Source organism: Saccostrea echinata, unplaced genomic scaffold (genome assembly GCF_033153115.1).
Source record: "Saccostrea echinata isolate AGI-Se365-2 ecotype Australia unplaced genomic scaffold, CSIRO_AGI_Sech_v1 ptg000007l, whole genome shotgun sequence".
NCBI lineage: Eukaryota > Metazoa > Mollusca > Bivalvia > Ostreida > Ostreidae > Saccostrea > Saccostrea echinata.
This window is the reverse complement of record NW_026889756.1, coordinates 169216-241304: the sequence shown is the minus strand read 5'-3', so window position 1 is coordinate 241304 and position 72089 is coordinate 169216. Positions and strand designations below refer to the sequence as shown.

At 33.9% G+C, this 72089-nt stretch overlaps 4 protein-coding genes across 4 annotated transcripts; 2 read left to right on the top strand and 2 right to left on the bottom strand.

Annotated features, from left to right (window-relative positions):
* Positions 1-19614: 19614 nt before the first annotated feature.
* On the bottom strand, positions 19615-20568 carry LOC133180806 (uncharacterized). The gene is made up of 2 exons (XM_061315273.1): positions 20443-20568; positions 19615-20168 (listed from the first exon to the last, which is right to left on the bottom strand). The coding sequence occupies exons 1-2, from the start codon at positions 20485-20487 to the stop codon at positions 19764-19766; spliced, it is 450 nt and encodes a 149-aa protein (XP_061171257.1). The 5' UTR covers positions 20488-20568; the 3' UTR covers positions 19615-19763.
* A 3524-nt stretch (positions 20569-24092) lies between these two features.
* LOC133180807 (reticulon-4-interacting protein 1 homolog, mitochondrial-like) lies at positions 24093-34495 on the bottom strand. The gene is made up of 10 exons (XM_061315274.1): positions 34200-34495; positions 32518-32885; positions 31696-31847; positions 30640-30708; positions 30076-30200; positions 29603-29651; positions 28916-29052; positions 26276-26453; positions 25826-25918; positions 24093-24530 (listed from the first exon to the last, which is right to left on the bottom strand). Exons 2-10 carry the CDS (start codon positions 32828-32830, stop codon positions 24420-24422), a joined length of 1227 nt encoding a protein of 408 aa, XP_061171258.1. The 5' UTR covers positions 32831-32885; positions 34200-34495; the 3' UTR covers positions 24093-24419.
* A 347-nt stretch (positions 34496-34842) lies between these two features.
* LOC133180702 (uncharacterized) lies at positions 34843-60803 on the top strand. The gene is made up of 5 exons (XM_061315168.1): positions 34843-34956; positions 54604-55279; positions 57019-57120; positions 57308-57353; positions 58023-60803. Exons 2-5 carry the CDS (start codon positions 54626-54628, stop codon positions 60449-60451), a joined length of 3231 nt encoding a protein of 1076 aa, XP_061171152.1. The 5' UTR covers positions 34843-34956; positions 54604-54625; the 3' UTR covers positions 60452-60803.
* On the top strand, positions 38222-39850 carry LOC133180580 (uncharacterized). Its single transcript, XM_061315057.1, has one exon. It carries the CDS (start codon positions 38222-38224, stop codon positions 39848-39850), a length of 1629 nt encoding a protein of 542 aa, XP_061171041.1.
* Positions 60804-72089: the final 11286 nt, after the last annotated feature.

The window sequence follows — 72089 nt, the reverse complement described above, 5'->3', positions numbered from 1 at the left end:
TATTTGTTTACTGCATTCAAGATTGATATTTTTTTTTTAATGGATTTGGGCTCCAGACCTTTTTTGCAATGAGAACTAATTTTCAGAGAAAAATTGTGTGTCAATCAACAATTCAAACTATTCCATTACAAAAAATGATGAAAATGCTTTCCTGATTGTATTAAAAAAATAAAAAGATCTAGAGATAGATTTGAAAAAAGTTGGATGACAACTTTTTCTGCATTGCGGGATTTTAGTCACATGCACCTAATCCGAGATTCGTTGCACATGTCATAATATAAACAGATAAAAACAGTATTTAGAGTCAGAGGAATCTCGGATTAACATGCACCCTCAGTCCCTGATCTGTTCATTCATTACTGTTTACTAAGACAACTTTCCGTAATTCGTAGTAATACGCGATTATGAACTACAAATACTTAAAAATAACAATTAAATTACCTGTCTGATGCAACTATATCAAACTGTCAATGATCCGTGACTGCTCTTCCCTGTTCGGAGTGCATACTGCATACTACACCATGCAGAGTGTAACAGGATGCTCCCCCATCCATTCTTTCTTTCGTTCGTGATGTCATTGACAGACGAAATTCATTAGCGGTTGAATGCTTAGTATCGCTGGTTTAAATTTCGCCGGTTTCAAACGCTTAAGTGATTCATAAGAGTTATCTCCCTGTGATCGCAAACCTTACCTTAAGTATAATACAAACTTTAAAGGTTTTTAAAATATGAACTTTATTCTGGATTTTACTTGGTTATATATTCAATGGTCTAAATAAAATAAAAACGGGAATGGAAATCTGTAAAATTTCGTTTTATTTGAATAAATATTTTTCCAACGGGTGTTCCATTCTTTTTAATCAGTACAAAACATTCAGACGACAGACAGATAGTCCATCAACAAAATGGATATGGGCTATGTATCCTAATTTTTGGGAAATACTGCGATACAATGGAACCCGCTATATTATGAGAATTAAGGATACCTCAATTATTCCGGAATTTCCTTGCGCGGACAGACCATATCGGCCTTCCTATACATCTCATAATATAACTATTAATGCACAATTTTAAGGTACATTGAATACATTATGGCTATGCAAAATTTGGTTAGTATTGGTTGAATTTTTTCAAAGTTATAAACATTGCTACGACTTCTTTGAACAACCCAGGTATATATACATTTGATATTTCTGATTCAGAAATAAAAGTAATTAGTCTGATTTCCAAAAAAAAATGTAGAATTTAAAATCTCAATACTTTTCAAACAACAATAGCATCAAAACATATTTCTTTTCTACATTTTATACAACTATTCCTCACGATAAATTAAAGCGCAGGCTTTTTGACATCTTCAATAAAAACGAAACTCGTAAATTTCCATATTTTGTTATTGCTCATCTACAAAATTACGTTGTTAAAGATCATTCCAGGCACGTAGCAACAGGAAGGTGGGAGGGGACAGGCCCCTCCCCCCTTTTTTCCAAAGACTTTTTTTCTATTTGAAATGTTAATTGAAAGGCCGACCCCCCCCCCCCCCCACTTTTTGTTGTAGAATAGTCAAATAAGGGTTTTGTAGTAGTGTATGAATACAATTTTGTACTGAAAGAAGTAGGATTTTCGAGTTCGGACAATTTTCAATTTTCCTTTTTTTTAATTTTAATTTTTTTTTATTATTATTTTTTATTTTTTTTTTTATTTTTTTTTTTTATTTTTTTTTTTATTTTTTTTTGTTTGTTTGTTTGTTTGTTTGTTTTTTTTTTTTTTTTTTTTTTTTTTTTTTTTTTTTTTGTTTTTTGTTTTTTGTTTTGTTTTTGTTTTTTTTTTTTTTTTTGGTTTTCAAGTTTTTTTTTCAGGTAAGTTGAATGTTTTTCTCTGGCTGCCCCCCCCCCCCTCCCCACTTTCAAAAACGATGCTATGTCCCTGCATTCTGATTCTATATACAAGTACTCTGAATTTAGTCTTTGGAGCAGCTCTTCCAACAATCTATTCTAATTCCGATGAACCCTAATTGTGCTCATTTATTAGCTGACCTGTTTTATATTTTCAATTTCCCTCATGAAGCAATATTCCTACATCACCTGCATATGGTGTTTACATCTCACAACTGATTCAATGCGTGAGAGTATGCTCTGAATACGATCCATTTTTAAACCAAGTCAATCTGATAAATACGTCTATGTTACAAGGATTTCAACAACACCGTCTAAAATCAGTTTTTCACAATTTTTACGGTCGTTATGATGACCTTGTTAGTAGATACAACCTTTCTTTGGGCCATATTTTGTTTGCCGTGTTTCATACCATCGGTTAGGTCCTTATTTTTTTTTTTTTACTAAATATGACTACGGAGTACTACCTTTACTGATCAATACAGAGGTTCACGGCAGGCGTGATCGGTCGACAGGGGATGTTTACTCTTCCTAGGCACATGATCCCACTCTAGGTTTTTTCCAGGGGTCCATGTTTTGCCCTGTTTGTGAGTTTTTTTGTGTACTTTCTGAGATTGATCACTGCTTATTATCTTCATCTTTTTACATTCAAACTTGTAACACGTGAGTGGCATAGGAACTGCTCAACATTATATTCTCTTTAGAGAAGTGGACAGGCTTTCGCCTACATCCACTTCTCTTCGCAAGCCTTCATGTTTTGATTCTGGAAAACGTGTAAATCTCGAACCGGTGACGGTCTACACTTCAACTGACATTTTGTTTAAAATACGTCTGAATGTACGTAATAGACGTGTTGTATTATCAATTTTAACATAAATACACACAATTGTCACAAGAAAACTGACCTTGAAGAATTGTTAATCCATTTTCACAAGTTCTCCATCCCGGATTTAAACTAATGTTTATCTACCACAGCTTATTAGAAAAAATTGAAAATTTTAAGTCGGATAATTTGGAAAAATTGGCGAAGACGTATTTTAATGTCCAAAAAAAGTTGTTGACAATTCACTTTTGATTTAGCATATTATTCAAAATTAATATTATTACCTGTACTTATTTTTACTATTTTAATACAATTTAAATGTAAATTTGAGCTTAAAAATACTTCATTACTTCCTCACTGAAAATATTAAAAAATATTTTCTTTTATTTTTAAACGATATTAACTCTACCTTTCCCGAGAGATGTAAAAAAAGATTTTAAAACAAAGATCAAAAGAATTAGAACGAAACTTGAGGAAATACTGCCTCGTAAGTTTAAACAGAGTAGACGATTTCTCTCGTTTCATTATTATTTTGTAAAAATAGTTTCCATTTTTATCCGAAATAGAGATTTTTGAATACTTCAAGAGTTACTTGCACATAATTTAAATCCGGGATGGAGAACTTGTGAAAATGGATTAACAATACTTAAAGGTCAGTTTTCTTGTGACAGTTGTGTGTATTTATGTTAAAATTGATAATACAACACGTCTATTACGTACATTCAGACGTATTTTAAACAAAATGTCAGTTGAAGTGTAGACCGTCACCGGTTCGAGATTTACACGTTTTCCAGAATCAAAACATGAAGGCTTGCGAAGAGAAGTGGATGTAGGCGAAAGCCTGTCCACTTCTCTAAAGAGAATACTCAACATTACTAAGTAAATTAGTAAGTTGTACATATGAATGTAGTTTGTTTGTTTGTTTGTTTTTTTAGGTATACGGAAAAAAATACGATTTTTTTAAGGATTTAAGGGGAAAAAAGGTTTCACAGTTAACTTCAATCTTAAGGACTAATTTTAAGTGCTGGTTCCAGAGCATAAAAATCACAATTTTCCAAACTTCAGTGAAAAATGCTATGCGACCTTAAACAAGATAATATATTGCTCCAAAGCAGGCGCGTAGCTGCCTATACGCAAATACGCAAGTGCGTACACATCATTTTCAGAAAAAAAAGATAAGAAAAAAGAGAGAATTATTCGGAGAAAAAAATCTCAGTACCATCCAACAAATATTCGTGTTTCAAATTATTCTGTGTCATGCTGTGTCGATTTAAATTTTAAATTATCATGGCTGTGTGATAAAATTTGAAATCTTTTATTTAATAACTGCCAAATCCAAATAAATCATTCATTATTTTGTCATTGTTCTATTATACATTGATATTTTTTTTAAAGATCTTTGAAAATTAAATTAAATTTCAGCCACATCGTTGAATGCTATGATCTACTAGTATGATTTATTCATAATCAAAATTTTGTATACGTGTTTTTAAACGTTAAGAATGATTATATGATACCAATTAATATATCGGTTAAATTTTTAGCCTCAATTATATGTGCAATAAGTTTCCATGGAATATTAATTTTCGTTAAAACAATAAATATTACTGTGTCTTTTATTTCCTAAACAAAAACTAAATGGCATAATTTTTATATTTCAAGAAAATGAATGAAATATTTGGTAAAACTCTGGAGCCTCTGGGCCCTCACCAGCAGGCACATAGTATCAGGGGAGCCTCCCCCTACTTATTCCCAAAACCTAACCCTTTACTATTGAAAATGTACATTGAAAGGGTGGACCCCCACTGTTTGTTGCACCATTGTTAAATCATGGTAATTTGGTAATGTATCAATAAAAGTTTGGTTTGTGAAAGATGGACATCCCCTTCCCCCCGCCCCCCTCAACAAACACACACACATACACACAAGAAATAGGACTTCGAATTTTGACAATCTTCCTTTTTCGTCCTTGCTTGACAAAATTTTTAAAGTTGTAATTTTTTCCTGGCTGGCAAAAACTATATTACGTGCCTGACCAGAGCCCTTAAACACTTGGGGGGGGGGGGGGGGCTCAAGACTCACCCACCCACCCAACCCCCTGCCGATCTCTGCGTACACATCATTTCTATTCTGGCTACGCGCCTGCAAAGCATCAAATCGGCCACAAAATTTCTATGCAGATCATGATTCGGGCCCTGCATCTATGACAGGTGATAATGCCAATGATTTATGCAAGTGCTGCTGCACGGTGCGATAACGGACATCAAAACAAACGTAACGTGTCCAAAATTTAAAAAAATAATTCAGAGACAGTGATTATCCGGAAACCCGTATCGAGTTGCTTTTATTCATTACACACTCCCATTCTAGAGAGCATTTCCTGAAAAATCTTCTGTTAAGTCACAAATAAAGAATTAGATTAAAACGAGGGGAAAATGAAACACATTTATACCAATAATTAAGACGTAATATAATACAATTTTTAGTTGTTTTCATTCATGAATTTTTTGCATGCTATCAACATGGAATTATATTCTATCGAAATAAAAGAAAACTCCTCATTTCCCCATGTGCACTTTCTAACACAACCACAAATAGATCGGCCGCTGCTTCGGCCGATAATAAATTTACATTTGGGTCAGTAGTTCATCAAGGATAATTATGACCAAGATTCATGATAGTGGACAGAAATTGATAGCACTAAGATTTCTGATCTGATCAACTCCATAAATCTAACATTTCTAACATTTGACCTTGATATTGATAAATGATACACAGATATATACTTCTGTTGATTTTCTAATTGTTCATTGCAAAGATTAAACCTAGTCTCTTTTCTTTAAAAGATAAATCTTACAATTTTGTCATTGCTTTACAATCAACTTGCATTTTTTTTTTTCATTTTTTTTTACCATCCAGTAACATTCACTTATAAGTATAATTAGAAATAGTGAAGAACAAATATTTCATTTTTCTTTTTTTAAAGAAATCATTTAAAATTTGTCAAATAAATAAGAAACAAACATTTATCTACACATTTATCATGCAGCTATAAAATAAATATTTTGTCTGGTATTAGTACTATTGTCAGAATTTAAAAAAAAAAATCACTTGGACTGAATATCAGGAAACAGTTTTACTGTCACAGTGCAGAGACAGAGCAATGAGAATTTTTTTTATGTCAGAAAACATTCTCCCATTGTCTACTTCCAACATCAAAATAACTAGCACATAGCGAAAAAAAAATTTCCCAGGTATCTAATTTTAAATTTAGAACTAAATATGTTGCTAACAATTTCTACTATGTGTCAATTTTTTAAAATCATAATCACTGTGACATGTTAATGACAATTTTCTCCATATGTCTATTTAAAATATGAGAATATTATGGGGGATGTTATATAGATAACAATATTCTCCATGCACATTTATCTATTTTTAACATCAATGACTCTGACACATGTTGATAACAATTTTCTGCAGTGTCTCCTGTTTTTACATTAGAATCACTGACATATGTTTGATGACAATTTTCTCTCATATGTCTATATTTAACACCAGGATCACTGAAACATGTTGATGACAATTTTTCCTCTGGTGTGTCCTTCCTCTAATTTTTCATAAACTCTGTCCGCCTCCTTAAATGGAAACATCTTGTCTATATTACTGGTTTGATCTGTAATAGAAAACCTTGGTTAGCTACATGTATTATATACTGTTAATTAAACTGTTATTCCCCGAGGGTCTCTATATTCCAGTAGCTAAGTACTTCAGTACTACCTTGAAAATACGGATATAATTTAATTGATGTGTTAAAATTTAGAAGTTTATTTCAAAATTAAGGATTATCTTCCTCGTGCATAGCTCTGATCCTTCGATGTACTTGGCTCCAGTCTTTGGCACTCCCCTTTTTTCAGCTCTTCAGTTTTTGTTTTTTTTTTATTTATTTAAAAATTTCGGAATTCCAATGTTTCTGTATGAGCATCACTGAAGAGACATAATTTGTCGAAATGCGCATCTGGTGCTTCCGTATATGGTATTGAATTATGTCCCCTGTTCGAGTTCTCTGCTTGTGGAATGTTAGTCCCCGAGGGTCTCTACAGCCCAGTAGCTAAGTACTTCAGTACTAGCTTGAAAATACGCATATATTTAATTGCTGTGGTAAAATTTAGAAATTTATTTTAAAATTAAGGACCATCACGGTTGCTCAGTCGGTAGAGCACTCGTTCCGTGATCGGAAGTTCGTGTGTTCGAATCACGGCCGCGACTGACCTAAGACGATAAAAAAAAAAAAAAAAGGTAGCAACTGTTACTTCGCCAAGCGCTCGGCAATTTGGAGTGAACGTTGCTGGTCCTTCGGATGAGACCTTAAAAACCGAGGCCCCGTGTTACGGTAGGCGTTGACACGATAAAGAATCCTCACTGCTCAATGGCTCTGAGTGCCGAGTAAAGGTCTAAATTTGAAAACCTGCACCAATATATGGTGACGTCTCTATATGAGTGAAAAATTCTCGAACAGGACATGAAACAACAAACAATCAATCAATCAAAATTAAGGATTATCTCCCTCATGCATAGCTCTGATTCTTCGACGTTATTTACTCCAGTCTTTGTCATCCCCTTTTTCAGCCCTTCAAAGTTTTTTTTTATTTATTTAAATATTTCGGATTTCAAACGTTTCGCATGAGGATCACTGAAAAGACATATTTGTCGAAATGCTCATCTGGTGCATCAAAATTGGTACGGTATATGGTATTACATACATGTATATATTTTATCACAGTGTTGCACATGTATATATACATGTATATAAACAACATTTTGTTGAATTTGCACAATGCTTAAAAATATATTATTTTTTATACTGTGCAATTGCAGATTTGAAAGTATATTCACTCTAAGTCATGTTCATCTGATAAAAAAAAAAATACATAATAACACACACCCAAAAAAAATACCAAACAATCACACAAAAAGAAGAAAATTCAAAGCACTTGTCAATCAAGCTTTTGCTGTTTCCTACGACATCCTATGTTTCAAAATATGAAATAAAATGGACTTTATTGCACTACATTTTCCAAGTACTCTTTGTTGATGTAGACAGCAATGTAACTGCATATAACCTCTTGTTCTTCCTTAACCCTCTACCTGCATGAATAAGTTCACCCTGTAAAACCCCCCTCTATTCGCCATCTGTTTGACAGTCAGTGTTAATTGTGACCCCTAACATTCCCAAGTCGTACTGATCACTCAAGTACTGACACTCTCGACCTTTACCGAATACTAAAGTTCACCAGTCATACCCCCCTCTTCACCATCTGTTTTCAACAGTCTCTGCTAACTATGACCCTAATTCTGAGTACTTATACGTTCACCCTATATAATACCTCATATCTCTCCACCATCTGTTTGACAGTCTCTAGGTGATTATTGCTGGGTTTGAACATGGACCACCTGTAACTTCTGCCATCTTTAAATCCCTGCAGAAATAATTTAAGAAGAAAATGAAATACAGCATCCCTTGAATTTTTTTTCTTTGCAAAAATTCAAAGCTCTGACATGAGATCAATGTGGATCTTACAGAAAGTTAAAGTAAATCTTATATCACCGATGCTGTGCAGCACAGACAGAAATTCTAAATTTCATCTGCCAATTCATGCATGCATGATATGCATTTGAATATTACAAAATATTAACAAAAGCAAAGGCTATATAAATGTAATTTTTAATATGAAAGACATAGAAAAGGGCATTTCATGGACGACAATAGAAAGGCTGTATGACAAGGATTGACTTGTAAAACGATTAGCACCAGACCTCAGAAGTCCTGGCAAGATCCCATACTCATCAGTATTCTGCAGAAATGAAGTTTTTTTTTATTGTTACAAACCCAGAATTATTCCACTTCTTCAGTGGGTTAAAGGAAAAGTCTATCCCTACATGGATGCCTAAGATGAGATCGTTCCTGTAAAATCAGGTAAGACATGGCCAGGTGGGTCATCCAAAGGTCAAAAGCCAACATGGAATTTTTTTCCATGCAGTGCAAACACACAGAGAGAATTCTCTTTGGGGGGGGGGGGCGCAAAATTTCAATGAAAATCAATATTATCTGAGGTTTGAATTACGTTATATTCTTATAATAGAAAAAAATATTGTACAAATATTGTACAAATATTAAATGATTGAAAATAAGATTAAAAGTGGGCCAACTAGCTGCCTGCTTTTACAGTTCTTGTATCAAAATTCATAGAAGATAAATTTAACTTTGGCTTTTAATTGTATAAGATGGGGAAGCAAACGTGATTCCTACGTATACCCTTTCATGCTCATCAGTTCCTGTTGAACATTCTGTGTTTGTAATCGATCACATGATCAACTCCAGAGGAGGTTACCGAGGGAACAGCATCAGTGGAGCAGGTTGTCGTGACGATGGCTCCCCAAGCCTTCATCAGCTGTATGAGGGAAGCATAGAAGTCAATGACATTGGACTGATGGGTTACTTTCAACAGAAAATCTCTACCCCAAGTGCAAAATTAAGACGAATTGCCAATTTGAAGATCTTTTATCTAAATTATCAAAAGCCTTTCATATTTTATGACGATAATTGGAAACAAAGAACAAAATCTTAAAAGTTTAAATACTACATTTAGAATTTTTGTATCAATTTGCCTGACAATGAAAACAGATATACTGCTAAATTTGCCTCATTTGAAGCAAATATGAAGCACATTTGCTTGTGAAATTAATTTGTTCATTGAAACTTCTAAGCATATTCATTTGTCCATTACGTAATATCAATTGTCAGAGAAACAATTTAAACATGCTCAGAATCTTTCACATACATGTATATTTGCATGATGTTTATGACAGGTGTTAATGTAGAGACTATTTTTCCAAAGTTTTCAAATGTCCAATGCATGCTATTCACTGAAAAGAAGTTGCAGCCCCATAAATTGATGACATAAAAAAGTCCTTATCCCCATGCATTTTACACCATTTCCATCCTTCGATGTTTTTTTTTTTTTTTTTTTTTTTTTTTTTGGTCTTCAGTCCTGTAGTTCCTGTAAAGCAACTTCTACTTGCGTGAGAGATATTTATTTATATGTTTCTGCAGTCTTGCAAAAATTTGTTGCAGAAGGATTTCAAACTGATGTGTTGCGAATAAAAGATATCGCGAATAGTATTTAGTTAAGTATTAGATGAATGGTCTCCAATGAAAACCATTGCAGCTTGAGTTCCTATTTTTTTTATTATTCCTACTGACTCTTCCAGGTATTTTTTTAACATTGAAATGACAATGTTTTAAGTATGGACCTTTTATATCCTAATACAATTATATATATAAATAAAATATCAGAATGTATTAACCCTAACAGGCCTTAAAACAGTCTGATACTAAGTAATGTTTTGAATAGAACTAAATTCGTCATATATCCATTGCGTAACAAAGCTTTAAATATTATACCTGTTATAAATACACGAAAACATTGCAAAAAGTGCGATAATACGAGCTGACAAGTAGCACTGAAAACATCGAAACGAAGGAAAACAAGGTAATTCAGAGAATTTGTGTCCCCCGCTTAGGGAAAAAAGAAGAGCATGTGCAATTCGGGGGGGGGGGGGTCGGACACCCCCCCCCAGTGGATTTGTAGAATTATTAAATGTATACATGCATTTTGAAGCAAATAAAAAATGCCAACATGGATATAAAGATTTGATTGCTTATTCATTAATATGCGTATAGAAGGTTCTTTTTATATATAATATTTATCACACTGTAATAATGATTTTATGAGTTTGTACAAGCCAGACTTTTTCATTTCACATGCTGAATACTATCATTTCTAGCAAATAAATAAATTTAAAAAAAATTCAAAAAAAGAAGGTTCGCCCGGGATTTGAACCCGGCACCTCTCACATGATAAGCGAGAGTCATACCCTAAACCACAAAGGTACTTGATTATACAACAAATTAAATGCAAACATTAGAATACATACAATGTTCATATATTCACGTTCGATATTGTAAAAATTTTACACAATACATGGTGTCTAATTTAGCCTTTACTAAACAGTTCTAATAGATGTAATAAGAATATAAAGTCCGCCGACAACCTGTTTTATACGTATTAACTCTCCACATGCCCCTTTGCTAAAAATAGTGCCAAGCGATAAATAATAATTAAAAAAAAACGGGGCGGGACACTTTGAGAGGGGCGAGAGAGGCCCTAGGGCGTTATGGTATAAAATTTCATTGCAAAAGCTCAAAAGCTTCTTGAGATATTGCCCGGAAACGAAAGTGTTACACACAGACGGAATGTATAAATTTACGACCTTGAACGTTGACATTTTGAGCTCAAAATCATTAGGGGTCTTTCTTAGGCCACAGGGAGTTGATATGTAAAATTTCGTTGCAAAAGCTCAAAGGATTCTCGAGATATCGCGCGGAAACGAAAATGTTAAAACAGAAAGAATTTATGAATTTATGACCTTGACCTATGACCTTTTGACCTCAAAACCAAAAGAGTTCGTCTTTAGGTCATAGGGAGTTGCTGTGCAAAATTTCATTGCGAAAGCTCAAAGGGTTCTCGATATATCGCGCGGAAACGAAAATGTTACAGACAGACAGAAATACGGACGGACAGACAGACCCAAATTAATATCTCCCACTTTCAGTGAAAGCGGGGGACAATGAGAAGAAGGTAAATCACGTGATACGCTAGCACAAAAAATCAGTACAGGTGTAAGGTTATGCGAGTTTTAAGCTTAGCAAGTCCACTACACACAGGTATATAATAATCGTCTAAGTATACAATGAGGGAGGGCATGTTTTTAAAGAAAAATTGATTGCATGGAGGTACGTTTTTCTCCTTTCACATATAGACAATTTTGATAAATCGACCAGCAGAAGGATAAAAATGTACCTGTGTATCTTAAGGGCTTTGAAAAGTGCGGCGGGCTAAATATCTATAAGTATCTATAGGTATTAGATGTAAACAATGTACCCCTTCCTCAAATAAAGATAATCTTTATTCCATGAGGGTACACAAATCATGGTTTAAGTACAATCATGAAAAAGTAAGTGTAAAATTCAGCTCTTTTCTTTTCAATCTACTGTGGTCGTTGCACATCATTCCAACAACAAAAAATGAATCAACATGTCACTTCTTACATGTTTACCTAAATTTTCAAAATTAAACCTGTGGTTCATACTTCTTTCCGAAATGTCTTCCCCTTTCTCCAATCGTCATATACATTTGACTATTTTGAACTTATTACAATGTATATTGATTTTATATATCAAATTACATTTTTTTGCAAATGTATGGAAAAAAATATATATAGCATGAAAGCAAAGATTAAATTTCTATTTAATGAGATGTATCAAATGTATGCACGTCAAAGCAAAATAGTCAACATATTGTATTGAAATAGTGCATTTCGTTTGAGTTACCGATACAGGATATTTTCGGGTAAGATACAGAAATGTTTGTTTTGTGTTTTATGTATTTTATCAATAGTTCTTCGTAAAGAATACGAAACGCTAAGTATCAAAAATCCTACATTAATCTAAGATGTTATAAATACTTTTAGAATATTCTATACATTTATTTCATTTCTATCAACATATATTTCTGCGCATTAACCTTATCTAAATAAAATGTTAAAATTATTTTTATTTAAATAAACACTTCAAAAATCTTTATATCTAAATGCCGTATGTTTTTCTTTGATTTTAAGTTTGCCGAACCGATTTTGCTGTTCTTAAGAAAATCAACAACTGAACGCATATTATTAAGTTAACTATTCGGAGGAACACCTGGGCTACGTTTTGAAGATGAAGTTCTGTGTGTTGTGTCTTTTACTGATGGTGCTCTGCAGTAATGGGGTACGTTAACGCGCTGTCTAAAGACTGGGCCTACTTTTACTTGAAAACTGCCTGCTCATTGATGGGAAGTTCCGGAGGACTGGAATCTCCAGCTAGTGGTAAAACATTTAATCCAGTTATTTGTCATCAATTTATTTCTTATTAGAATATATTATTTTTTGCTTTAATCTTCACAGTTCGACTAATAAATAAACGTATTTTAAATTTTAATCCGTGAAATTTGGAAGCTTGATAAAACTACTTTAAGGTAGATATCTAAAATATCTTTATGTGCATGTAATAATGAAGTATTCTGTATCACAGATTCCCGCGTGATAGCGTTCCGGCAAAAGCAAACAAACGCCTGGTCAATATCCCAAGACAACATGCAGTAAAGTTTGGATATACAATTATAAACAAAGGTAAGAAACAAATCATGTTCAATCAAATTTGATACGGATTAATTTTTTATCTTTTGCAATTTTTGAGACAGTGTTTGAATGAACACAAGTAGATAATGACAGAGTAAAATTCTTAAGGAGGTTGGATCCTGCTATCGAAATCTTAAGAATTTTTGACGAGTATATTTTTAGTATCTACATATATAGTTTAGTAAAAAGTAAGAACAAAAAAGGGGGTCTATGCATTTCTTTTGGCGCATGGTACATTTAATATGACCTTTTTGCACGTTAATTGTGTCTTAAACATAAATCACTTCTTCGACGTTTTTCCTCCAATATTATTTATCCAAATAAATCATGGGACCACATATTCTCTAATTCTATCTTGAAAAGACACATTAAAAATTGTGACAAAAAGTTTCAAATTACTTCGAATAATGAAATATATCGAGATAACGAACAGTATTCAAGCTCAGAAGTCCATTAAACATTACAATAATCAATTATTTGATCTTTCTGCATTCAAAAAAAATCATTTTTCTAGCATTAAAAATTAAACAAGGAAGAAAATTATTTCAAAATCTTAAACTTTTGCTGAATTTAAGCAGAATGATCAAAGTTATCTTATATATTCAGAAAAGAAAATCAAAAGTGGTGATGTCAATTCATAAAAGTTAATTTAATAAATATTTCAGGACCAGCATAAAACAAATAACTGTATTGCAGCCTGCATGGAAAAATAGGGATCCAAACTGATCAGTACTGTAAATGCTTTGAAAGAGAAAAATTGATCTTTTTCTTATTAAAAACCTTCCGCCACGTTATATGGTTCCTCACTTAATGTTTTTTGTATGGAATTTAATCATGGGTTTTTGATTGAATATAGTTTAATTCACATTGTAGAATCCAAACGTAAGAACTGAAATATGATGCAGAATTTTAGAAATAAAGTTCCAGACAGAAATCTGCTCAAAATTTAGGATCGAACCGCTTTAATTCAGATATTTTAATCTTTAAAATATTAGTAATATTAATTAATATTTATATACAAGGTGGTGGATATGATAGCAACACTGGAAAGTTCACTGCCCCAGTTGCGGGTGTTTATTTTTTTGACTGGACCATCGTGACAGATAATGGAGACGAATTTAACACGGAAATCGTAAAAAATGGCGCTGTGTTTGGAAGCAATCTTTATCGAGTAAGACTTGTTTCAACTAATGAAAAGCCTTGCACTGCAACAGCAAGAATCGAGATGAAGAGAGGATATAAAGTATGGATAACGGTGACGAATATTGGAAAAGACGCCCACATGACGATATCAACTTTTGGAGGTCACAAGTTGTAAAATAAATAGAAAATTATTAACCAGAATAAAGCATGTATCTCCCTTGTGATTTCTTCTTTTGAATTGTAAGCTAAAGGAGTTTGTTAAGAAATGCATTTTAGTCAAGGAATAGTCAAAGAATAGTTTATTACTCTTAACATTGAATAATGTATAATCTCATAATGACTAGCGTTTAGCAATCGTTGGCCTGTGGTGAAATTGGGCAAATGACCTTGATAACGGTAAATCAAAATAATGCAAGGTATACTTCAACTTTGCACTTTGTACTTTGGTTGACGTTGTGATGAATTTTTGTGTATTTTTTCATATTTTCTTATTTTATGCTTTGACTTACCCTGTTTTATTAGGGAAATGGGATTGTTTGAATGATAATATCTTGTTGAATCATGCAGATGGCTTTAAAAAGTCATGATAAAGAACTGCATTCCTCTTTTCCTATTTATCTTTTAAAACATATATTTGATTTCAAACCTTCATAAGAATACTCATACATAAATGCATTGCAGAGTGTAGTGAATGTTCTATACTAAACTTCTGTCTTTACTACTAGCAAAAATATTAATTGCTGTGAAGGAGGAAGGTTGGACTTATTGCGGTACAAATTGTTGAAGAAGTGATGCAAATTTAATGCTGATTCTCAAACTTCTGTATTTTTTTCTTTGCCAACTCGTGAATTTTAGATACATGTAAGAGAAGCCACATAGCTGACACTTCTGTTTCACATTTGTAAATTAATTGAATAAGATATGGTGATAACGAACAGTATTTAAGCTCATAGTCCATTTAAACAATACAAATCGGGAGTAGAGCAAACAAGGACCACAAAAAAATCAGAGGCAGGATCAGGTGCTATGGAGGAGTAAGTATCCCTCTGTCGACCGGTCACACCCGCCGTGTGTTCCTTGTCATGATCGGTAAATAGAAAATCCGTAGAAATGTCAGTGTGTAAATAATGGTCTAGCAATTAGTATGAAAAACGTCAGTCAACATGTGACCTAATGATAGGTTGTATTTGCTGACAAGGTAAAAGTATCAAACTTAAAACTTGCGAAATGATGACTTAAAACAAGACTGATGATATCCTTGTTTCATCAACATGTTGGTTTATAGTTTGCTTTGTTTTAAAGATTGATCGCACGTAGAGCATGCTCTTTTGTATCGAATCAACTGGGAGACATAAACTCCATATTCAGGTGATAAGGATATACTGCTACATAAGTATGGAAATTTGACGTTTATCATAAAGTTTTCTTGTTAGACTATCATTAGACATTAATGGAGGACTAAATATATTGATTCAACTTTTCCATCGCTAGTTTTTCTTACTTGTCAGAATGAGTCTGGGTACAACCAATTATTTTTATATCAATTCTGTATTTTGGAAATTGGAAATGCTTTTCCTTATGACCGTGTTAACGAGATAATAACTGTAATAGTTGGGAAACACTAAAGAATCTAACAAACACGTGTGCATCCTGATGCTGACATTTTTATTCTGTAATCATATTTTTCCGCATAGACAAAGCATGTGGGATAACCGCGGGAAATTATTGAGTACTTGGGTTGAACATTACACAATTAAGAAATAGTTCCACTAAAATAGTAACAATCATGTAAATGAATAATATGCAGTTATTACAATAACAGTCTCCTATAATCCATATAATGGCATTACTGCAAATAAAACATATCCTTTATAAATAAAACATTGATTAAATTCCTATGTTTCAATTACATTTATTGGATCTACTGGGATGATATGTTATTATTCAGATATATTTAAACAAATATTTTTCTTACAAAATCGATTATATTTTTAAATCATACATGGGTACCATGTAACCGTATCATGTCTATACACAAATATTTGAGGATATTTTTCTGCATATAAATGCAGGCTCTGTCAATTTATTTTTGGAATTAAAATTTTATAATAATATGTGAAAATCCCAGTAACGATTCTAAATATATAAAAAAAAATTTACTCATGAAAAAAGAATTTATGAAGTTTACTTTTTCAGATAATGAAAAAAACCAAAAGAACTACAAGTAGGTGCAGTCATTTTGAATTGAAACGAGAATAAAAATATAAAAATGTACCTGTTATTTGAGTACTTATAATGAAAAGTATCTGCTTGAGTAATTTTTTCTCTTACCAAGAATTTTTTATGCCCCCGAAAATCGAATTTCAAGATGTAGGGGCATATACGAGGGGGTATCAAAAAGTTCGTGGACTAGCGCCATAAAATTAAAACTGCTTTAGGTACATTAATGAATTTTAAAATATTTAGTTAGCATCATCTTTTCTATCTAAAGATTAAACCATAAATCATAAATTTTATTTTTTAATAAATTAGTAATGTTTTTGTAAGCAATGGTATGTCCAGGCGGCGCAACCTCGAATATGACGTTTTTTCGACCTCAGTGTTACTGAGAAAAACTATTTTGTTATGAACATTTGACATCCAAAAATCCCGTTAATTCAAGTGTGTGATGGGACACTATTGTTCCGTAAAATATGCATTTTTTTACCTCATTCTGTAAGTTCTATGAAATTTTATCGTAAATTTTGTTTCGAGTGTCCAAACAATTAAGGGCTTGAAAATGACGTCAAAAAGGGAGAGGGGTTTCTTTTTCCAACATTCTACAAAGTTTTGTCCCTAAAAAAACTGGTATAGGCCTATGAAATCTTTAAACTGGCTACAGAGAAATAAAATGCATCTAGAGTACATGTACTTGTTTTTTAATGCCAAAATGTATTCAGCGAGAAAAGGGATGCACAGTTAATGTCGATTTGTAGTCAATGTGTGAAAAGTCAATCACGTCAAAAAATGAAGTTGATCATGTGTGATAAATTATGAACTTCAAAAAGCAAAATATGCTGGCATAATCAAGCGAGGATCTCTCCTTATGTATAAATCCATTTGCAATATTATATGCTATGAAAGCAGCTGTTCATGACATTGTAAAGTCATATAAACAGGACGGGTTTAAGTCCTTACTCAACTCCAGGAATCTCATCAAGGTAAGTGTATGAGGTAGAAGAATCGGACATTGAATAACAACGACGTTGTCGGACGCCATGAAACTAAACGGAGACAGCGCCGGGTGATCATATAATGTCGTTTTCATTTTATAATAATTTGGCAAATAATGAAGGTATCAAGCTAAAATTTTCTAAATTTCTTTTTTTTTTGTTGTTTTATGTTCCTTATAAATTTTGAAAGCACAGACTACATAGTACTAATTTTGTCGACTCAGTCCACGAACTTTTTGATAACCCCTCGTAGTTTTTGCTCTGTCCGTCCGTCTCTCTGTTTGTCTGCAAAAACTTTAACCTTGCTCAGAACTTTTGATTGGTTGGAGCTATGGCTTTTATATTTCACACATTGTATTCTTTGTGAAAAGACATTTCTTTGGGTACCATCATATTTGACCTTTTGACCTTGACCTTGGCCTTGTAGTTTGATCCACTTTGGCAAAATTTTACGAGATTTTAACCTTGGCCATAACTTTTGAACAGCTTGGGCTTTCGTACTCCACATGTGTATTCCTTGTGACAAGACCTTCCTTTGGATACCAAGAACTTTGACCTTTTGACCTGGACCTTGGAATTTGACCAACCGTTAAAAAACTTGGCCCTATATTTTGGACAGTTTGTGCTAGGATTTTCATTCTTCACGTGTTGAAGCTTGGGTTTTCATACTTCACATGTGTATTCCTTGTGACAAGATCATCTTTGGATATCAAAATCTTTGACTCTTTGACCTTGACTCTGGAGCTTGACCTACTTTTGAAAAACTTTAACCTTGACCATAACTTTTAAACAGTTGGTATTATGGCTTATAGACTTCAAATTTGCATTTTTTGTGACAAGACCTTCATTTAGATACCAACAACTTAGAACCTTTGACCTTGAGTTTGGCCTACTTTTGAAAACTTTAAACTTGGCCATAACTTTTGAACACTTGGTGTTAGGGCTTTCGTACTTTACATGTATTTTCCTTGTGACAAGATCTTCCTTTGGATTTCAAAAAATTTGGTATTGACTTGGAGTTTGACCTACTTTTAAAAATATTTAACCTTGGCCATAACATTTAAACGTTTGGTTCTAGGGCTTTCACATTTCACGATCATGTGTATCACATCTGACAAGACCTTCCCTTGGGCACCATTTGACCTTGATCTTGCATATTTACTTACTTTTCAAAACTTTAACTTTTCAATGGTTTTGATAACTTTTCAACGGTTGGTGCTAGGGCTTTCATATTTCACAGGTATTTTCCTGGGAACAAGACCTTTCTTTGGGTATGAACATTTTTTTTTTATCTCTTGACCTGAAGTTTGACTTGCATTTGAGAAACTTTAAAGCTGAACACGACTCGTAAATAGGCATACGCCATTTTCGTATTACTATCTACGATATCAGCACCGGGGTATACTCTTCGCATTTGTTACACCTGACTGCTTTATTGTAACGGGTATCGGCGTGGAATGGCGACCCGTGTTCGTGCTGGTTATCTAGCATTAGTTTTGTTTATATTTTATTGCAGTAACGTGTATTTTTGTTTGTTTGTATATCGCACTGACCTGTGCAACTGTTGTAAGTTTTTTTTTTTGGTATCTTACTCTCCTGTATAAGAAGAAGTACTCAGTCATTTTTTGTCGCTACCGATTGCAATTTAAGCATACGTCCGTCTAACTGGTGAAGATTGATTACACTGAACAGTGACTAAGTGAACGGCTTTATTTAAGGGCCCTGGGATATAGCGAGAGACTATTCGAATATGGCGGACACATTCCTTTTACGAATCGTATTCAGCTTTAACCTTCGACATAAGCTGCCTTACGGGAGCATCAGTGTTTCACAAACACATATTGTTTAGTCTTAAGTGCAAATTTGTTATCTTGTGCAAATATTTTTCCCAATAAGTTGTTTTATACATGTATGTCTTCTACCCCGATTTGTGAAATACCTTTATCTCAAAGCAGAATTTTTTTTTAAACTTGCAGATTACATACGAAAGAATACACGTTTTGCATTACAATTTTCATTATAAATTTTATTAGTGAACATCAATGTTTATAGAAAAATACAATAAATAATCTAATGCAAATGAGACAAGTTGATAAAGAAAATTATATATGAACACTGTAATATAAGGTATTGCTAAAAAGTGTAGAATTTTTAAGGTTCATGGATTCGTGTTCCAAAGCAAATGCTGAACATATAACATATCAAAAACGTCAGCAAGACTTTAAAACATTACAAAAATCTGTCTTATAATATCTAAATAATATGAAAAACCAAAAAAGGAAAAAGAAACTAACAGACATACTGTTTTTCAATACAACGACGTATTTAATTGTTTTTAAACAAAAATAAATTTTTAAGTCGATCACACACTCTGTCTCATTCAAATACAAAACCTCAAACGTCTGAGATACCAGTTGTATTCATGGGAGTCATTTCAAATTCCCTTTGTGGGACAGGTGTCTCCTTGCAGCAAAGATTTTGTAACGAAGAATACGTCGGTAAAATCGACATTTTCTTCTTTATTCTTATGATTACCACAGTAGCTAGAAAAATAACTAGTACGCTGAAAACCACAAAGATAATAATGACTCCGTCATCTGTACCGTTTTTCTCCTTTTTTCCTTGGAAAAGGTTTGAAGTATTCTTTAACGTGTCACTGTGTGTGGAATTTAAACCACTGTTTATAAGTGTGACTTCACTACTGTTAATGGGCGTTGAAAAATCTGTCCGAGGCACCTCGCTTATTAGAGTGGTGTCGTTCCTCACAATTTTGATTTCCCAAGCATCTACACCATATTCCTGTATATGAAAATGTATATTTAAAAAAAAGGAAACAGCATTTTTATCATTATTTATTTCACATTAATATTTATTTATGATTCGCAATTAATATTTATCGGTCCGATTTCCAACTTAAAAGTAGAATTGAAGTGGGGATAAAATGCAGAAATTTGATTTATTCACACGTAAACTGGAGAAGAAAGAATTGCTTCAAATTAGTTATGATTAATCTTATTAGTACTTGCATTTTTTTACTAATAAAAATTTTATTTTAAAAAATTAATTAACTCACCTGTATTCCAAAGATTAGCAAAATCATCAGACAACAGTGTACCATTTTATGTATTATTTTCAAGGTTTAACAAGATAGATCAAATTAGGATCGTCACATATTTTAGAACTACACTGTACATGCCTATATATATATATATATCCTCGGCAGTATTCTAAATTGTCTGGTACTGTAGCCCACAAAGTTGATTGCACTCCATTAAAGTGGTCAACCTTATTCTTACATTTTGCTAATTTATAGAATGTTCAATATTTATTTATTTTTACGATCATTAATAATTGTATTAAAAATTTTCAGCAATTGAAGAAATTTTTCAGCAATTCAAGAAATTTTTCGGCAGTTAACAGCTTTCGTTTTACAATGTGCCTAATGTAGTGTATACCGGTATTTTTAGAATTTAGGATTGTACTTTTAAACAATTTACTACGCAATATACTATAAAAAGGAGGTGAAGGCCGATTTCTTTTATAAATGTTAGAAAATACCCACTGCATGGTATGCAACAAATTATCAATCTTAAATAATGATATTTCAAAATCACTTTTTTTGGTAATCTGCATATGCATGATAATCATAGTTGTGTATCTTCCTCAAATTTTAACTTATCAGACTGTAGTAAATCCCTAATTAAAAGATCGGTTCACATGCGCCTATTACTGATGGATGTAATACTATATATAGTGTGGAGAAGTAATTTTAACGATGCGTTCACATGCGCTAGTAAACTGTGTGAAAATCAGATTAAATTTGAAAATCCCCAACCAATATGTACTTAGGGGGGGATTTTCTAATTGTCACTCAACTCTTATAATTTTTTCTTATGCATTATAGTATTCCCGTTTCTCCTCGCAATTCCTTACACTTAAATGCTACTTAAAATGAATTTTGAACTATTCATAAAAGTGAATAGGATATAGCAGTATACATAGCCTATTTTAGCCTTCCCCCTATTTTGTACTTATTGATACAGCAGAAGGGTTCCGCCCTTTTGAATATTAAAAAATGTAAAGTTTAACAATGTAAGCAATAATTAATCAGTATAAACGATATCATTATCTGCTTATATGTCTGTAAATTTTGCTATGCGTACACAAGTGCCTGAAAATAAACCAGGAGTAAATTAACTCATATATAAAAGTTAATTTTCATTTACTCATGTTAATTTTGCACTAGGAGACTCTGTATAAATATTCAAGAATCCAAAATATTGCTTACATTCCGTTCACATCCCCATAAGAAATACACCCTACTTCATCGTCCCAAGCCATGCTCCGCGCAGTCCGCATATAGCTGTCTCCAGAATGAGAGAGCGTCGTACTTTTTGGCCGTGGTTTGCGACGATGACCCGACTTCAGAATGTGCGTTTATATGTAAAATTTGCAACCGCGTGTATAATTGTTAATGGGACCTTTGACAACAAATTTCACTATTATATGTTATTTTATGAAAGACACCGTTATCCATTAATGTCTGCTAGTTTCTGAAAAGTGAATTTTATTGATTTGCATATATGAAATAGAGATAACGAACAGTTTCAAGCTTAAAGTCCATTAAAACAATAGAAATCGGGAGCAGAGCGAACACGGGCCTCCAAAAACATCAGAGAATTAAGGGATCAGGTGCCATGGAGGAGTAAGCATCCCCTGCCGACCTATCACAAATCAGTAAATAATTGCTTAACGATTAGTATGAAAAACGTTAGTCACCATTTGACTTAACGATAGGTTGTATTTGCTGATAAGGTCATTGTATCGACCATAAAACTTGCGAAATATTGACTTCAAACTATATATATATATATATATATATATATATACAATGTATGTATATATATATATATATATATATATATATATATATATATATATATATATATATATATATATATATATATATATATATATATATATATATATATATATATTAAATATATATAATTATGTACTGGTATATATTTAAAAAAAAAATTATCAATTTAGACTCATCAAAATTAATACCATATAATATTTACATTACTTATCCTTGGTAAAGGCTTATGACTGGACTCTTGGTTTAGCAAAGTTTTAAATTCAATCTTGTAGCACCTGAGTGCCAAAGGAACAGCTCATGATTACCATTAGTAAGTTGTATATTTGACTGTAGTTTGTTTGCTAGGTGTATGGAAGAAATAGGATTTTAAACGTTTCCTTTTTTAAAAATACAGGGTTCACTTCAATCTTAAGGTCTTATTTCATGTGGTGGCCTCAGACCAGTAAATTCACAATTTTGCTCCCTTCATCTAAAATTGCTATATACCTTAATGCAACTAGTTTTAAACTGCATCAGTACTTCTGTGAAGATAATTATGTCCAAGACTCATGATAGTGGACAGAAACTGAAAGCACTAAGATATCTGATCTGATCAACTCTTTATATCATATTCTAACATTTGACCTTGATATTGGTAAATGATACACAGATATATACTTCTGTTGATTTTCTAACTGTTCATTGCAAAGATTAAAACTAGTCTATTAAACAAGAGATGTTTGTGAAACACTTATGCCCCCCTCCCCCACACTAGTTGGAATTTTTCGAAGTCCAAGGGCCATAACTCTGTCAAAACTTGCTCAACTGTACCCAAAACAGAACTTGCCCTAGATATTCTTATGATAAATCTGTGTACCAAATTTCATTTCAGTATGTGCCACCTCTGCGAAGAAAATGAATGCAAACTGCAAATAATTGGAATTTTTCTAAGTCCAAGGGGCATAACTCTGCCAAAAATTGCTCAATCGTACCCAAAACAGAACTTGACCTAGATATTCTTATGATAAATCTGTATACCAAATTTCATTTCAATATGTGCAACTTCTGTGAAGAAAATGAACAGAAACTGTTGATGGACTGACAGACAGACACACAGACCGACCGACAGACAGCAGCAAAGCAATATGCCCTCCCTACTTCGAAGGAGGGCATAATTAACCTTAGTTTTATAATTGCTTTACAACCCACTGACAAGTTTTTAATAGTTTTACAATCCAGTAATACTTATGAATTTTACAAGTTTTTCTTTAATAATACATGTATGCAAAATATGGGTATCTCTGATAAGAGTCCTAGATAAAATAGATATTTGAGGTTCTAGTTTTGACATTGCTGTCTGAATCTCTGTTAACGCCCAATCATTAAATCTGACATTGACCCAAACTGTCTAATGCAGCAGAATGATTGATTGTCTGTTTAACGTCCCTCTTGAGAATTTTTCACTCATATGGAGACAGCACCACTTGCCAGTGGAGGGCTACAAATTTTTACCTACACTCGGCACTTACAGCCATTGAGCAGTGAGGGATCTTTTTCAAGCCAGCACCTACTGCGACAAGGTACCTTGGTTTACATGGTCTCATCCGAAGGACTAGTCTCCACGTCCCACAGTGGGATTCGAACCTGCTACGTAAGGATCAACTCCTCACTCTGCGACTCTAGAGCATACACTCTAACCACTGCGCCATGCCGGCAACTCATGCAGCAGAGGACATGCAGTCTATTAATTATCAAAGAGGAAGTAAAATATGCATCATAGAAATAATGTAAAATAAATATTTCAAATTTTTAAAATTATTTAATATTTATCAATTGAAATAAATTCTCTACATAATTATATAACAAGTACACATAGCTAGAAAATAAATAAAATGCCCTGGTATAAGTACTAGTGTCAGAGTTTCTATTTGTTGGACAGAATATCAGGAATTAATTATACAAGTACTGTCACAGTGCAAAGGCAGACCTTGGAGAATTCGCTCTCCCATTTGTCTATTTTTAGCATCATAATCACTGACACATTTCTTCAAATTTACCTGTATCTATTTTTAACATTAGTGTCACTGACACATGTGGATGACAATTTTCTACAGTGTCTTTTTTGTAACATTACAATCACTGACATAGTGATGACAATTTCTTCATTGTGTCGTTTTTTATCACCATATTCATTGACACATGTTGATGACAATTTTTCCTCGGGCGTGTCCTTCCTCCAGTTTTTCATACGCTTTATCAGCCTTTTCAAATGGAAACACTGTGTCTATCACTGGTTTGATCTGTAATAGAAAACCTTTGATTAGTTAATATATACTGTTAATTATAATACTGTAAGTCCCCGAGGGTCTCTACATTCCAATAGCTAAGCACTTCAGTACTATCTTTAAAATACGGATATATTTAATTGCTGTGGTTAAATATTGTGTCACAGTGCTGTATATGAACAAAATTGTTGGTTGAATTTGCACAATGCTGAAAAACAAAATACTTTTTTCTTAAGGTTTGAAAGGAAATTCACTTTAAGTTAAATTTATGATAATCTGATAAAACTTCTTGAAACAATACAATATAACCCTTTCCCCCTCAAAAAAAAAATCAAAAAGAAAAATACCAAATAAAAACACAAAAAAGGAGAATACTCAAGGCACTTGTCAATCAAGCTTTTGTTGATTCCTAGGGCACCCCATCTTTCAAAATTTGAGAAAAAAAGATTTTATTGCATTTTCCAAGTACTCTTTTTGATGTAGGCAGCAATGTAACTGCATATAACCTTTCATTCACCCCTCACACTTTTACCACACTTAATTAGACTCTAACTGCATGAGTACTTTATATCATTTATTAATATTTTTAAGTTCATCCTGTCATATCTCTCCTCTCTTCCAGCTGTGTGACAGTCTGTATTTACTGTGTCTAACATCCCCTCTCCCCACTGAGTACTTATATACTGACATCCCCCCTCCCAACTAAGTACTTAAGTACTAACATCCCCCCTCTCTAATGAGTACTTAAGTACTGACATCCCCCCTCCCCACTGAGTACTTAAGTACTGACATCCCCCCTCCCCACTGAGTACTTAAGTACTAACATCCCCCCTCCCCACTGAGTACTTAAGTACTGACATCCCCCCTCTCCACTGAGTACTTAAGTACTGACATCCCCCCTCCCCACTGAGTACTTAAGTACTAACATCCCCCCTCCCCACTGAGTACTTAAGTACTGACATCCCCCCTCTCCACTGAGTACTTAAGTACTAACATCCCCCTCCCCACTGAGTACTTAAGTACTAACATCCCCCCTCCCCACTGAGTACTTAAGTACTGACATCCCCACTCCCCACTGAGTACTTAAGTACTAACATCCCCCCTCTCCACTGAGTACTTAAGTACTAACATCCCCCCTCTCCACTGAGTACTTAAATACTAACAGCCCCCCTCCCCACTGAGTACTTAAGTACTAACATCCCCCCTCTCCACTGAGTACTTAAGTACTAACATCCCCCCTCTCCACTGAGTACTTAAATACTAACAGCCCCCCTCCCCACTGAGTCCTCATATAAGCTCCTGTGTCATACCTCTTCTTTCTCCACCATTTGTTTTACTGTCTGTAAGTGTTTACTGCTCGGTTTAAACATGGCCCACCTGTAACTTCTACCATCTTTAAATCCCTGTAGAATTGAATAAAGAAAAATATGAAGTACGTCACCTCTTGATTTTTTTTCCTATTCAAAAATTCAAACTTCTGACATAGGGTTGACAGATGTCTGTCAATGTGGATCTTACAGAGAACTAACATAAATCTTATTTCACCGAGTTTGTGGAGTGTCGCTCAAAATTAAATTTACAATATCAGGTAAATATTAATCATCATCTATCAATTCATGCATGTATGATCTGCATTTGAATATTACAAAGTATTTACAAAAGCATAGACTAAATAAAATTATTTTTTAATATGAAAGAGAGAAAAAAGCATATTTCATGACAACAAATAGTTTGTATTACAAACTGTGACAAGGATTCACCTGTAAAACATTGGCTGTTAGATTAGCACCAGACCTCAGAAGTCCCGGCAGAATCCCATATTCATCAGTTTTCTGTAGAAATGGAGTCTTTATCGTGACAAACTTAGAATTATTCCACTTTTTCAGTAGGTCAAAGGAAAAGTCTACCCCTCCATGAATGTCCAAAATCAGGTCGTACCTGTAAAATCAGGTAAGACAATGGCCAGGTGGGTCATTTGAAGATAAAAGGTCAACATGGATTATTTGACTAGCAATTTTAATTTTTTTTTTTTTTTCAGTGCAAACATGGAGAGAATTCTTCTTTTTCTTTTCTGTTTGTTCAAAATCTTTTATTAATGAAATTTAATATCATCTTAGGTATGGAATGAGTTATTTTTGGGGGATTAAAAAATATTGGGAAAACTTCTAGTATACTGTCCCTGGAAATATGGCGCTAAAATAGGTGTCACTGAAGGTGGCATACATTATAATGCAATCGCGTGAGTGATTGACAGTCAATAAAAAGACCACAAATCCCAAAATTGAGCCAAAAAAGCATGGTAAATTGCTTTGACATAACTTGCCTAAACTTAGCACACAATATCGGGCATGTTTCAACATTAGACCTAGGCTAATGCATCAAAGTTTTCGATCAAAAAACTTTCCTGTTGTAAGCAAAAATTGCATGAATAAGCCCAAAGTGATGGAGATGTGAGCTTGGGTACAGATAAATCTATTACATGTACGATCTCCAAGCTATATATACTTGAACCCTAATCCACCAAGTGCATACAATGCACCCATATTTAATTAATAATTTCCTAAAGTTTTACTATTTCATGCTTTACTCCTGTAAGATAATCGGCACAGTTCAACATTAGGCTAATTCATGCAAGTTTTTGGTCACAAAAGGCTCTTGGCAGCAGTGACTTTTGTGAGGGAAAATTACATGAATTAGCCCAAAGTCAGTTAGAGTGGATTTATAAACAGTTCTAATGTTAGAACTATATATACTCTAACCCTAATCACTCGATCAAATGCGTTTTGTTGAAGCGAGGGGAAAATGGCTGTTTGTGTACATTCTGCACATGCAGCAATGGTAAGGGAAATAACCACTCATGCACAGTCACATGATTCTAGGGACCAGCATATTAGCAACTTCCCAAATATTGTATGAATATCAAATTAAATGAATGGTTTAAAATATGGTTTAAGTGACACAGTGACGGAAAAACACGAAAATCGACAAAAGTAGAATTTATGCATGATGCATGCAAATTTTGTTCAGTTCTTGAGAATACTAGGTTTCAGAAAATTACAGGTTTCAGAACTTAAAAAATCTACTTTAATAGAGAAAAATAAAAGTGAAACAAGATGTGTTTGTGAAACACTGATGCCCCCGTATGGCAGCTTATGGCGAAGGTTAAAGTTTCTCAAATGCAAGTCAAAATCCTGGCCAAAAGATAAAAAATGTTAAATTTGAAAGCCCTAGCTGCAACTGTTCAATATGGTGAAGGTTGAAGTTTTTTAAAATTAAGTAAAACATCAAGGTCAAGGTCAAAGTTGTTGGTATCCAAAGGAAGGTCTTGTCACAAGGATTACATATGTAAAGTATGAAAGCCCTAGCACCAACCATTCAGAAGTTATGGCCAAGGTTAAAGTTTTTCAAAAGTAGGTCAAACTCCAAGGTCAAGGTCAAAAGGTCAAAGTTGTTGGTATCTAAAGGAAGGCCTTGTCACAAAAAATATACACATGAAGTTTGAAACTCCAAGCACCAACTGTTCAGAAGTTATGGCCAAGGTTAAAGTCTCATAAAATTTTGCAAAAGTGGGTCAAACTCCAAGGTTAAGGTCAAAAGGTCAAATATGATAGTACCCAAAGAAAGGTCTTGTCACAAGGAATACACATGTGAAATATGAAAGTCATAGCTCCAACCAATCAAAAGTTATGGGCAAGGTTAAAGTTGACAACAGACAGACAGACAAACAGATAAACAGATAAACAGACAAACAGATAAACAGACAAACAGATAAACAGACAAACAGACAGACAGGACAAAAACAATATACCCCCGGGATCTTTCGATCCGGGGGCATAATAAAAAAGTCTTTGTATAACCCAACAGAAAAATATTGCTTCACTTCTTCCTCTTTATTGTACGCATGCGCTGAAAAGTTGAAGAATTACCATGGTTTCAATTCCACAGATATAAATGTTGGATGATCGAGAATATTTATACAATCTTCGAAAAAGATGATCAGAACTTATTTCTCACTTCTGCTCCCTCCAATTTAATTTAACAAGTTTCACGCTAAAAATAAAGGACGTGTGACCATGACTTTGTGGACATTGACGATAAAAACAAAGCCATAGATACAACATTTGTTTTTCCAGCACTTACATTTTGCAGCTTTTTTCTTGCTTTAGAGTGCAGTTGAGTTGCCAAAACTTTGCTATATTCATATTTCACATAAGTCTTTTGTTTTGTGATACAAATTTCTTAAAAGAAACATGATTTTGACTCATTATGTTAATTTAAAATCTGGCAAATTAAAGCTGCCCACTGTTACAGTACATGTCTTAAAATTCATAGAAGATAAATTAAACTTTGGCTCTCAATATAACATATAAATTGGATGGAAAAGCAGACGACATTCCTACCCTTTCATGCTCATAAGTTCCTGTTGAACATTCTGTGTTTTGTAATCGATCACATGATCAGCTCCAAGGGAGGTAACCAAGGGAACAGCATCAGTGGAGCAGGTTGTCGTGACGATGGCTCCCCAAGCCTTCATCAGCTGTACAAGGGAAGCATAGAAGTCCTATTGGACTATTGGACTAGTGGGTTACTTTTAAAAGGAAATCTTTACCTTAAGTGCAAAATCAACTGGAACTGCCAATTTGTAGATTTTTTTTATCTAAATCATCAAAAGCTGGGGTTTTATTATTATTTTTTGTTTCATATTTCATGCCTAAACACTTTTAAACAAAGAGTAAAATCTTAAAAGTTTAAATAAAGGTTTTTACTACATTTAGAATTTTTGCACCCATTTGTCTAACAATGAAAACAGATAAATGGCAAAATATGCCTCATTTGAATCTAATATGAGGAACATTTCCTTGTGAAATTTATCTGTTCAATGAAAATACCAAGCATATCCATTAGTTCATCACACAATGTAAATTGTTGGTCAAAACAATTTAAACATGCTCAGATTATTTCACATAAATGTGTATTTGCAAGATTTTTTATGATAAAATTCTGATTACAAGTGTAGTTTTCTCAGTATTTCTTTATACTTTTATTAACATGCACTTTACTTGAATGCTTTTAAGCAGAAAACCAACCTGAATTGCAAATGTCCCAATCCCTCCTGAACCGCCATAGATCAACGCTCTACAACAGAAATAAATTGTACAGAGTATATACATGTATAAACAAAGTATTATATCACTGTACATGAGTCATACTACAGGTAGTTTTTGCTGTTTAAAATTCCAGCAACTGGATTCTCTAGAGGTACCATTAAAGTTCATCATTTTTTCCAATATTAATTCAATCATTTACATATCTGAACATATGGAGACATTTTAAGAGATCTCAATTTCACAACATCACTGATTTCTGTACACTGCAATACAACAAATCACATATGTATGCTTTTTCCTTGTGTCCTACATGTTTAAGAAAATAAAAATGGATACTGTCCTTCCTGACTTTTATCAGTAGTCTTCAAGGAGAGACAACTCTGGTAATAACTATGCTTTTGAGGAAAAAATCTTTAAATTTGCAATGACCTTGAACTGTTTTGACCTTTTACCTCTTATTAGCTGTGTTATTTTCCCTTAGTTCCCCTACATCACAGAGGGCTGTCATCACTGTGGAGACCACGTATGGAAGTGAGGCAGCCTCTACATCACTCAAGTTATGTGGCCTCGGAGATACCTACAATACATGTAATATATTCAATGACTAACAACACAAGTCATTGCTTTACATTTTATCACTTATTTCTGTCTTTCATTTGTGAACTTATCTTGAATTTTCTGAGATTCAATAATTTTTTTATAAATAGATGCTCTGTGAAAAAAAGCAAACGATTTAAATATCAACAGGTCAATCATCTATAGCAATTGAATATTTTGACATTATATTCCTTGAAAGTATAACATTTTTATGACATATACAATTTTATGAGAGCAGTCTGAACAAAGTTTGTCAAGAGCTCTGTAATGTCATGAGGTCATGTGTTGTAAATTTTTCTAAAGCTCTGTAGGTTCATTACGTCATTTGTTGTTGATTTCTTGACCTACTTAGGGTCATGAGGTCATGTGTTGTCTATTTGTGGATTTTTATAGATCCTGTATGATCAGATCATACTTACATGAGATTCTGATGTCACCGTAAACTCAGCATGTGATCCCTGTCTGAAAGGGGAAACTGTACCCCATATCTAAAAACAGAAACAGGCCTTAAGTTAAGGTTATTTAAAATTCAATAAACCGGTCACTTTTCCCTCAGTGTATCTAACACACAAAGCTATATTTGTAGGTTATTGACCGACTATCACAAAATACTGTTCATGTACATAAATTGATGTATTCAAAAATTAGCGCAATCACTGGGTATTGAGTCGTTGGCTTATTAATCATGAATTAGCACTAAAAACATCTGCACCATGTATTGTATAAATGTATTTATTAATAATTTATTTACAACGGTATTCATGAATTAGCACATTGTTGTCCGCGACAAAGCCACTAAAATATGAAGCCCGCTTTTTTAAGTACACATACAGTATACCCACCTGAGGTCTTAATTTGCACAGTAAAGTTAACGTTGAGACTGAGCTAGCATGGTCAGCATTCAAGCAAAGACCAAGTCGGCAGACATATTTCTCAGTAATCAGTCATTAACCTTTTTATTATATATTTAATGTCAGCACATTTTTTCCAAATTCATTTAAATTGAATATCTCTGAATTTCTGTTTGTAAACATCTTTACAACATTAGTAACTTACACTTCAACAGATATATTTGTGACGTCAAATGTACATGTATTGTAATGATGTCATTAAGAATGGAGAAATGGGAAAATATATTGTGAAATCTCAAAAACACAAAAGTAGTCCCTGGATATTTACAGTCTGGGCCAATAAGTCTGTAAATGCCCCGGGAGTCTCTAAATGGGATTTTATTGCGAAAAATATATCAATATATGTAATAAGAGATATTTAAATTATTTTGGATATTGATAAAAAAAAACATCAAAGAAATAAATTGGTACATTCAAGCAAAATTTCTATTCAAACAATTTCAGTTTAACATCTCTATAACCATCATCATATCACACAATTATAGTCCTTTAAATTCTACAACCCCCACTTCAGTTTAAAATCATTGTGTCCTACAAAAGCTTCCATCCACAAGGATAGCTCACCTTGTCGCCAACTTTAAACTTCTTAACTCTCATTCCTGTTTTCAGAACTGTCCCTGAGAAATCTCTCCCTAGAATCAGAGGAAATTCTGACTGAGGGGCATGGAGGCGATCCTTGTTCCTTATAGCATTCAACATTGCGTGTCCATATCCTCCTAATAATTCAAATAAAGATATGAACATGATTTAGCATTGTGTGCCCTACTCTTATAAGTAAGAGCATCGATTAATGTTCCTACGCTCCTTATATACCTCGGAAGTCAAAAGTATCTCACCATGAACCTCTAGAGCATGGAGTATGTGTGCCCATATCCCCTAATACATGCATTATTTCCTTCCTTAGTACAAAGTAAGTTTTTATCAATATAACCCAGGGTACTCAGCTAAGTAAACTTAATTTCAAACTCAAATAAGCCATTCTGATTGTATTTAAATTTTCAGGGAGTGAATTAAGTTTTCTGACTTCATTCAACTTTATATCTGTAACTATATAAAATTTGGATTTTTTCCCCAAAATTATCATTCTTTTTCATTGACACTAAATTGCGCATATCTATTCGCTTATCATGATATTCGCTATGGAAATCTCAACTAATGAAAACTTCTTAATTATAACTATCTAAGGCAATTTTTCAGAATTTGCAATTTAATTTACAATCTCAATGGTTGTTAAATATTGCATATTTTTACCATTAGCTGCAATAATGTAGCTCTCTCCTTTTTTTTTTTTTGGGGGGGGGGGGGGGGAGGAGCCCTCTCCAAAAAATATCAGATTAAAAAAAAATTCTGAGAGGGCTACAGTATTGCAGCTACTGTAGTATATACCTCTCATTCTAATATCCAGCATGTTTAGACTAGCAGCGGTAACATTAACAAGAACATCCTCCGGGTGAATGATGCGAGGGACCCTCACAGACTCCGACCATGTGAGTTCATCGTTACCCCCATATCTCCTAATCTGCCAGGCCCTCATAACACCTCTGGCCTCCTTCACTGAAACCTTTGTATGATGACGTCGCTGTGAGGCCAAATTTAGAATTGCATTGTGGGATTTTGCGGGGGAGGAGCAGAGTAATTTTATGTAGGACTGTCGAAGAATGTTTTTTGCCATCTTTGTAATTAGAGCTGTCTCTAGCATCCCTGGTAGGTTGACCTCTCTCTAATTACAGCTGGTGTTAATCTAAAGCAGGAAGCTTAAAAAAGAACAAAGAAATGTTATTGTCATGATTGTTGAGACATATAATGGGAGTCACTTATGTAAGTGTGTTTGCTTAATTTTAAAGGAAATATTTAACAGTTAAAATTACAACTTTAGAAATTTTGTCAAGCAAGGACGAAAAAGGAAGATTGTCAAAATTCGAAGTCCTATTTCTTGTGTGTGTGTTTGTTGAAGGGGGGGGGGGGGGGGGTCCATCTTTCACAAACCAAATTTTTATTAATACATTACCAAATTACCATGATTTAACAATGGTACAACAAACAGTGGGGCCCACCCTTTCAATGTACATTTTTTCAATAGTAAAAGGTTAGGTTTTGGGAATTAAAAGTGGGGAGGCTCCCCTGATACTACGTGCCTGCTGGTGAGGGCCCAGAATCTCCGGAGTGTTAACAAAAATATTTCATTCATTTTCTTGAAATATAAAAATTATGCCATTTAGGTTTTGTTTAGGAAATAGAAGACATAGTAATATTTATTGTTTTAACGAAAATTAATATTCCACGGAAACTTATTGTACATATAATTGAGGCTAAAATTTAACCGATATACTAAACGGTATCATATAATCATTCTTAACGTTTAAAAACATGTATACAAAATTTTAATTATGAACAAAAAAATATCGTATTGTAAATCATACTATTAGATCATAGCATTCAAAGATGTGGCTGAAATTTATTTTTTCAAAGATCTTCAAAAAAAAATATCAATGTATGATAGAACAATGACAAAATAATGAATGATTTATTTGGATTTGTCAGTTATTTTAAAAAAAAAAAAGATTTCAAATTTTATCATACAGCCATGATAATTTAAAATTTAAATCGACACAGTATGACACAGAATAATTTGAAAAACACGAATATTTGTTGGATGGTACTGAGATTTTTTTCTCCGAATAACTCTCTCTTTTTTCTTATCTTTTTTTTTTTCTGAAAATGATGTGTACGCACTTTCGTATTTGTGTATAGGCAGCTACGTGCCTGAAATTGAACATTGATTGATGAATATGACATACAGCCATTAATTAATATTAACATACATCATTTAATGATCTGGCTGCCAACCAAAAACTTTGCCAAATTAGTTATAAATTTACACTACTAAAAAGCAATACCACAGTTAAAATAGTTGAAAGGGCTGATGACAATTTAAGTTAGAGGTTTAAATATGCCAAATGTCAAAATTAACATTCTTAACTAATACTTAAAAATAAATAAATAAAATAAAAATTAATTATAATAAAAAACATCAGGTAGTACACATAAAAAAATCATTCGATAGTTACTCAGCGTGGTATTCAGTTGGATTATCTTTTTTTTTCTTCAGAAAACCTTGTTGCCAGGCCAGTGTTCAATTTTTTTCCTTGTTGGGCACACACAGCCAGTGTTGGCAGCTACTCGATCAGCAACAGCTTCATGTAAAATGTTACCAAATAAAGCCAACTGTGACTGGAATTAAATCCCGTGTTTCTACAAACTCAATGGCGCATTAATGTATGTAAGATTATGGCAATATTTCAACGTACAATAGATAGGCAAAATACGTCACACGAAAACTATCTATATTTTCTGCTAACTGAGCGTCTCTGAACTTCTGTCAACATCCTACTTTCGTTTTTGCATTCAGCGGTGGACGTTTGTTTCGTTTCTAGGAAGTTTAGATCCTCAATTTTTTTTTTTTTTTCAGTTCCCTTTCCTAATGTTTTACTACAAGGGACCCATCTTTTTTAAATTTCTTTATTCTATATACATCTTTACGAGTCAAAATGCTTGATTGATATTATTCAAATTTCACTATATATAAAGCCGTGTCCAGAAATATTGACCGTTTTAGTTCAACATGACACGAATAGACCAGAACAGGGTTGGTACATGTATCCGGAAGGCAGTGGCGCATGTATCTGTTAAATTTTATGATCGGCCATAATTAGATAAAATGAGAGAGTTTGATAAGGCAAAATCCACATTAGCAACGTAGGTTGACTACATTGGAACTCAACCCAGATACAGCAAGGAATCAGAGGGGTTTACTGCTGTAAACTTGTAAGCGGGTTAGCCACGTTTTTTTTTTTTTCACTTTACTTTCGTTTCATTATGAGTGACCACTGCTGGTAAGAAATGCATTTCGTTCATGGAAATTTTAGTTTGGTGCAAAAAATCATCATTTTATTAAATATAATATACATGTTTAACCGTTATTATTTACATCTCTGATAAACAGATCATGCTTCAGCATTTATTTTTATCAATGAAAGCACATGTTTGCCTTTTCATTCAGAATATTTACCCGAGTAATCGGAGTTCGTACCATTTCGTCAATACTGGGGGGGAAACAGACTAAACACTGTAAGTTTACTTCAGTAACAAAAAGTGCTTTCTAGCTCACCTGATCACACATGTGATAATTTTTAGACCCAAATACTGTACAGGAGTCTTCAAAATACTCGAATTTGGGTGAAAATATTGTACATTGTTCATCAAAAAACTGTACAAAATATCGACCAAAAATCAATGTAAGGCCAAAAAAAATAATAGTCTTGTTTCCTGCTACCAGCCTGAAAAAAATAGGGTAGGTAGGTAGGAAAATTATTTTATTTTATGTTTTTATTTTATTTTTTTCCGACAGCATTTTTTGGATATGAACTAATACAAGATAAAAATTAAACATGTCACAGGTCAATATTGTCTTTTAAAAGTTGAATTTCATGTCTTTTTATGTACAACTCAAGTGGTATTTTATGAAAGTCCATATTTAAGACAAGAATTTCATGAAATGCTTGTTTTGTGTTAACAAGGAAACCGATTATGATGACAGAACCATGAAATTCTGGAAATTCCCGATTTTTTTTCTTCCAAAACTTAAAAAAAAACTTTAGGGTCGGGTGCAAAAAAATAGGGTAGGTCGGGAAGCAGGAAACAAGACTATTATTTTTTTTGGCCTAAGCGGTTCATTATTTATCAATAAATTTCAGATCAATGAATAAGTGAACCACTGCATGCAGTGTTACTCATTTCAAGAAACTTTTGCAGCTTTTAGAATTTTGGCAATCCCCATGGTCAATGCTGAATTTGGTAAAAAGACTTCCATAGTACAGTGTTTAATGCGAGAGTTTGGTCGTCCCCAGTCATCTGCATTTTTTTTTTTTTGGTTGATGATACTAAAAGCATTTCTCTGTGTTACAATGGACAATACTTATGCCAAAGCAGAGCAAAAAAAAGTCATGGATTAAATTTCGTGTTGCTGTCCGGCTGTCCCAAAGATGCTCCAATTATTGTCGTTTTCTCTATGAAATGTCTTTAAGTTTTACTGACAAAATTTGACTAATTACAGGTGAAAAAACCCTTAAAGGACTTATCACATAATTTTTCAAAAATCGTAATTTTATGAAAAATATTATCTACAACCTTGTTTATTAAAATACTGAATACAATAAACGTTGTTGAAAGCATATTTTAAGAGATATTGAGAGTTGAAATTCAAATACGGCAATATGCATGGGTGCTAGTCACTTCGCCCCAAAACTAGAACGCCCCATGCATGAGCGCACCCAACATTTTTACCGGCGCCCAAGTACAAATATGAGCGCCCCAAATTTAAATCACGAGCGCCCCAAACTTAATTCACGAGCGCCCCAAATTAGCATTTCGAGCGCCCCAAGGCTTAGTAACTAGTAAAGTAAATTACTGTCTTTTTTTTTTACATTTAGATGTTAAAAAATATTGATGTGAACAATTCACGAGCGCCCCAAATTATATATATCATGAGTGCACCAAGTTTTTCAAGCGCCCCAAGGCTTAGTAACTAGTAAAGAAATAAATTATTGGCATTTTTTTGTTGTAGAAACTGTAAAAATGGTAATATTTTCATCTTTTTCAAGAAAAGTTATGTTTTCATGCGTGTTTTCATGTTATTTATGGTGTTTGTTTGTTTATTTCATTGTTAATTATTTATTTGTTTATGTTTTTGATTGGGAAAGGCCTTCTATGTTCTAGTTTGTTGTCACACATGCGCAGAAGGGTTAGTCCATGCCAGGCAAATTGATTATTGCTACTATTTGATTACAAGAATTCTTAAGTCGGAATTTTTTTGAGTTTGTGTGAAAGCCCCCACCCCTGTTTGGGAAAAGTGGATCTGTCCTTGTAATGATTTTTAACATAAAATGCCAACACAAAGGATTAGTAACACTTTTCTTAATATCTGTATTTGACACTATTTATACATGTAGATTTATAAAAAAAATCTTAAAAATGAAAACTCTCTCTCTATGTGTCGGTGAAAATTGGACTACTTAATTTGATGATGTATGTTCAAGATCGTGGCAGATCTCCTTTGCAGAGTTGTCGTTCATTTCTGTCTCTGATGAGTTGATCGTAGCAGATTGACTTAGCAGCTAGGTGATAGATATTACATGTAACTTTATTTAAAACGAACAGCTCTTCAAGCTGCTAGATGTTAGATTTGATAACCCCCCCCCCCAAAAAAAAAAGATACACCAAAACAAAACAAAAAAAAAAACAAAGAAACAAACAACAACAACCACAAAAGACCTTTGGTATCATGTAATGCTAAAAATTTTGTAAGGTGCGGACTTCTGAATGCATTATTTTTGTAGCTTGAAAAATATCTCATATAAAACTCGACCATATCATGCTAGCAGCGAGTGTTCATGAGTTCGAGTCCTGCAGAAAAAAAGATACTATTATTAAGGTACATTTTTTAAAAGTGTGGAATAAACTCTTCAATGTAGTGTTTTACAAAGAGTCTTGTCTGGAAATGTATTTATTCAAAAGCTGACCTCGTACCCCATTTTTCATTACATTGGGATCAGACCTGCCATTTGTTTTGCCGGAAATGGGGTGAGAATGAAATCTAACCATTACCCCTGATTTAAGAATCGGGTTTCTGTGAAGCTGTTTAGTTTCCTCTTTTGTTATTAAACTGTTTCCTTGGCCTCCACCTTCTTTCAGTCAAGGACTCTGATGTCAAAAGATTCAAATTAATGTTTCAACTGTGCTGTTATTTCTGTGTAAAAAAAAATGGGGGGGGGGGATTGGGATATCGATATAGACTCTGTAAGTAATTGGGATCGGGATTCCGAAGAAACAGACCAAAAATTCTGTGGTAAATAATAGTTTTAAAAATGTCAAATTAACTGATATTATGACAGTGGCAACATTTAAAATGTAGCAGAAAATAGAATATTTCTTAAGTGTAAATGAAAAAACTGCCCATATGGCGAAAATTACCCAAAAGGATTGAGAAAACAAACAAACAAAATTAGTACACGAACGGCGGCAAAAATAAAAAATGGCGGTTTTCAGTAAAATAAGTAAAGCAGACCAAGAGGTGATCATGAACTCGTTTTATTGGGACTCGGTCCTAAATACGGCACACTATCAATTCCCAGATGTACCAAAACTTCCAACTGGAAAAGCAGCTCATGCTGAGCTGGAGCATATAGACAAAAACCTATACAAACCAAATGCAAAAATGGTGTCCTTCAGGGTACAAGACAAAAACCGTTTGATGAACTGGTTAAAATGTTTAGCTTACAGATATCACTATCAGTTTGGTAAAAGAAAGGAATTCAAATGTGAATGGATTGATAGATTGAAGGATGGAAGTAAGGAATTAATCGATGAAGTTCTAGTTAGATTGTTGTCTGTCGATATAGAAGGCGAGGAGATGGAAAAAATCATTACTATCAATGTATATTTTTCTACCCACTTGATCACTGTTCAGGGAAACAACTACCTTCATTGGGTAGATGACGAATTTCCACACTTAAAATCTGTTGTGGAAAATATGTCCACACAAGACAACTCTGAGACAAAAGTGAAAAACCTACTTGACGTGTCAGCTGAATATGATGAATTCCAGTCATTTCTTAGTAGTAATAAGAAAACGTTTTCAACTCCAAGAATCATCTCTCCAAACACAGTCGCCTCACCAAATAATATGCAAACCATAGAATCAGGTATTTGTTCAAGGTTTAGCACCTTGGACAGAAAGATTGATGTATTCAATAACAATCTTTTGGAGAAAATAAACAATTTGGAAGAAATCATTTCCAGAAATAGCCAAGAGAACGAAATTAATCATAGTGTTCTTCAATCGAGAAATAAAGAACTGGAAAATAAAATAAACTACTTACTGGCAGAAATGGGAAAAAAGGAAGAGAAAATCAAGGAACTCAAAAAAGAAATAAGCAGGTTGAAAGAAGACAAAAAAGAAAACAAAAATGAGAAAGAGCAGCAGAAGGAAAACAAAAATGAAGAGAAAGACAATGAAATGAATGTGATGTTAGAAGAGAATACCAGTGTTAAGTGTCTAATTCCAACTGCAAACAGATATGAAGCCCTCTCAACTGATGTTGAAGAACCAGGTGCAATGCACCAAACAAGGTCAGACATATCATGTGAAATGCCAAAAAAGAAACAAGATCTGCCTATTGAAGTCATCATGGACTCACATGGAAAATGGTTAGATCCAAAATGGATGTACAAGAACAAAGATTTAAGAATAACAGTACTGGGTGCAGGAAAAAAGAACATCAAGGGAGCAATGGAACATATTCAGAGTATAACATTTCCAAAACACTTAATCATAGGAGTTGGGTGTAACGACCTGTCCAACGAAAACTCAGAAGATGTCTCACTCAGATTTAAAGAAATGATAACTAAAAATCCAACAAATTGTGTCCTTCACATTCTACCCATATTTGAAAGATATGGAGACAGTACATACAACCAAAAAGTTACAGAGACCAACAGAGAACTACAGAAATTATGTGAGGAAAATGGTGTAAACTTCATCAAAATGAACAAAATATCATCAGAAAATCCTCAAAATTACACAAGGGATGGAGTGCACTTTAGTAACATAGGAAGGAAAAATCTTGTCATTATGATAAAGCAACATAATGAAACCATATGACCAATATCAAAAACATGAATCACAAAATCATCTGCATCACAAAAGGGAACATTACCAAAATGATCAAAGACAATATTACCAAAGGAAACAGCATCGCCGCATTGATCAATGGCAAACAAGCGGAGAATGGAGACAATATAATTTCAAGAACCACCAAAACACAAGTGAACGAAAGCACCAGAATAAACATCTTGAACGAAATCAACCACAAAAAACACAGGGGAACCAAAATGTTCAAGAGCCAATAACGAAGGAGTCTCAAATGAGAGAACTTCTAGAACAGATGTTGAAATTTTTGTAGATACATGGAAGACCAGCATGATACCAATCATTCAATCTAGTCATTATCTAAGTCATAATACTCTCTTGTTATTATTATTTCTCTTTTCCTCAGGTTGTGTGTTGTAAAACTGAAGTAAGAGTAGTCAATATATACCTGGTTGTGTTTTAAATGGTTGTTCTAAACTTGATATATGTATCTGCCATTTATATTTTTATGTCACTGTCAGAATGTTAGCTTGATTTTTCTTATAATTTTGAAATGTCATTGCTAAATATAGCATACTGGAATGTACATGGTCTCAGTGATGAAAAGTTAAATGATGATCTTTTAAGAAACTTTTGTACAAAATATGATATTGTTTGTTTAGCTGAAACAATGCTGAAGGATTCAACAAGAAATCTTCCAGGATTTTCTCCACCATTTGTATTGAACTCAAAAAAGACAAAGAAAAGGGGTAGACCATCAGGTGGATTACATGTATATATTAAACCTACAATATACAAACACTTCAAAAAAGTATTTCAAAGTGAAAATAGCATTTGGCTTGAAATTAACACTCGAAATACAAAATCACAACAGAATATTGATTCATATTATTTTTGCTTCTGTTATATAAAACCATACGTAAGTAAGGCAAAATCGGAAGAAATATTTTCTAATTTAGAAAATGAAATTGCAAACTATAGAAGCAAAGGAGAAATTTTTGTTTGTGGAGATTTTAATGCTCGTACAGGAGGGCTGCAAGATTTTATACAACATGACACACTGAATGATACATTTTTGGATTGCCCTCTACCAGAATACATATATGAACCTGACATTTCAGTGAACAGAAACCAACTTGATAAGACATCAAATTTACATGGACACCTAATTACAGATATTTGCAAAACATATAGATTATCCATCCTGAATGGAAGATTTCTTGGTGACTCACTTGGCTATTTTACATTTTTTAATTCTAATGGTTCAAGCACTGTTGACTATATGTTGGCATCAAGTCAGTTGTATCATAAAATTGAACATTTTAATGTATTACCTCCTACAGAAATATCAGATCATTGCCTTATAACTGCAAGTATTAATATGAACACAAATGTGTTTTGCAATGAAAAATATAAAATGCACTCTTTGAAGGGGAAATATCTCTGGTCAAGCACTTGTAAAAACCAATATGCAGAAGCTATTAATGAGGAAGAAACTAAAAATCAAATACTAATGTTGGATAATTTACTTGACCAAATATATGATGATAACACATGATTCAAATGATCTCGTTTATAAACTATCAAGTATTATAATTAATGCAGCTAATAAAAGTGTTCCATTTAAACCTGCAAAATTTACAAAATCACAACGAAAAAATAAACAAAGACCAAAATGGATGACTACAGATTGCTTACTCCTACGAAAAGAAGTTAGAAATTTAGGGAAGAAAGTACACAAATATCCAAACAACTGTGAACTAAAACATGCCTTTGCAAAATGTAGAAAAGATTATAATAAACTAAGAAAAAGTCTTAAATCTAATTTTTACAATAGTATTGCAGAACAAATTAACACACTTTTGCCACAAAACTCCAGTAAATTTTGGAATAAGATAAAAGAAAATAAATCAAAGAAAACTAATGCAGAAACAATTGGAATTTCAGAATTCGTTGACCACTACAAATCCTTACTGAACATTCAATATACTGATGAAGAGAGCTTGAAATACAAGTACACTGAACTAAATACTGAACCAAATCCATTAGACTTTTTGTTTACTCAAGATGAAATAGAACAAAGCATTTTAAAGCTGAAAAATGGTAAAAGTGCTGGGCCTGACTTAATTTTAAATGAGTTTATTAAAACAAACAATACTACCCTTTTACCTGTCCTTACAAAACTGTTTAATATTCTACTTAAAATGGAAAAATGCCCAAAGAATGGAACCTTTCACTTATAACATCATTATACAAAAATGGTGATCCTAATAATACAAACAATTATAGGGGTCTCAGTGTTACAAGTTGTTTAGGAAAACTTTTTACAGGCCTTCTACAGAAATGCTTAGATAATTATCTTGAGTCAAATAACCTACTAAGTCAATATCAATCTGGATTTAGAAAAGGTCATAGGACCACTGACAATATATTTGTACTAAAAACACTTGTAAACAAATATCTTTATACAAAGAAACAGAATTTATATGTGTGCTTTGTAGATTTTTCAAAAGCATTTGATACTGTGTGGAGATCTGCACTTTTATACAAATTGAATAAAAAGGGTATTGGTGGTAACTTTCTCAAACTTTTGACAGACATGTATACAAATACATACTATTCTTGTAAAAAGGACAATCAAATGAGTGAAAAATTTAAAGCTAATAGAGGAGTCAAACAAGGTGATAATTTAAGTCCAACACTTTTCAATATCTTTGTTGATGATTTTGTGAATTATCTTAAAAATGTAAGCACAAATCCTGCATATCTAGATACTATGCCAATAAATCATATGTTTTTTGCTGATGATCTGGTCCTTGTATCAGAATCAGAAGTTGGTCTACAAAACTGTATAGATGTTTTAGGAAAATATTGTTCAGACTGGAAATTGTGTGTTAATATGGATAAAACAGATGTTATGATTTTTTCAAGAAAAACAGATGATGAAACATCATTTAGATTTTATTACAATCACCAAATGATTAATATAATGAATGAATATAAATATTTGGGTGTTGTGTTCAGATCTGATGGAAAAATGAAATTTGCAGCTGAACAACTATCAGAACGTGCTAGGAAAGCATATTATGCTATTAAATCAAATTTTCCTGCAAACATTAATTTTTCAGCTGAAATTATGTTAAAATTATACCAGTCAATGATAATACCAATTATTACATATAGATCTGAAGTATGGATAACTGACTTCAAATGTGATTTAATGTCTTCAGACCAATTTCCTTTTGAAAAAACACAACACTTAATATTTAAAGACATACTAGGGGTACATAGAAAGGCATCAAATCTTGCTGTTTTATGTGAATTGGGTCGTTTTCCTTTGTACTATTTATGTTATGAATATATGTTTAAATATTTTAAGAGACTTAAGGAAATGGAAAACAAACATGATTATAATAATTATTTAGTGATTTCTGCATTTAAAGAAGACAAAAAACTTGTATCTAGAATATCTTGGCAAAGAAAACTGTCTTCATTACTACAAAAATTAAATATCACTTCTTTGGATATTTCTCACACAACCTTGAAAAACAAATTACAAGAGCATTACCAAAACAAGATACATGAACAACTGAAAAATATAAGCAAATCAAACTCTGGAAAGTTAGCTTTTTATAGTAAAATTGTAATTCAAAATGAATACAAATTGCAAAGTTATTTAAAGCTGCCTTTAAAGAAAAGTTTTAGATCTGTATTAACAAAATTAAGGATCAGTGCCCATCCATTGTATATTGAAACGGGCAGATACTGTAAACCCCCTATTCCTAGAGAAAAACGTTTATGCCATTCATGTAAATTATTTATTGAAGATGAAAAACATTTTGTTCTATACTGTTCAAAGTATGACCAATTTAGATGCAATTATACTGATATATTTAATGTAAACACATATACTAGTGATAATCCCATTAGAAAAATTGTCAATCCTACAAATATTACAACTGCTAGAAGGATATGTTGTTTTTTGAAAAAGTGCTTTGACACCAGAAAAGAAAGTCAGCAATGAATACTTAGAAATATGTGAATATACTCTACATTATTTTGTTCAACTCACATTTGTCATTTTGTATATGTATGTATTATTCTTGTTAATTCGTTTTATGTCATGACTGTATGCCGACATGGTAATTGTCAATAAAGTGAATTGAATTGAATTGAATAACCAACGTGAAACATGTGGTAGTGATTTTAAAAAAAAAAAAAAAAGAAGATATTGATCTTTCAGGGATTAACGACATAGGGGACGACAATTCGATTCTGACGAGGGGGGGGGGGGGGGGGGGGGGGCTGGCGTATTTGTGGAGACTTGAGAGACAGATTCTTGATTTACTTCTCCTTGGAAAAAGTTGAGAAACAAAAAAAGGGGGAAGTTAATCTGCCAAAACGGGAGGAGCGGGGTTACATTACACACCACCCTATTTTTTCCCAATGTATGAAAGACAGATTGTTATTATTTGTTTCCAAAGGCTAATCCCCCCCCCCCTCCCCCCAGTAAGCTCAAAATGTATCGATAATTGACGAATAACTTTTTCTTCATATCTATTTTAAAATGTCATTTATCTTTTTATTTAAAACAGAATAGAAAGATACAAACAATTTTTAATAGAATCTGTTCCCTTCTTTATGTTCTTGTACTTGAGTGTGACGTCACAGCGACTTGAAAACTCGAGGTGTGCACACTAAATCTGCACCTCTTAGCTGGGGTGAAACAAGTGGGCGGATCATGGATCTTCAAATCTTTAGAGCCCGTTTTCTGTACTAAACACTTCCCACTTTCACATCCTCTTGTGATATTTGATTACCTAGGTAAAAGAAAACTTTTTGTTACAGGAATTAAGTTTGTGTGTTGTACTATAATGACAGCATGCCTTATATTACGTACAATGCCTATTCGCCATTTTGCCACAGAAAGTTTGGGAAAACAGTGTACCTGTGACGTCGCACCTCGAAAGATGACGTCGAACAAAGTGTAAGTGTATTGACAGTGTTGACCTGGACGCGTTTCTCTGGCTATTTGTTGGATTTAAACTTTTTACGACTGTAAAAATATTTGTAAGTGTTTGCATTTATCGTATTGAATGTGCATTGGTATATGTTTTCGTTCCCCGCGAGGTATTTCTTCAGGAAATCGGTATGTGAAATCTTCATTCATGAAAAACCTAAGGTTACGCATTGCTGACAGTGATAAACGGATTTCTTCAACTCGGTTGGAAATTCTAGGGATGGCGATGCGATCGTAGCTGAGTATAGAGTCAAATACTACAACAATTACGTATTGATGCCGTTTGACTGCAGAAATATACGGAATATATAAAGAGCAAAAACATTGACACATGCGCAGAAGGGTTAGTCCATGCCTGGACTAACCCTTCTGCGCATGTGTGACAACAAACTAGAACATAGAAGGCCTTTCCCAATAAAAAACAAACAAATAGACAACTAACAATGAAATAAACCAAAAAAAAAAAAAAAAAAAAAAAAAAAAAAAAAAAAAAAACATAAATAACAAGAAAACATGCATAGAAACATAACTTTTCTTGATAAAGATGAAAATATTACCATTTTTACAGTTTCTACAACAAAAAAAAAAATTATGAAAAAATTATCACTAACATTGCAACTACAGCAAAAATAAAAATTTAATTGAAATCCATGTCAAGTAATTATTCCAAGTTGAAATAATACCTTGTTTTGAATCTATGTTGAAATTGACTTATATTTAGTTGCATACAACTGTACAAAATATTCACTAGCATGCAAAAGAAGGACATTTATTACATTTTCAACAGTGAAATACTGTGATTTATTTATTGAATAAAAGTGACATTCTCTCACAGTGTGAAAGGATACCAAAATGATATTCTCTCACAGTGTGAAAGGATATCAAAGTAAGTAAAAATTAATTTCTGGCCTGTCATAAGATAGAAATAGTAACTAAGCATCTTGATAGAGCTAAAACTGCAAATTTCTTCCAAAATATATTGCTAAAATCCATGCTATGTAATGTTTTCAATCACACAACTGCTAAGCTATGACGTCTCAACCGCTCAACTAAGACGTCAAGCCTATGACACTGTGTTAAGAAAAGACAGAGGTAAAGGGAAAATCAAAGAAAATGTAATAAACAGAAAATTCAATGTTTTGTAGATGAATATGGAATTTATTTCACTCGTGAGACAGGATTTTTTGATATTTTCACTCGTGCTTCGCACTCGTGAAAATATCAAAAAGTCCTGTCCCACTCGTGAAATAAATTCCATATTCATCTACAAAACATTGAATATCCTCTATATATACGTATTTGTTAACATTACCGATACAAATCAAATTGAGGGAAAAACCAACTTAATAATAAATACAGCCATTAAGCTATAAGACTACATCTTTCGAAAATGAATATTTCAACGTATACATATAAATATATATAATATAAATATATCTAAGAAATTTTATGGTTATAAATTATAGTTACTGCAGAAATAAACATCAGTGCTCAAGTCTATTCTATTCGTATAGTGTAGTATACCTTTGAGACGAACCTACTTACTAGCAATTATTAAATTAAAATTTAAAAATTCAGTATAATAAAATTCACTCTTTTGTATCTCATTCAAAATGTATTTCGGTCCTGGTATATGTCCGTGTACTTAAAAACACGGAATGAATTTGAGTAGTTTTATAACTTTATAATCTTGGGGCGTTCGTTATTCTTAAAATTTGGTGCACTCATGATATATATAATTTGGGGCGCTCGTGAATTGTTCATATCAATATTTTTTTTAACATCTAAATGTAAAAAAAAGCCAATAATTTATTTCTTTACTAGTTACTAAGCCTTGGGGCGCTCGAAAAACTTGGTGCACTCATGATGTATATAATTTGGGGCGCTCGTGAATTGTTCACATCAATATTTTTTAACATCTAAATGTAAAAAAAAAAAGACAATAATTTACTTTACTAGTTACTAAGCCTTGGGGCGCTCGAAATGCTAATTTGGGGCGCTCGTGAATTAAGTTTGGGGCGCTCGTGATTTAAATTTGGGGCGCTCATATTTGTACTTGGGCGCCGGTAAAAATGCGCTCATGCATGGGGCGTTCTGGTTTTGGGGCGAAGTTACAGTAACTCATATGCATATTTCAGTCGGATTTCGGCGAAATACAGCTCTGACGTCATAGGCGACAATTCAGTGATAGAGAGATGAGAATATGCACACTATTTACAGACTTATCAATGACAATTGCAGCTTAATTACGAAACATGCTGAAAAATTAATTCCTAGTGTGTTTTTAATTACTATAGAAACATTAACTAGTTCTAAGGTATAAGGCTTTGGAATATTTTTGTTTTTTATTCGAAACATTTAGAATCTGTACAGCTCCGATTACAGCAATGTTTTGTGATCAGAAAATTATTTTTTAAGACTGCCATCAGTGGCGGATCCAGAAGTTCATGTGAGGGGGTTTTGAGGCCCATAGGGCCGAAGGGGGAGGGCATGGGAGGGGGTGTCCCCCCCCCATAGGTGGGGGTTCGGGGGGCCTCCCCCGAGAAATTTCCTTGAGAAATGGCTCCAAATGGTGAATTTTCCAGCATTTTAGATTAATTGAATTAGTTAGTGATTGGTCACTTTTTTTCCCTAGTTTTCCAAGACCGACCTACCCAAATTTTCAAGAATTTGAACAAAAAATTAAAAATTTTGGGATTATATTTAACTTTCATGTAAACATGAAAAATGAGACTTTTCTTTAAAAAAAAAAATAAATGTAAAATCTGATAAAATATCGCCATTTGATAAATAATATCCAATTCTTCATTTTAAAATGCACGCCCAATGTGTCGCATGTGAAGCTCTGACTACCAAAGTACAACTGATGTGCTTTACAAAACATAAGTAAATTAATGTTATGCTAAAAACGAAGAATAACAAAGTTATACAGTATTAAATTTGTAAGTTGATACATGTGATAAGATGACAAATCAAACTGTATTGTGATGGCGAGTTTCTTCGTCTTCGCCGCGTCTCCTTCGATATCGTCACTGCTATTTTTACAATGTTAACAAATTTTTCAGATTTTTTCTTGCTGACAATTCTAAAATATAAGGTTGGATATTCAATTTCAAATCGATAAAATCAGTCATTTGGTCGTCCACAACGTAGAAAATTCAGGTTGCATCGTGTATATTTTAGTAAGATTAATGTGAAGAGCTGATCAGCCATTGTCGCCTTTGACGTCACAGGGTCACGTGATCGCTATCTAATTAACTTAAATTTTTAATTCAGGGGTTTTCATTTGAGTCAATAATTGGTTAATAACCGCAGTTTATCCGCAGTAAAAACACAAAATTTATAAACTGTGGTCATAAGGAACGTTTTACGCTTTTAATTTCAAATAATTTAGAAACATGCGATAAGTCCTTTAATAAGGGTCTTATAAAAGAATATTTTGACTAACAAAAAGCTTTGATAAGTTTTAATTAGGCCTACAGTGTAATTATCCAGGGAATATTTCACACCCTCGATGATGATGTTTTGTTTACATTAACCAAGCACTGTATATCACGCATCAAACAAGATTTCCGGTGTTATGAGAGTGAGAATTAAGAAATAAGGTATCATTTTAAAACATCTATCGGGAAATAAATACGGGTTGGTCACGAGATCAAATTCCATAAAGCCCGAAGGGCTTTATGGTAAATTTGATCTCGTACCAACCCGTATTTATATCCGATAGATGTTTTAAAATGATACCTTATTACTTATATTTACATTTGTGACTTATTTATATTTCATATTTGCCTGATTGTAATCTTTAACGTCTAAAATCTTTTATTTTTCAAACTCAACGGCACGTGTTTAATCCATTGATTGCGCGTCGACTCTTTATGACGTCACTGAGAAATTACGTCGAACGTTTATGACGTGAGGAACGCGTGTTTATACGGATATAGATACACATTGCGTTCAATAGTGTTATATAAAGGAAAACATTTGCAAATGTAAATATTTTAAGAAAAACGGCAGTTTCCGGTAAACAATTCAAAATACCTGACAATTTTCATTTCCCATGAATTTTGGTGTACCGCCGTGAGCCTGTGAATGGAGTCAAAAATATGTGACATTTTGTGTACAGCCGATACATATAACATGTATGCCTGATCCAAAGGGTTATCGAGCTTTCTGATGGAAGGGTGTCCAGTGTCCATATGTCTGTCTCTCATCAATTTTTTAAATCAACTTCCATGGAGCCACTTGGCCAATTTCATCCAAACTGGTACCAAAACATCCTTTTTTACAGAGGATTAAGTTGAAATGAAGACCCATGTCATAATTTAAAGGGGCATAGACACAGATTTGAAGTTAATATTATCTCTATATCATTTAATTTCTAGAAAATAATTGATTCTGATTGGATAAAAAATTCTTTTGATAACTGCATCAATAGAATTTGGAGTTCGCTTGCACTTAGCAGCCGGAACTACTTTGGCTGTCTTTACATGTATATTTCCCGCTTCCAGAAGTTCATGGAGGAACAATTAAATACTTTTTCTCTAATAGATATTTTCCTGAATTTCGAAACTTGTCCGTTACGTTCCTAACTTATTTTCTACTTTCGTTTCTTTTTGAATTATCCCCCTTTGCTAAACAAATCAGATCGTCTGCATGACAACAATACAATAATGGGAAAGAAAGAAAGAAATCAGCATACCTATGTTAAATGTTTGACTTTGAGATAACTGGTATGAACAATAGACCTGTGAAGGGATGTTTTTATGCTACAAAGTGGGGAAATGCCGTTAATCTGTTAATTCTTAGGAATCGAATGATCGAGAAAAACGACACAGTATGAATGATGACGGAATTCTTTCAATGTTAAAATGGCAACAGACTCTTTCAGATTTTACAGCATGGACAGGTTGTGATACATATTTATATGTTCGGTTTGAAATTCAGATGAAGAGATGCGCAAATGAAATCCAAAATTTCTGTGACCTATAGAAAGAGTTGTTAGGATATCTGAGTAGCATCCCTTTAAATTTACGAACCTAGATAGCTTATCGGGGAAAGTATACCCATTGGGATATAGCAAAAATTTAATAACACAACAGGTAAGTTTTTTGTGTTAAAGAACTGTTAACTATTGTTAGAAAAGGTTGGTAGTGACACGACAATATATGAGAACGTTGTTTCTTCGTTAGGCCTATAGCCATTTTGAATTTCAGCAACATTGTTGTGATATATTCCTACGCACTGTTTCTGATGCGTAAATTTTATAGTAAACTGAAGGAAAGTTTCATTTTATTATTTAAGAAATGAATGTAATATTTTTTTTCTTTGACCGACGTATCAAAGAAAAAATTTGGACGGAAAACGTCATCAATGCGCGTAGCGCATTGATGAAAACGTTTTCGGTCCAAATTTTTTCTTTGATACGTCGGTCAAAGAAAAAAATATTACTTTCATTTCTTATCATTTAATTATGATTTTGAAATAATAAAATGAAACTTTCCTTCAGTTTACTATTAAATTTACACCAAAAACAATGCGTAGGAATATATCACAACAATGTTGCTGAAATTCAAAATGGCTACAGGCCTAACGAAGAAACAACGTTCTAAAATATTGTCGTGTCACTACCAACCTTTTCTAACAGTAATTAACAGTTCTTTAACACACAAAAAAAACTTACCTGTTGTGTTATTAATTTTTTGCTATATCCCAATTGGTATATTTTCCCCGGAAAGCTATCTAGGATCGTAAATTTAAAGGGATGTTACTCAGATATCCTAACAACTCTTTCTATAGGTCACAAAAATTTTGGATTTCATTTGCGCATCTCTTCATCTGAATTTTAAAACCGAACATATAAATATGTATCACAACCTGTCCATGCTGTAAAATCTGAAAGAGTCTGTTGCCTAATGTTTAACATTGAAAGAATTCCGTCCTCATTCATGCAATGTCGTTTTTCTCGATCATTCGATTTCCAAGAATTAACAGATTAACGACATTTCCACGTTTTGGTAGCATAAAAACATTTCTTCACAGTTTTATTGTTCATACCAGTTATCTAAAAGTCAAACATTTAACATAGGTATGCTGATGTCTTTCCTTCTTTCCCATTACTGTATTGTTGTCATGCAGACGATCTGATTTGTTTAGCAAAGGGGGGTAATTCAAAAAGAAACGAAAGTAGAAAAAATAAGTCAGGAACGTAACGAACAAGTTTCGAAATTCAGGAAAATATCTGTTAGAGAAAAAGTATAACTATTTAATTGTTCCTTCTTGAACTTCTTGAAGCGGGAAATATACATGTAAAGACAGCCAAAGTAGTTCCGGTTGCAAAGTGCAAGCGAACTCCAAATTCTATTGATGCAGTTATCAAAAGAATTTTTTATCCAATCAGAATCAATTATTTTATAGAAATTAAATGATTTTAAAATCATAATTAAATGATAAGAAATGAAAGTAATATTTTTTTCTTTGACCGACGTATCAAAGAAAAAAATTGGACAGAAAACGTTTTCATCAATGCGCTACGCGCATTGATGATGTTTTCCGTCCAATTTTTTTCTTTGATACGTCGGTCAAAGAAAAAAATATTACATTCATTTCTTAAATCAAACCCCTGTCACACAGGGACTGCATCCTCACGGTGATCGCATAAAAAATGGAAAATGTCGAGGTGAGCGCAGTAGAGTCTCCCACAGCGCCCTGACAATGCAGCGAGATCTCCACTGAACGCAGTAGGGTCGCGTACGCAGCTAGGTTAAGGACGCCCATGAAATATACGCCTTTATATATTCAGGGAAAATGAATACAATTTTCATATTTTTTAAACAGCAGTAGTTTTGATAAATGTGAATTATGGTGATTGCATTTGTATATATCGGGTCTCTGCTGAGTTTGGCCAAAGTGACATCGCTTACATCAGCTGTTTGTCACGTGACAGGTTTAAAATTGGACCATATATGTACTACTACAAAGATCGTAAAAGTTCAACGATATACAGGCATCTTTCCGCTATAAAATTTATTTTGTTTTCTTTGAGACAAATTCCTTAACCCGAAAAGTGCTGGGAGCAACTTCCTCATGCTCGAGAATTGTTTAAAATTTAGCCGTCTTTCTATAAACTCCAAACAAAAATGTAATACGCATTGGAATAATGTTAGATTACGGAATAAATAAAGAATGTACAACCAGCTCCCAGCACTTTTCAGAATAGTAGGAATAATAGCTACCTGTGTTTAAAAATTCAGAATTTATAGTGAAGCGGATATCGTTGAACTTTTAATATTTTCAAGGGGCTGGACCCCTCATTCTAGCACGTTACTGTACAAATGTGCTCCCTACGGCTATATCTAAAGTCTACACATTATCAATTTAGTTTGACAATAAAATGAGGATTAATATACTTCAGAATATGTCTCTCTTTTTGTCTGACTATGCATGTTTCGTATTTATTTTTATTTTTACAAGCTACGATAAAAGCTTGATCCACGCCTCAAATACAGAGAAACTGCGTGTCAAACTAAGAAATGACGTCATCTCAGTAAGTACAGCGAGATCAAGCTGGCTTTCATTCTGCATACACTAAGTGGTATTATGGCAACATAAGTTGCACATCCATGTATCTTTATAACATTTATGAGAAACGAAAGTATTTAGTGTGTTTTAAAAAGAACATATAGTATTTATTCATCGAGATTCATTTGTATTGTTTTTAACGTGACGTCATAATAGCCCTCCCGAACCTCTGCATAGACTGACGTATATATGGGAGTCCTTAACCTAGCTGCGTAGGGTCTCCTAGAACACCAGGGGATGGCACGCACTTTGGGCATGCACAAAGTATGTGCCGTGTGATCGCGGTCTGATAAGAACCCAGTAGAAACGTAGTATGATCACCGTAGCAGCGCGGTGAGATCTCCAACAATGCAGTGGGAGCTCCGTAGGCACGCCGTGAAGATGCACATGATCGCAAAATGAACACAGTGACAGTAGACTGCGCTTCCAGAGAGACCTCATGAAGTCCTTGGAGATGTCACTGCGTTTCTATCGCACTTTTAAGGCACTTCTAATGAGATTAATTGTCTTGTGATTTTTTTGACTGCGAATACACAGCGACAACAAAGAGTTGTCACTGCGATGATTGCGCTCCCTTGGCATCTCTACCGCCTCTGTTTACGATCACACTGCGCTTTCACGGCATTGTTGGAGCGTTGTCAGCTAGCTCACAAAACAAGAGCAATGGCCTCATATTTGATCAGCAATAATTCTAACGTATTTGTTGCACTCCTGACCAGAAGCATGGGAATAGAATTGGGTAGTAAAAATTACACCAGAACTTGTTCTGTTTATATTATAACAAATTCAAAGAAAAGATAAAAACACATCTGAATTGATATATTACTGAAAAAAGAAGGGTTTTAATAATAAAACTATCAATTAATAATTTAGTACTAAATTATTCAAATAGATCATTTTTAATGAAAGAATATTTCTTGGCATTAGTAGAAGTCTTTTTGTCATGTGACTTGAATCTTAAAAAAAAATGTGTTACACTCCTTCTACATGTTCTTAGTATATATCCATAGTGAAGAATGCATTGTGAACGTATTGTGAATGCAGCAAGCACAATGAGAATGCCGTGAACATGAAGTGACATTACTCCTACATCCACAGGGATGCCATCTTCACATTGTGAAAATTTTACAGAAATTTGTGCAATTTCCCTGCGATTTTAAAAATTTAACAACGCCGAAATAACTCCATGTGGATGCAGCTTGGTGTTACAGGGCCTTTATATCTTATAATAAAAAATAGTGAAAATTTGGAGGCATCAAATAAAACTTGAACCTTTTTCTCCAGCACCACGGGGCCAGAAAAGACAAAACTTAAGAAAGTGCTTCTTTTAACATGTTTAAGCTCACATGACCAGGAGGGGTTCCCTTCGGGGTGGGGGCTCTACTGATTAGATATTGAAAATGCATTAATTCTTTGATAATCCTCTGCTCTGCTTCTGAGTATTTAGTAAACAAACTAAGCATATAGTTATAATGAGCAAGGATGCCTTTTTCGAAATAGTGAATTTCATGGCCTTTGGTTTGAAATGTGAACCCTGTCCCAGTTCAGTTGTGGGAAAGTTGTTACATGATACTCAGGTGACCTATAAGGCCCATGGGCCTGTTGTTAATATTGAATTATTGTGTCAGTACTACTGGGTAATCAAAGGTTCTAAAAGTTTGAAGTATTAAGTTAGAAATATATATCTATATCTATCTATCTATCTATCTATCTATCTATCTATTTATATATATATGATCATGTGACTCAAAAATAGCTGAAAACTTTTCCATTTTACTATACATAATTTTGTTTCTTGTGTTATTATGCACATCTAATGGTATAAATTTTATGAACTCCTGGAGGCAATCCCCACTCTCTTGAACTGGAAATGTTCACAATACTACCTGCATCAAATTTAAAAGTGCATCAATGATAATTTAGATTGCTTGACATTCCATTCATGACTTTGGGTCAGCACACGTCCCTCCTAGAATTAGGAATGAAAATCGTTAGAAAATCGTTAGAGAGATGCACCATTAAACTATTTGTGTATATTCACATTTTTTATGTCAAAACAAAGTATTATATATATATATATATATATATATATATATATATATATATATATATATATATATATATATATATATATATATATATATATTCATCATCATTTTTTCAGTAGGAAGGGAATACTTGACAAAATGGCTGATGTGAAGGAGACAAACTTTCTAAAGCTCGTATGGCTCTTGATGAAATATGGTGCTAAAGTTTTACAGCACAGAATTGAATTTGAACTAAGAACACAAAAGGGGCAGAAATTGTGTGATTTTCTTGAGGAAAAAAAACATGAAATTTTTCATTTGACAGTTTTAAAAAAATGTTGCAAATGCCCTGAATTCACAGACAACAAAGGTAAACCACGTTTACCCAAAGATGTTTTAGAACAACTGTACCAAAATGTGGATCAGTGCTGCTTGCCGAGATTTAGGGGCTGCTGTTGCTGCAAGCTTTCACCTCATACGGATCTGAATATTAATGTTACTAAATTGGACATAACCCTCACAAGTTGTTTGCTGATAAATTTTCTTATAGAAGATTCAGGACAGAAACAAGTTATTGAAAACATTCGAAAACTGAGGAACGACAAAGAGTTGTTACACAGAGGGAACGCTGAAGTGGACAATGACAGGTTTGAGAAGCTTTGGCTGCAGTTATCAAATGCAATAAAAGAAGTGGTGGAGAAGTGTGAGCCATATGTCTACGCAGAGATCAAGGAGGAAGTGGACAGACTGAAAACAAGTCCTCTCTGCAAGGAAGACACCATCTTGTCAATAAAAGCATGGAAAGAGATACAGGTACTACATGATTAATTGTACATGTATCAAAGACAATTCATAACTTGAAAATGATAAACAGATGAATAAATCTGTTCACAATTAAAACAGTGGTGATGTGTATGTATTTGTTAAATCTTTGACAGTAATTACCTTTGGAGTAACTGATTTTGACAATATAGTGAATCATTTCTATTGATAGATGTTTCAAACACAAAGTTAGGAATCTCAACTCACTTATTTTTCAGCAAATTATTGCTTATATTGATAATAAACTACCTACAGTACCTGGCCATAAGTCTGTCATAAAATGGCTGACGTAACATAACGTGAACAATGTAAACGCAAAATTCAAAGATGAAAAAACTCGATAAATATTAAGTACTTACCCTTTTATCTCTAGTATTTAGTTGCATGGCCTTTAGCTTTAATAACTTGTCGAATTCGCCTTGGAATTGAAACGTACAGACTCTAAATGTAGTGCTGTATTTTCCTTTACTTTCATGATGAGGTCTTCATGATTATGAATATTGTTTACCTGTCTCTGAAGACGAATTTTTATGGTTCTCCACACATTTTCAATTATATTAATATCTGGAGATTGTGATGGCCAGGTTAGACATTTAATTTCGTTTTCGGTTTTCCATAATTTTGTGGTGTTAGAGGTGTGAACCGTTGTATTATCGTCCTGGAATACATAGTCACCATTCGGGAAATGACGCATAATAACAGGCCATAAATTTGTATCCAAAATGTTTATGTATTTTTGGGAATTAATATTCCCATCTACTTCTGTAAATGTTCTGACTCCTTCATATTTTCATGAGTAACACATCCCTAAAACATTGCCGAGTACTTTCTGTTTCCACGGACGCCAAGACACTCGGGTCGCCATACTTCTGGTCTTCTCCAGATGTAAACTCTCTTATTTTGATCAATCACAACCTGAGTTTCATAGCTGAAAATCACCATTTTCCAATTATCATTCACTGTCCAGTGTAATTTACCTCGACACCAATTTACATGACGTGTACGTTTTACAGACCATATTGTCAGAGTCTTCCTTGTTTTCCTTATTGTAAAGTTAAAAAATCGCAAACATCTTCTTACCGTCCGTGAAGAAATGGAACTTGGTAATTTTGTGTCACTTCATTCTTTTGAGTTTCATGCATCGAAGTAGCTTCCGATCACCTCGTACATCAGCTTTTCTAGGGCATCCGTTTCGATGCTTATTTTCACTGGATCCTCGCGTCTTACATGTATATCGCTTAAGAAACTTGGAATCCCAGACTGGCTTACAGAAAGAATAGTAGCTGCAATGTCCTGTTGGGTATATCCACTCTCAGGCATAGTTATTATTGCATTTTTCATAGAGGTAGACATCTGTTTACCTTTAGTAGACATCTTGTCAATTGCTAACTATTTGACAGATAATACGTCACTTTTATAAAATGACATCATCAAATTATTGTATACACTCTATAGAAAGAAACTATTCAACTGCGGCTTGTTTAGAGTGATTTATTTACCAACGCTAAAGAAAAAAAAATTGGCTTTCTGAATTTTGAGATTTTGGCAGCCATTTTTATGACAGACTTATGGCCAGGTACTGTAGTAGGTTTGTCACAATTGAAACTTGCACAATATTAATAGATGGAAATAATGAAAATCATATACTCTCTTACGTATACATTAGTGCATTTAATGGCAAAAGATTAATTTTAAGCATATTTATTTCCAAAACTTAATTTTTTTTTCAGGAAGAGTCTGGCAGCCCAGTCGATAGACAACATAGTTATGAACTCTACCAGAGAATGACACAATTTTGCTGTGATGTAGAAAGCTTAACAACTCAACTTCAGGTCTCCTATCTCTCTTCCTCTCTTTTCTGTTACTCTTTCTCTTGCCATCTTTCTAGATCTCTCTTCATCTTTATCTCAACATTCTGCAAGGTACAATAAGTCAAGAAAAGACTAGATCATTTTCAGTATTTACAGGTGTATGCACATCAGGATAATACCTTTTGTACATTTTTTTTTCTTGTTTTAGGAAGTGAGATTTCCAAAGACTGACCCTGAGCTGGAAAACTTGCTTTGTAAGTTAATTCTGGTCTTGATTTTTTTTTTTTTTTTTTTTGGATAGCTTTACTGTAAAGAACCAGAAGAGCTTGACAGTGAAAAAGTGTCTGTCATAAGTCCATATGTCTGTAATGTATTTAGACTGCCTCATCTTCATCCAGATTTGGTCACATTTCAGTACATAACTTGCTACAGAGGTAGAAAACATTAAGATGAATAATTATCCCCTCGCAACAGAGATGGAGAGGGTATAGTAACATCCTTGTGGGGGTGGGGGCTTAGTTTGTCCTTGTGTGCGTTATGGAAATGATGTAATTTGCATAAGGATCCATAATGAATGCTGTCTTGATTTATAGATATGCTCTTTTTGAGGCAGTGTTCTGTTTTGCGATGCCCTAATTATAATACTCAAAACAGAACTGATACAGTCTAAAAGCTTCTTTTCTTTTGGACTATTAAAAGTTGAAACCAGTTGAGCTACATGTTCAGTCTCATCAGAGACATTTGCTCATTTCTTGTGTCCTAAGCTTATAGATGTGTAAAATTGAATACCGGTAGTAATTTTATAATGCTAAAACCGCTTCATTGTAAATTTTGAATATGTGACATGTAAGTTGTTAAAATTTTCTTTGTGTAAAATTCAATCCATTTTTAGTCTAACTTCTACCTTTATAAAATATCAAAAGCTTACACAGAATCACAGCTAAAGGCCCATGAAGAGAAGATCTATGTAGAACCAAAGAGAGCCATGCAACATTGCATTAAGCATCTAGGAAAGCACAGATTTATTTGTATAACAGGTGAGGCGGGAAGTGGAAAGACGAGCTTCGGACTTCAGCTGATGCAGCATATAATTAGGAAGAACCAGAACTGTGTATCTATTATTCTAACAGATAGTAGTCAGTGGTTTAAATTTATATCTTGGAACAAAAAGTTTGTTATTTTTATAGATGATATAATAGGGAAGTCAAGTCTTAGTGAAAGAGATTTTGAAGAATGGCGTAAGGTTTTTGATGCAATGCATCTTCGTGTAAGTGATGATAAATTCCCTACATTCATTATTTTTTCATTTCGAAATTGTATTTGGGGAACAATGAAAGATGTGTTAAAAAATTATATTTTATTCAACATCTCTAAGACTTCCTTTGTTGATCTTTCAGGGTCAGATTTTGGCATGACCTTCAAAGAAAAGAAATCAATGTTGTACAGATTTTGTAATCTTCATCAAATTTCAATTTGTATGTCTGAGTTTGAAGAGAATAGATCTTTTGAAGATTTTGGTCACAGTGCTTTATATCTCTGTGAGAAGACTTTGAATCACATTGCAAAAATGGAGACTGTGAGTGGTTTTCCCCTTTTGTGTGAAGAATTTTTTAACAGTCCAGAATCATTGAAACAAAGGTCAAATTTTTTCACCATCAATTCAGCACGAATTCATTTTAAAAAGCTGGTTGATGATTTATTATTCAAAAGAATGTATTTACAGTATGTTATGTTAGTTTTCTTTTTCTTGGAGGTTTTAATTGAGCAATCATACACTTTACAAGAAATTATGAAACTAAAATCAAAGATAAAGGATATTGCTAAGAAAATAGATTTACTTCATCATGTATCACACCAGATAAACAAAGCTACCATTCAGGGAACCCTGTGTGATATGAAGAATACTTTCATACAAATTAATGATGACAGGTACAAACTTAAGCATATGGTTGTTTATGAAGCAATTTTGCTGTCATTTGGGGAGAGTTTTCCATCTTCATTTCTAGAACTTGTGAGCAAGAATGATGTGTTTACATATGTTAGGTCTCAAAATTATAAACCAGAAAAATGGGAGATCTGTGTGCATTTAGAAGATGACATGACAGAGTCTCTAGCTAGAAAACTGATAGAGATTTATGCTCCAAACACATTTGATGCCTACACAGTTGTTTACAAACACCCATCATTTAACGATGAACATTTGGTGTCTTGTTTTTTGGACATTGCGGAGAAAGATGTTGAATTCGGGGCCTTTTTAGACTCTTTTGTGGCTGGGGCTTGCAGTTATAAAAAAGATAAGCTAGCTAGTGAAACGGTCAAAAAGTTTTCCAGCTTTTTATCATTTGACTTTGAAATATTCAATGTAATTTTGACCCATGACCTCATCGATACTTTCAATCAATTTATTGATAATTCTGAATTTCGAAAATTATTAATGGCTCATCTCTTGGAAGAAAAAATTGATAATAATGGGAATTCTTTGTACGTTGCTTCTATAAGTGGTTCTAGGAGATGTTTTCTTGGTATGCTAGATTTACTACTATCCAGAGACGATGATCTAGAAACAGATGGAGAGAGACAGTTTGTGCTTTCAAAAGAAAAAGTTGGGGGGCTAATATTCAGGATTCTGTCGCAGCATGATGGGGCTGCAGGTACTGACTGGAGGGAGGCATTAACAAAACTGACAGAATTACTGCCGTCTGAAAAAGACAAGCAAACAGTTTACATACTTATAATTGAGAACTCTATTTTGTTCAGGAAGTTTGATGTTGCACAGGAATATCTTCAGTTGATAACGTCTTTCACATCTGATGATGTGTTTTACTTTATGAACACTTGCATAATCGTTGATGGGGATGAGTTTTTTAATGTATTAAGTAAGAAGTTGAAAGCATTAAAGTTTGTGTTTAATTCTAACGTACTTGCTTTATTAGCCATTTTTAATGCCAGGCATAATGAGAACATGGTCATGAAGGTATTACATGAGTTCAATGATCAGTGTAACTATACATGTACCGACATCGATGGTAGTACAGTACTACATGCATGTGAGGAGAATCACTTTTCTGATGCTAATTTGCTGTTTATTTTACAAAGACCTGAAGGAGAGTTTATGTTTACCTCAGTAAATGATAAAGGTTTGACACCTGTACAGTGTAGAGAATCTTACAACAGTGTCAGTATGAGGAGTCAGTGTGTAGAACTTAACCGTACATTCAGCATGAGGGGTGGGTGTAGATATTCATCCCCCAGAGTCAGGAGTTATCTGAGTATGGAGAATATACATCAGTACTCTCATTCTGGTTCAGAGAGAAAATTCAATACGTCTCTGAGATATGATTGTTTTACATGAAAATTGCTTGTTTTCAGTACATATAATTATTTTATTTATATGTCTACTGTTGTTTTAGTTTACTTGGAATATTTATGCATGTATTTCAAAGTGGTCAGATGTTTGTGCATTACGTGGGTACCTCTTACTTGTCAGAAATTTTTTTACATCAACCCAAATGGATAAATGTGATATTTTTCATTAAAATACCAGTATATTTTTACGGTCGGGAATAAGTCCCCTTGAACCTATTACTTTTAGCAATCAACTAATTCTGACCACAGTATTGTTATATATTTATCAATCAACAGACACATACATTTGTTTATAGCTTGAATATAAAACATATAAACAAATATTTTGTGAGTGGTGAGTGCACTTATCTGAAATCAGATAATTGAAACTCCAGTATTAGGTTATAAAGGAATACCATATACCACTTTCCAAGTAGAATGGAAACTGGCACCTTAATCATGTTAATTGTTGAATTTTGCATAATTATTTAAAGGATTTTCCCTAACAAACCTTTTATTGTACATGTATGTTTGAAGTTTACTCCCCTTTTGAAGTATATGGATTTAATGTCTTACAGATTTAAAATGATATTGTAATTGTACATAAAATTATGCTCGTCTGGAAAATTATTTATCAATATTACAGTGTAAAAATATTCAACAGAACTATATTTCTGATTGAGTTGATATAGTTTATTACTGAATATGTTATTCATCATGATAACTAAATTTACAGCAATTCTTAGAAACAAAATCCTGGATACACCTATGATGTTAACCTGAATTTATCATTAAAGTTGTCAGATAGATACATACCAGTGAAAACAAATGATATTTTTGTTTAAGCCTAAAGTTTGATCCTGTCTGCTTCATATTTTATTTTACAGAGCACAGAGAGCTTGATTATCTCACATTTGGCACCCCTTTTTCAGCTCTTCTTTTTTTTAAATTAAATATTTCGGATTTCCAACGTTTCAGCATGAGCATCACTGAAGACACATAATTTGTCAAAATGCGCCTGCCATCTGGTGCATCAAAATTGGTACTGTATAACATTTATATGCATACAGTCAGTGCTGGACTATAATATCGAATTATAATCAAGTAATACCATCTCAGGCATGCTTGTAGATTCATAGTTCTAGTATAGTAAAAAAAAAAAGCATTCTGAGAGTATTGCATTAGCAATACTAGTCCCCTACCGGCAAGTATAATCTGGTTCCCGCTAAAAATTGAAAATGCCATAATTTTGTCAAAAATCAATGAAGCGGAACGAAATGCAAACTTGATCTATAACTTATCAAGGTAAAGTCACATACCAAAAATCAGCTCAATATCTGCAAGCGTTTAGAAGAAAATTGCGGAAAACCCTTAAAAATTGAAGAGGTCGTAATTCCGTCAAAAATCAATAAAGCGGTACGAAATGCAAACTTGATCTGTAACTCATCAAGATACACTCACATACTAAAAATCAGCTCAATATCTGCAAGAGTGTAGGAAAAAAATGCGGAAAACCAAGTGGGATAGACTGACAGTCAGACATAGGGACAGCTAGACAGACAGACGGACGGACAGACTCAGAAGAAACCTATAGTCCCCTCCGGTTTCACCGGTAGGGGACTAACAAGCTTCAGCTACATGTACAAAGTACTAGCTAAGGGCCGTTCAAAATTTACACTGACTCTGTTACAATTTATCTAACTGACATCAAATAGAAAAAAAATGATATTTCTATAAAACTTTTATGATATCAATCTGTAATATTTTGAAAGGGAATTTTCATACGTTAAGATTCATTTACGATATTTGTGACTTTTTGTGTGTTTTTGTCCTCAAATATCTTTTCCGTACAAAAACTCTGCGTAATTTTTGAACAGCCCTCGTTTATATATGAAATATGTAATTTTGAATCTGCTATTTCCTATTTTATATCTCAATGTGTTAAATATATTTTATTTAAAAGTTTTTCGTTTAAATATGAATTAATATATTAGGTGAAACTACATGTATTCATAAAATGTCATTTAATGCTTAAACATGCTTTGATCTGTAATATTACATCAATATATTGTTCAATATTCAGTGAATGTTGCCAGGCAGTTATTTGTAATGTACAAATACCTGCAATGCCAGGTCATGCTGTTATGGCAAAAGAATTACTAACAATATCAACTGTGTAGTGTAAAGTACTAAATTAATTAGTAATTTAGCACTCTATTTTCAGTCCCTTAACTGTGTATACTTGTGATAAAGAATACATCTTGTAAATAATGTTAATACATTTCTGTGATAAATAATATATACAGCACTTTTATCTCTGTAATGTTTTTTTTCTGCATTTCTTTTTTAGGTCACCTGAGTTTACTCAGTTGACCTATTGCTATCTGTTTTTGTCCGTCGACGTGCGTTGTCGTGCGTCGACCGTCATGCTTTAACATTTAAACATTTTCAGCTTCTTCTCTGGAACCACTGAACCAATTCCAACCATTTTTTTGGCATATAGCATCTATGGGTGAAGGGGAGTAAAATTTTATGAAATTCATGGTCCCTGCTCCCCTGAGGCCTGAGGGGTGGGGCTAAAACCATAAAAATTGCTGAAATCTTTGAAGTCTTCTTTACTCCTAGACAACAAGCAGTCAAACAGTTGGCATGATTGTTATTAGCATTGAGCTCTGTACCACAATTGTTAAATTCATGGCCCCTGGGTCAGTGGTTTTGGTGCTAGGGCGGGGCTGTGTGGACTATATAGTAAAAATGCATTATTTCTTTAAAATCTTCTTCTCTGCTCCTGGGTATTAAGGAAAAAATTTAAATGCATATCTATAATGAGGCGGGGCTCTAATGGTTTATATAGTGAAAAGCATTAATGAATTAATTCTTTGAAAATCTTCTCCTCTGCTGCTGAGTATTAAGGAAACAAACTAGATGCATAGTTATTATGAGGAAGGGTGCCTCTTCCATAAAAGTGAAATTCATGGCCCCTGGGTCAGGCGTTCTGGTTCTGGAGGCTCTAATGGTTATATAGTGAAAATGCATTAATTCTTAGAAAAAAAACTTCTCTGCTCCTGGGTATTAAGCTGATGAACTAAGTGCATGGTTATGATATATATATATATAAAGAGAGAGAGAGAGAGAACACTAAAAACCAACAACATTGTATATCCTAAGTGTCGGATCTACTAAATAGAAACAAGGTCAAGGATGGACATTTATATAAAGCATTAAAAATGATCAACGACACGAACAATAGAAATTGTCAAATTTTCGGGACGACTTGTCCCTTCCTCGAGACAAAGGAAAAAGTTAAGAAGTCATGAAAACAAATTAAGGAAACAGAAAAACAAAAAACAACTAGCACTGCTACTAAACTACCAAACACTATGTATTTACAATGTTACATGTTTAATTTGAAGTTTTTAACCAGTTACAAAGAAAAAAATCCGGACCGCTATGAAATACGTCCGGTCTTTCTGGTGTACTCTGCTGAAGTGCGATTTACATATTAATTGAACGGATTAATTATCGCTAATTAATTACGACCAAGTAGTAAATCGTAAACTGTCTTATTATCTCAAAATACAGCAAAACTCGTTTAGTACAAACACGGATATAGCGAATTTACGGATATAGCGAAGTTTTTTGCAATCCCCGGCAAAACTCTTAACAAGTCCTTGTAAAATTTAACGGACTCGGATATAGCGAATTTACGGTTATAGCGAACTGATTTTGTGTCCCATAGAAGTCAGATATTACAAAATTTACATCTTTTATAGCGAACTTTTTAAGATCTTAAATTTTAAAACATTGAACTGATAATAATTTAGTAAATACAGGTAAACTTCGGTATATGGGATATGTCGACGTCCGTCCGCGGTCCCGGCAGTATCACTATATATTAAATGATTTGCAAAAACTCTGATATATCGACCTCGATAATGTTGACTACCCCGCTTATCTCGAAGGATATTCACAGTTCCAGGAGCAAAATATACCTGGAATATGTGGACATCGGGGCAATTTCTGCTATACTAAACCTAATTGTTTGTCAGGTGGTCGCTCGTCACGCACGGACGCCTCCGTGTATCTCGACCTCGTCAAAAATTCACACCTTTCAAACCCATGTTTTGACTGCACAGTGCTTAAATAATTCTATAGAACCTTGTTTGTAGAGGAATCCCAAGCCCCCTCGGCGTCTCTGAGACGTTAATTGTTTAATTTCAGCTAGGGTATTATCATTGATAAATCCGGCTACACAAATCGGTAAAATCGTTTATTTATTTCGAAACCTAACATAACTTTAAAATTTCGAGAAAAAAGTAGCTAAAGTACAATGAATAAAAAACGCATTGAATGCAAATTAAACTATGGAATTGTGTTATTAAAAAATGCATTCAACAGGAAACAATCCAATCTACGATATGCACGATTACTGAATCAGCGTAACATTCATGCATGTGAAACATCAGTACGTTTGTTTCAATTTAAATTCGCAGGTCCTCAGAACTTTGCTATAACCGAGTTTTGCTGTAGCGTAATTGTACATGAAAAAAAGAAACCAAAGAAAGATTAATTGGACGGGAAATCATACAATATGAATTTGGATGTATTATACATTTGGAAATGTTTTTAGGATTGTATATCGGATAAAAGAAATAATACACAAAACATAATTTCCAAACGCTTTCAAGAACGCTGGGAATGTATTACAAGGAGGTGTTCTAGAGAACTGATGTCACTCTGTCTTTCTTGGGATATCCACAAGTAAGAACAATTTGAGAGTGATATCTCGTCCTTAGAATCATCCCTCACTGATAAGATGTCCCAGGCTAACCTTGATGAAGCCCATAATATTATTGCCACCTACAATATGGCCCTAACCAATGATCTCAACATTAGACGCAAAAGAAGAAATTTCTCCGAGACAATGTTCCAAAGACAGAAACAACTGGACAGAGTTAACCAATCACGTAAATCCCGCTCTAGTCGCTTCAAGCGGAAAAAGACAATCACGGGGGACGGACCCTTACAAACTCCGTACTTCTGTCCAGTGCTCAATAAATCTATAGTGTTCCTCTCTCCGAGTCGGAGACCTCAGTTCTTTCTAAGGGGCTGAATTTCTGTCCCATGAGGTCGACAAAAACAAAAACAAGTCAGAGAGGACACCCGAATATTCTTTCAGAGATTTCGACTGAAGGAGCACTTATCTAGAAAAGACTCCGATGATGATTCATACGACTCTTCCCAGCCACAATTGCACAACCTAGAGAAACACAAACTCTATCGGCCCAAAAGCAACTGGGAACCTGCATCGGGCAAATGCGGAGCCCTTGAGTCGTACATTGACGCCGTTGAGTCAGACATTGAGAAACTCCTTTCCATGCCAGACAAAGCCCCCGACAATTTAAGTAAGGAAGAGATATCATCCTTACAGCCATTAAAGAATCGGGATGACATCGTGATCAAGAAAGCTGACAAGGGCTCTACAGTAGTGGTACTTGAAAAAGAGACGTTCATGGCGGAGGCCAATAGACAACTCTCAGACGAACGTTTCTATAAGAAACTTGACTCTGACCCTACTAAAGAATTCTCCGCCGCTATCACCAAAACTCTTGACGAAGTGTTTGAAAATAACGATATTGATATAAACGTCTATGAGACACTCAATCCTACTGACTGTAGACCTGCTTCCTAAGATACATAAATAAGCCATGCCAGGTCGCTTTATAGTTAGTGAAATAAGACAACCAACGGAGAAAATTTCTGAATACATTGATTTGCATCTCCGTCCACGTGTAGAAAATTTGCCATCCTATCTCAAGGACACCACAGACTATATCAACAAGATGCCCTCGAATGGTCTTGCAGATCAAACCCTTTTCGCGACTATGGACGTTACATCTTTTTACACAAACATTCCGCACGACCAGCGTATTGAGGTCTGTAGAGAAGCCTGGGACAGTTGATTAATACAAACTCCTTCCACTGAGTCCCTTGTCAAGCTCTTTGAACATGTTCTCAAATGTAACAATTTTATGTTTAATGGAGAACATTACCTGCAGGTTAATGGCACTGCTATGGGTACGAGAATGGCCCCATCTTATGTCAATATTTTCATGGGCAGACTTGAACGCAGCTTGTTACTTCAAGCACCATTTAGGCCCCTAAGCTGGTTGCGTTTCATTGACGATATAGAGATGAAGTGGGTGGAATGCCGCAAGAGCCTCGAGGCATTCATTTCGTTTGCCAACACCTTTCATCAGTCTATCAAATTTACTTTAGACGTATCTAATTCCAAAACATATTCTATATCTCATGCCGACTAGCTGTCATCCCCCACACACATTCAAAGGTGTGCCTAAGGGTCTGGCTACAAGAATTCGTCGCATCTGTTCATCCCATGCCTTATATCAGGAACAGAGCAGTCTCCTAAAGTCCCATTTATTCAATAGAGGCTACAAAGCCCACAGTATACAAACTGCTATTGATGAGATGGCAGGACACGACAGACAAAACCTGTTACTCTACAAGGAAAAAGAAAATAGCAGCAGGGTCCTTCTGGTAACCACATACCATCCCGTCCTTAAGAACCCCAGTGGTATTCTTAAAAAGAACCTGACAATTCTCCACTCTAATAAAAGAATGGTAGAGATCTTTAAAAAACCTCCATTGGTTGCATATATGCGCCCGAGGAACTTAAAGGACATGGTAGTAAGAACCAGATTGGACAATCCATTACCTAACGGAGGCTTAAGTTTAGAGCTTGGCCTGACAGAAGATGTCTTCTCTGTAAGCACAGCTCTGACACAGATTTAACAGCCCCGTTACAGGCTGCAGCTACAGAATTCTAGGGAATTTTCTCTGTCAATCAGACAACTGCATATATCTCATCATTTGTAAAGTTTGCTCCAAACAGTACGTTGGGAAAATGGGAGATCTCCTCTGGAGAATCAATAATCACCGTTCGACCATTAACACCAAGAAACTCAATGAACCCGTTGGGGAACATTTTAACCTTGAAGGTCATAAATGGGAGGACATGACAGAAGTGGTTATTGACCATAATCCGAAATGGACCGATGCTCAGAGAAAAGGCAAGGAAAAGTTCTGGATGCACAGGCTGAAGTCAATCCCCCCTTAGGGTATCGACAAACTAAATGACTTCACCAGGATTAACGTGAACTAGACACAATTCCTGATTTTAACAAACAAGTTTATTCTCTTTTTATAGCGTTAACTTTACCGTTAATTTTCATTAACAATTCTTGAACAACCCATACACTTTTATTGCTTACATTTTTGTTTATTATTTCTTTTATCCGATATACAGTCCTATAAACATTTCCAAATGTATAATGCATCCAAATTCATATTGTATAATTTCCCGGCCATATTATCTTTCTTTGGTTTCTTTTTATCGTGTACAGTTACGCTATTTTGAGAGATTAAGACAGTGTACGATTTACTACTTGGTCATAATTAATTAGCGATAATTAATTCGTTCAATTATGTAAATCGCACAGAGTACACCAGAAAGACCGGACTGTATTTCATAGTGATCCGGATTTATTCTTTATAACTGGTTATAAACTTCAAATTAAACATGTTACATTGTAAATACATAGTGTTTAATAGTTTAGTAGAAGTCCTAGTTGTTTTTTTTTCTGTTTGTTTGTTTGTTTGTTTTGTTTTTCTGTTTCCTTTGTTTTCATGACTTCTTAATATATAGACAAAATAAAATTGAATGTTTGGTATAAACGAGCAGAACATGCTCAAAGTCGGATTCTTGCTTGGAAAGCAATATAGAAGATTGACATAAATATTATTTATGTAGCAAAGTGCCAGTTGCATATAGTAAGTGTACTTGTGGTCATCTGTTTGATGATTGACAGATGTGTCAAATATATTGGGTCTGAATAGCTCAGTGGTTAGAGTGCTGGCACGGTACGCCAGAAGCCCTGGGTTCGAGTTCTGGATGAGACTTGATTTTTCACCACCTGTGAAGTTGGCGCCCAACGTACAAATCCACGATTCCCTTGGAACTTGCTTCACACATATAATTCGAGGTGAATTTCTACGAAGAAGAGGAATATGTCACCGGGTTCACAGGTGTCTGAAAGTCCGTCAATATATCGGGTCTCAATAGTTAGTGGTTAGAGCGCTGGCACGGTACACCAGAGGCCCTGGGTTCGAGCCCTGGATGAGACTTGATTTTTCACCACCTGTGAATTTGGCGCCCAGCGTACAAAACCCACTATTTCCCTGGAACATACTTCACGCATTTCCTTAAGTCATAGAATTCGAGGATGAATTTCTACGAAGAGTGGGAATATGTCACCGGATTCACAGGTGTCTGAAAGTCAGTCAATATATCGGGTCTCAATAGCTCAGTGGTTAGAGCGCTGGCACGGTACGCCAGAGGCCCTGGGTTCGAGTCCCGGTTGCGACTTGATTTTTCACCACCTGTGACATGTATATATTAAATAGGCATATGTCCATTGTTTTTGTATATTTTGCATTCATTATCATCCCTGTAAGACTTGGGAAAACCAAGTACGATCCCAAGGAGATCACTCGGGTCTCACACGTTACAATAAGCAAGGGTATTTTTATGGGATGTTTGAAATTCTGCGGCAAAATAGCTTCATCTATCGGTTAATTTTGTTTTATATTTCTATGGGTCCTTTACAGTGCTGGATTATACTCAGAATTCCGTTAAGGCCCTTTGGCCTCCTGTTTAGATATTATAAAACTATATTCAAAGATTTGAAGAGAAATCTGATTTACTTTATAACAACAGATGAATAAAACTACCATTCAAGGTAGTCTACTAGTAAGTGATATATACAAATGTAATGATTACTGGTACAAAGCAAATGATTGTTTGTGAATTAATTTTACTGCATGCCATTCAGGGGAAGTTGTCCATCTTCATTTCAAGGACTCACTTCCATTTATATGTCGACCCAATATAAGCCTGCGACCCAATAAAAACGCTACATACTCGACCACATCCGTTTCATATATGGATGTTTTACTGACAAATTTCGAGATGACCTGCTTTTCATTGTCAATTTTTCTTTTTTATGAAGTAATTCCACCATCATCTGCATATGGTTGTAATATATCAAAGGTTCTAGAAAAACAACTCATTTGATATCCAGAACATGACCTGAGTACGACCAACTTTTAAAAACGAGGTAGGCTACTGACAGATAAGGTGGAGTTTTAGGCGTTTAAAGTCAGCATATCGTAAATTCTATGGTCGCTATAATTCCTTTGCAAATATGACCTATCATTGGGTCTTATTTTGGCTGACCTGTTTCATAATTGTTTTGCTTTATTTTTATGCTAAATTTGACTACAGAATGTTCTGTCTACCTAATCAATACATATAGGACTCACGGCAGGTGTGACGGTCAACAGGGCATGCTTACTCCTCTTAGCTTATAGGTAAACGTACCTGATCCCGCCCCTGGAATCTCCAGGAATCCATGTTTTATGCCCTGTTCCCAGATTTGTATTGTTTGTAGATCGATCACTGTTTGTTATCATTACCGTTTTTAATTGTGAACAAACATGCCATGCGTTGTACTTCTATAGGTTACGTCTCATTATTATAAAACAGAAAAAAATGGGAAATCCGTGTACATTTAACAAATGATTGACTTTAACCAAAAACAGATTGATGTATTTGCTCCAATTTAGGCAGATGCATTTAAGGAATGAATGTAAAAGATATCAAAATTAAACTGTACATATATAAGCTGAAGATGGGTTAAAACAATTAACACTTTGTAAAACAAACTGCAAAACGGTATATATAAGAATGAAATAAACAACTGTTTCAACCCAGGTTTCAAAAGTAAGTATAATGATAAGTTGGGTGAGTAGAGAAACAGAAGAAAAACTAGAAACTCATTGCGAGCAATGAGAGGTCTTCCGTCCGATTTTGAAAGTAAAAATGTAAATTCAAGCTGAAAAGGTGATAAAAGAAATTCAGACACTTTGGAGATTTAACCCTGGTTGTCAGGGTGAAAATCCAACGTGCTAACTATTAACCATTCACTTTTTTGCATCACTTCCTGTCACGACCAGAAGTAACGGCGATACAAGATTTCCTCGCGATTCAAATAAACTGATGAATGACTATCAGTTCTGAAAGTTTTAGACTTCAGTCGTTTACTGTTGCCGAGCAATTTCTAATTCTGAGGACAGGTAAACACGCGACCGGAAGTGAATTTTATAAAAAATCTCTGACGTTTTTCTATACATTTGCAGTATCTACAAAATGCATAAAAACATTTCAAGTACTTTATCGATAAGCAATATTTATGAGAAGGTTAAATATCGAAGTAACGTAGCTTATCACCTAAAACCGGACGTTGACGTTTTTGTTTCCGGTGGAATCTAACATGTTTCAAACCAGCGAAAGAGATGCAATAAAGTGATGCAAACTTTAATTTAAAAAAGAAAAGTTAAAATTTTTGATTTCTTTGATCACTTCCTGTGACGACCGGAAGTTACGACGGACGCGTTTACCAAAATGGTTTTGCCTACCCCTCAAGGTCTGCTATTCATAAGAATTTGGTGTGTTAATCTTTTACCTGTTTTTGAGATCTCGCTCAGACAATTTTTCATTTTGAGGACAGAAAAACACGCGACCGGAAGTGAATTTCTGAAAGATATTTAAGTTTACTCTAGACCTTTGAAGTCTGAATAACATATTTAAAATTCATTTCCAATACGTTACATATAAAGAATATTTATAGGAAAGTAAAATACTCAAATTTTGTAGTTTTTCTCTTATAACCGGAAGTTGTCGTTTTTGTTTCCGGTGGGACCAACATCTTTCGAATCTGCGAAAAAGATGCAATAAAGTGATGCAATCTTTAAATAAAAAAGAAAAGTTGAAATTTTCGATTTCTTTGATCACTTCCTGTGACGACCGGAAGTGACGGTTGACGCTCTGAACCCAAATGGTTTTTGCTACATCTTAAGGTCTGTTACTCATATAAGTCTGGTGTCTTAATCTCTTACCGTTTCCGAGATCTTGCTCAGACAACTTCTCATTTTGAGGACAGAAAAACACGCGACCGGAAGTGAATTTTTGAAAGATATTTGAGGTTACTCTAGACATTATCTGTCTGAATAACATGTTTAAAATTCATTCCAAATACTTTATCTACAATAGATATTAATGGGAAAGAAAAATACTCAAATTATGTCGTTTTTCTCTTATAACCGGAAGTTGACGTTTTTGTTTCCGGTGGGACCAACATATTTCAAAACTACAAAAGAGATGCAATAAAATGATGTAAGAATTGATTTAAAAAAGGAAAGTTGAAATTTAACGATTTCTTTGATCACTTCCGTAAGCGACCGGAAGTGCCGACGACAGACGAAAAGGTGCCCTCTCCAATCTAAAAGTCAAGTTCTATCATCTCTAACAAGTCTCCAGTTAATATCTTAAGCCATTCTCGAGAACACTCGCGGACAAAATTGCATTTTAAAATCAGAAAATTGTCCATAACTTGGCACTGGAACCGAGTTTACCAAAAAACGGAATTTTATATAAAATTCATATAAAGACCTTTTATCCCTGAAAATTTCAAGGAAATTCATTGAATAGTTTTCGAGAAATCGCG

Excerpts from the sequence above, each read along its gene's own strand:
- LOC133180807 (XM_061315274.1), bottom strand. The coding sequence starts at position 32,830 with ATGCTAGAGACAGCTCTAATTACAAAGATGGCAAAAAACATTCTTCGA. Across the intron at positions 31,848-32,517 it reads GCTGGATATTAGAATGAGAG|GAGGATATGGACACGCAATG; the intron begins GTATATACTACA and ends TTGAATTATTAG. Across the intron at positions 29,652-30,075 it reads AATAACACAGCTAATAAGAG|AGCGTTGATCTATGGCGGTT; the intron begins GTAAAAGGTCAA and ends TTTCTGTTGTAG.
- LOC133180806 (XM_061315273.1), bottom strand. The coding sequence starts at position 20,487 with ATGGTACACTGTTGTCTGATGATTTTGCTAATCTTTGGAATACAG. Across the intron at positions 20,169-20,442 it reads TGCTAATCTTTGGAATACAG|GAATATGGTGTAGATGCTTG; the intron begins GTGAGTTAATTA and ends TTTCATATACAG.
- LOC133180702 (XM_061315168.1), top strand. The coding sequence starts at position 54,626 with ATGGCTGATGTGAAGGAGACAAACTTTCTAAAGCTCGTATGGCTCTTG. Across the intron at positions 57,121-57,307 it reads GCTTAACAACTCAACTTCAG|GAAGTGAGATTTCCAAAGAC; the intron begins GTCTCCTATCTC and ends TTCTTGTTTTAG. Across the intron at positions 57,354-58,022 it reads TGAGCTGGAAAACTTGCTTT|CTTACACAGAATCACAGCTA; the intron begins GTAAGTTAATTC and ends AAATATCAAAAG.
- LOC133180580 (XM_061315057.1), top strand. The coding sequence starts at position 38,222 with ATGGCGGTTTTCAGTAAAATAAGTAAAGCAGACCAAGAGGTGATCATG.